Source organism: Rana temporaria, chromosome 1, assembly GCF_905171775.1.
Source record: "Rana temporaria chromosome 1, aRanTem1.1, whole genome shotgun sequence".
NCBI classification, from domain to species: Eukaryota; Metazoa; Chordata; class Amphibia; order Anura; family Ranidae; genus Rana; species Rana temporaria.
In genome coordinates this window covers 40522902-40594990 of record NC_053489.1, presented here as the reverse complement: position 1 = coordinate 40594990, position 72089 = coordinate 40522902, and the positions used below count along the sequence as shown (strand labels likewise).

General features: G+C 45.4%; 1 protein-coding gene across 1 annotated transcript; it reads right to left on the bottom strand.

Annotated features, from left to right (window-relative positions):
* Nucleotides 1–16849: 16849 nt before the first annotated feature.
* Nucleotides 16850–47846, bottom strand: CD5L (CD5 molecule like). The gene is made up of 5 exons (XM_040336888.1): nt 47746–47846; nt 38647–38673; nt 29361–29678; nt 22230–22547; nt 16850–17492 (listed from the first exon to the last, which is right to left on the bottom strand). The coding sequence occupies exons 1-5, from the start codon at nt 47771–47773 to the stop codon at nt 17488–17490; spliced, it is 696 nt and encodes a 231-aa protein (XP_040192822.1). The 5' UTR covers nt 47774–47846; the 3' UTR covers nt 16850–17487.
* Between the last annotated feature and the right edge of the window lie 24243 nt (nt 47847–72089).

Here is a 72089-nt window from a genome sequence, read left to right as displayed (position 1 = left end):
GTGGACTCAGACCCAAGAGTTATCAGTGACGCTGACACAGGAGTATCCTCCATCCTCACAAAGTCTTTGGGTGTCACGGGTCATTCCGCTACATCAGCTTATTACACAAGTGCCATTGCCTGTGTGTCCTCTCCCATGACAGCTACGGCTGGCAAGCTGGGGATAGAAGTTAGCACCCGCTACGGTAACAAATCAGAAATCATGTTTTAAGGGATAGTGCACTTTGCATATTATTACTGTTAGGTAGGTATTGAAGAGACGCCAAGGGCACTTAGTTCTCAACAGCAAGGTATTAGCTTTGAATACGCCTACACTGGCAGGTCATCTCTATGGATGTGTTAACTGACAGAATGCGGCAGATATTCCTCCTCATTCCTGTATAAACCAGCCCCGGAGCAGATCCAACAAGCCTCATAGACACAATGACTGATGAGATCAGAAAGGTCTCATGTATAAATGTGATCTCCAATAACAAAAGCAGACCAGACAGCACATGGAGATCCCTGGCGGTGGCACCTGTCAATCATAGGAGTGCCTGCAAAGTCCCAACAGGTATTCACACATCTGACAGTTGTCTGAACTGGTTGCTGACACAAAACAACCCAAGCTACACCGGGAATTGGAAAGACAGAGTACTTTTATTCATAGAACTTCTTCATTAATAGATTATTCATTAAAATAAACAGGGACAATTACTGTTGCCAGTACCTTGATATCAAACAGGTAAAATTGCCAAAAAACATCAAAAATAAATGTTTTAACTTTGCCATAGTTGGCACATGTTGGGTGTTCTGTCTGGCCGTCTGCATCCTGCAGTCTGTTCCACAGTGTCCAGGACAATGTGGAGGTGGAGTGCTCGATGTTCCAGCACCCAGCAACGTGAATATGCCAAGGTTGTCAGGTAAAGTGAACTCCTGGCTTGGGGTGGCAGCAAAGTTTTGGTCAAAGGGAAGGAAACAGGCAGAACTGCATATTGATGAGCTAAGTAACCACTGAACACCCATGTGAACATGGACTTCTCCTTGTTCTACCAACACCAACAATTTGAGATTTATTTTATAGCCACTGACAGCAACGATAGGATGATGGGCAGTGGCGGTTATCCCACTGATGCCAACTACAGTGCCTTGAAAAAGTATCCACCCCCCTTGAAATTTTCCACATTTTGTCATATTACAAATCAAAAATGTAAATTTATTTTATTGGGAAGGGGAAGGAAAATTATAAATGGTTTTAATTTTTTTTACAAATAAATATCTGAAAAGTGTGGCGTGCATTTGTATCCAGCCCCCTTTACTCTGATACCCCTAACTACAATCTAGTGGAACCAATTCCCCTCAGAAGTCACCTAATTAATAAATAGAGTTCACATGTGTAACGGTCACCACCGCTTACGACCTTCCATCCCACGACAGCTTATCGACACTCCAAACAACAGGACCCGATCCATATCAATTTCCCCAGAATCAAGACGAGACACAGCTCTGTACTTGTTCCAAATGTAATGACACTTTAATGGTTTATTCTCAGCTTTATATACAGTACAAAGCATTCAAGCAACAATGAGATCTCCACCCCCCTAATCACACACTAAGGCTAATTACTTAAACATTCTAGACAGGTCGGCACCGGCCTATAATTATCATGTCTAATCACTGCACATTCCTTAAACAGCATAACAAACAAACCCATCACACACTGAGTTTCCTAGGCAGACGTTTCGTCTCCGCATGCAGCTTGACACCTATTCACACCTCTGAGCATCAATAAGTTTTAGACAGTGTTATCACACAATTAAAGGCCTTTCAAAAGCTAGCCTTATTTAACATATTAACAGTCTTCAGAGAGAGATGAGTCACTATTGACTGGTTGGGGTCACAATTAACCAACATCTTGCAGTGTCTCAAAATCCTGCAATGCGAACTATCAGTGATGTCAAATCTCATGTAATACATGAATTATGATTCACTTGCCACTCCATGCCCAAAGGGCACAGAGTGGACTCAGACCCAAGAGTTATCAGCGACGCTGACACAGGAGTATCCCCCATCCTCACAAAGTCTTTGGGTGTCCCGGGTCATTCCGTTACAACATGTGTTTATTTTAATCTCATTATAAATACAGCTGTTCTGTGAAGCCCTCAGAGGTTTGTTAGAGAACCTTAGTGCACAAACAGCATCATGAAGGCCAAGGAACATGCCAGACAGGTCAGGGATAAAGTTATGGAGAAGTTTAAAGCAGGATTAGGTTATAAAAAATATCCCAAGGTTTGAACATCTCACAGAGCTCTGTTCAATCCATCATCCAAAAATGGAAAGAGTATGGCACAACTGCAAACCTACCAAGACATGGCCGTCCACCTAAACTGACCGGTCTGGGCAAGGAGAGAATTAACCAGAGAAGCAGCCAAGAAGCCCATGGTAACTCTGGAGGAGCTGCAGAGATCCACAGCTCAGGTGGGAGAATCTGTCCACAGGACAACTATTAGGCCGTGTACACACGGTCAGTCAAAACCGTTGCAAACTAACTGAAGGACCGTTTCATTGGTCCAAACCGATGGTGTGTGGGCCCCATCGGTCAGTTATCATTCGGTCAAAAATTTTAGAACTTGCTTTAAAATTGAACCGATGCACGCCTAACCGATAGGTCAAAACCGACGGTTAGTATGCAAAAGCATCGGTTAAAAACCCATGCATGCTCAGAATCAAGTCGACGCATGATTGGAAGCATTGAACTTCATTTCTCAGCACGTCGTTGTGTTTTACGTCAACGCACTGGACTCGATTGGTTTTTTAACTGATGGTGTGTAGGCACTTTAGACCATCAGTCAGCTTCATTGGTTAATAGTTCATATCCCTGAACAAATCTTTCTGTGCTGATCAAGTTGGCATCCCATAACACTCTATACTGTTTCCAAGTTCCAAGTTCAACTCCCCTAATAAAATACAAAAGCAAGGCTGCAAAGACTGATTCCTGACTCCAGCATGTGTGGAGAATTCTGTGTGCCTAGCCGTGCAGTGTGGGAGATATTTCATTCATCAGTGGCTCCTGAAGGGGTAGCGCTGCATTTACACTATCCCTTCCATATATTTAAATGTTATCACTTTTATCCCTATCACAAGAAATGTACAGATCCCCTGTGATAGAAATAAGGCATGACAGGTCATGAGATGAAAAAAAAAACATTGATCTCTGCTTTCCAGAAAAAAAGGCAGTGTTTACATCTGCCAAAACTGGAAGTGACATCACAATGTCGTTTCCAGCCTCCCAGGAGCATAGAGATGGCCGGGTCCAACTCTATGATAACCTGGTGGAAGCGCCGGATCAGATCCTGGGCTCCCTGATCAGAAGGGAGAGCCCAGAGAGGCGCCGGTGGGCAGCGGGGGCGTCACCTCCTACTGCCTATAAAAGCAATCCAGTGGCTAATTAGCTGCTAGGATGGCATTTACAAAAAAAGTAATCACTGGCTGAAAAGAAGATACCAGGATGATATCTGTAGCTGCATCATTCCAGTATGACCAATTCAACCTAAGGACGTCCATGAACGTTCCTACGGTCGAGAAATGGTTAAAGACCATGGTTTAGTGGAAGTCGTGTGACATCTTGGAGGAACAAAGGAAGTCAGTAATGGAAGAATCCCTTCTGTCAGACACTGACTGAATGGGGAGCACATTGAATGAGGAAATATCACCACCAGCCAGGACCAACAGGCCTACATATATTTATCTGGAGGGGGCAAATGTCCACCTAACCCAGTCATCCGCAGTCACTTCGCATCTGTTTCTTTCACAAGTGACAAATACCCAAACTTTGAGATACAAGGGGTAAAAATTCAATGCCCTCTAATGGTAATTAAACCCAGCACCCTAGTGTTTTAATGCAAGATGGCTTACCATTTGGCCACAATGATGCCCTGGAGTTTTGTTGTCTGCTAGTTTTGGCAGGTGAAATGAAGTGTGCAAATGCTGAAGCTCTACCCTCTGTTACTGGGATACAACTTCATACCTCACAACTTTTCAACTTCAGAATGAGGGACAAATGAGCATACCTCCCAACGAAGTTGTTTAGCGGGGGGGGGGAATTCCGTGGATCAGGGTTGTTGAGCGGGGGGGGGGGGGAATTCCGTGGATCGGAGTTGTTGAGCGGGGGGGAATCTAGGGAAGCCTAGTGCCCCCCCCGATAGGAATCCGGAAACCTTGTAGTAAGGTTTTTTCTTATCTAACAAGAGAACATAATGTCTGAGTGTAGTAACTGTAAGGGGTTAGCTCGGTAGCGGGGTGTGTGACCCCCTGGATGGGTTCACCACGCACTGAATTTATACAGACAGGCAGTCGAAGACGGTTGAAAACAAAGATTTGGGTTTATTCTTTCATCTTGCTGAAAACAAGTGCAAGCATCCAAACAGCATAAACACAATCAAACATAAAATAAACCCTGGCCACTTTGGGCGTCTACCTTCCACACAGGAACCTATCTATGGAGTTTGGCTCAGCCTAGTGCTGGGCAAACAGTGCTGGTCATACAGCAGAAAAACAATAATCTTTTGATTTTTATCACACAGAAAAATCAATCCTCTCCTCACCTCCTCAGAAGACTTTCAGTACTGCTCTCCTTACTCACAAAGCCTCAGGATGCAGCAAATTAGTGTTAATTCTCTGGACTACTTATAGAGGCCTTAATTTCCTCATTCTGAACAGCTGAAGTTTTCCAACGGCCTTTCGCCTTTTCTGGTTACATTTGCAGCCGACGCCTAATAACAATTGGTGTATTGTCTAAACAAGGCAGAAATGCATGTCCCGTCTGTGACAACACCCACAGATTTACCTGACTTCCTGTCACATAACCAAAAGTAACCATGCACCTTCCTGTCATCATTTCTTTGTGACCTGGTTTTAAAAGGTCAGTCCACCTCAAAATGATAGTTCATCTATGGGTCAACTCCATTGGGCTGAATAGTCCACCATTTTTCATATAATTTGGAGACACCAGCCACAACATCACCCCATCAGTGTCCAAGAATCCTCCTATGACATGGCAAATGTGCAGAGATGGGAACTTAGGTACAGAGATTTCACTACTGGAGTTCTGGGAAAAACCTGTCTGTTTTTGAAAACCCTCCTTGTTTTTGGTTCAAGACAGAGAAATATTATTTTGATGGGGTTTAAAAGCAACAAAGAATTTAAAGTGGAGGTTCACCCGGAAATGACATTTTTTAAGATTAGATTGATGCTCATTTTGTCAAGGGGAATCGGGTGTTTTTTTTTTACAATCGAAGCTGTACTTACCGTTTTAGAGAGCGATCTTCTCCACCGCTTCCGGGTATGGGCTGCGGGACTGGGCGTTCCTTCTTGATTGACAGTCTTCCGACAGGCTTCCGACGGTCGCATCTATCGCGTCACGATTTTCCGAAAGTAGCCGAACGTCAGTGCGCAGGTGCCGTATAGAGCCGCACCGACATTCGGCTTCTTTCGGCTACTCGTGACGCGATAGATGCGACCGTCGGAAGCCTGTCGGAAGATTGTCAATCAAGAAGGAACGCCCGCTCCCGAAGACCATACCCGGAAGCAGCGGAGAAGATCGCTCTCTAAAACGGTAAGTACTGCTTCGATTTTTAAAAAACTAGCCGATTCCCCTAGACAAAATGAGCATGAGCAAAATCTTAAAAAAATTTTTTAGGGTGATCTCCCACTTTAAGACCTACTCACAGGTGTAGAGACAGGTATCTTCAACTAGGTCTATTATTTTTCCAGTTTAGTTGCCAGTATAAATAGCCTGTACTTGATTGCCAAAGCTGGGTCAGAACAGGTCTCTCTTTAGATGTCTCCGCCAAGGCAGTTGGGCAGGACGCCCAGATAAATAGAACTTGGGTATGTCTGCAAGTGCCAGGTAAGCTGCTGCTACTTCTGAAACATCTCATTCTCCAGGAGAGCCTGGCTCCACCAAGAACAGCCTGTTTTATTGGATAGTAGAGCTGCACGATTCTGGCTAAAATGGGAATCACGATTTTTGTTCATTCTCTCACAATCTCGCGGCGTAACATCGTATTTCACATACAAAAAAATTTGGCTAACTTTACTGTTTAGTTTTTAATTCATTAACCGTTTGCCGACCGCCTCCTGTTCTTTTACGTTGGCAGAATGGCACGGCTGCGCAAAGTAACGTTTATTTACGTTACTTTGAATTTCCAACCAATCAATAAACGCTTATTGCGATTTTTTTTTACCAAAAATATGTAGAAGAATATGTATTGGCCTAAACTGAGGATATATATATATATATATATATATATATATATATATATATATATATATATATATGTATATATATTGCTCTGTACCGTATGGTTTACAACTCTATACTTTTATGCCTTTTTTGCGGTTTTTTTTTAAAGAATAGGTAAATTCAATACATTTTGGTATTTTTTCGTAATAACATTTTGGGTGCTGTGTCCTCAGAGACACATTTAACTGCTTGCCCACTGCCGCACGCCGATATACGTTGGCAGAATGGCACGGGCAGGCAAATAGGCGCTTAAATTTTCCGCCCAACGGGCCTCGTGAGTGTGCCCGCGGTTCCCGGGAACTCGATGTTTCCGGGCGGCCCGCGATTGTGGTCGGCAAAGGCAGAACAGGGGGATGCCTTTGTAAACAAGGCATTCCCTGGGTTCACTGATCGAATGTTCCCTGTGACATGTCCTCCTCCTAACAATTAGAATAACTCCCTAGGACACACTTAACCCCATCAGTGCCACCCAGGCCCCGTACACACGATAGAATCCATCCGCTGAAAAATCTCAGCGGATCGGTTTCAGCGGATAGATTCTATGGTGTGTACAATCCAGCGGATCTGTTTCCGCGGATTTTTATCCCCTGGGATGGATTTCAAGCGGATATAAATTTGAAGACATGCTTTCAAATCTATCCGCTTGAATCCATCCCAACGGATTGATCCGCTGGTCTGTACAGACTCACCGGATCAATCGGTCCGAAGGGATCCCCTGCATGCGTCGTAATGATTCGGCGCATGCGTGGAATTCCTTATATGACAGCGTCGCGCTCTTCGCCGCGTCATCATCGCGGCGACGGAGCGACACGTCATCGCGAGGGGATTTCGGCGCGGATTTCGATCCTATGGTGAGTACACTCCATCGGATCCAAATCCGCTGAAATCCTCAAGAGGATTTATCCGCGGAAACGGTCCGCTGGACCGTATCCGCGGATAAATCCTCTCGTGTGTACTAGGCCCTAGTGGTTAACCCCTTTACTACCAGTGTCATTTTCACAGTAATCTGCATTTTTATAGCACTGATCGCTGTAAAAATGACAATGGTCCCAAAAATGTGTCAAAAGTGTCCAATGTGTCCGCCATAATGTCGCAGTCACAATAAAAATCGCAGATTGTCGCCATTACTAGTAAAAAATTATTTATAATAAAAATGCCATAAAACTTTGCCCTATTTTGTAGACGCTATAACTTTTGCGCAAACCAATCAATTTAAGCTTATTGCAATTTTTTTACCAAAAATATCGGCCTAAACTGAGAAAAAATTTGCTTTAAAAAAAAAAAATTGGGGATATTTATTATAGCAAAAAGTACAAAATATTGCTTTGTTTTCAAAATTGACGCTCTATTTTTGTTTATAGCGCAAAAAAAAAAACCCGCAGAGGTGATCAAATACCACCAAAAGAAAGCTCTATTTGTGGGAAAAAAAGGACGCCAATTTTGTTTGGGAGCCACGTCACACGACCGCGCAATTGTCAGTTAAAGCGACGCAGTGCCGAATCGCAAAAAGGGACAAGGTCCTTAACCTGCACAATGGTCCGGGTCTTAAGTGGTTAAAGTCTAGGTTGTCACTCTTTCACATGGGTTTCTCCCTTTATTTGGTTCTACCCTTTGTATTGACTTACCTATGGGATGATGCCAATGAGAACATGATGTGAACTGTTGATTGGAATTCAACTCCCAATTTACACATATAAAGAAATATCCTACCTACAGGATTGTCTAATGGTCGAGTGCTCTAATTGGCTACAGCTTACTCTTCCTGGAGAGATTTTCTGGAACTTTCTGTTGTATCTATAAGGGAGGAAGTAAAGGGAAATTTCCTCAATGGGATACAGGTGGCAAAATTTGGGTTTTTACCGTTTGCTACTCCATCCAAAATAAACATAGTTATTGCCTTAGGCAAAGCTAAACATTCAGTGAGCATATTGTTGGTGTCATTCCTTATACTGACAAGTGTTTGTCAGCTGCCATGTGCGAATTGTTTTAATGCGTAAAACCTCCTGCCCTACCAGATAATATTACTAGAATTCTCAGTCACGAGTCATGACTTTCCATTCACCTCTACTCATGTTTATAGCTTTTGGCCTCTCTGTTGACATCACATGGTCTGTGGTATTCCTGCCCATACAAATTGACGTTTAAATGTGCCGTTCCGATGCCCTTCAAGCTAACACAGCATGTCATTAAATATTTGTTACACAATGTTCTGCGTCATTTATGAAGTTGCCATGTACCGCTCATAGAATTTGTCAGGAGCCATTCCTGGTATTATTTCACCCTATTTTTATTGTGTTCTTTCAGCTCTTTAAGAGTGAGCTATTAAGCTGTCCATAGAAAAATGGATTTAAAATGCAGCCATCATCAATGAAGGTGGCCACATCATTGATGGCATTAACCACGCCATCAATGGGGTTGGGTTGACCATGTCATCTATGGCATTGGCCACATCATCAATGGCTTGGTCATGTCATCAGTGGCATTGGCCATATCATCAATGGCTTGGTCATATCATCAATGGCTTGGTCATATCATCAGTGGCATTGGCCATATCATCAATGACTTGGTCATATCATCAATGGCTTGGTCATATCATCAGTGGCATTGACCACATCATCAATGGCTTGGCCATATCATCAATGGATTGGTCATATCATCAGTGGCGTTGGCCATATCATCAATGGCTTGGTCATATCATCAGTGGCATTGACCACATCATCAATGGCTTGGTTATATTATCAGTGGCATTGGCCATATCATCAATGGCTTGGTCATATTATCAGTGGCATTGGCCATATCATCAATGGCTTGGTCATATCATCAGTGGCATTGACCACATCATCAATGGCTTGGTCATATCATCAGTGCCATTGGGCACATCATCAATGGCTTGGCCATATCATCAATGGATTGGTCATATCATCAGTGGCGTTGGCCAAATCATCAATGGCTTGGTCATATCATCAGTGGCATTGACCACATCATCAATGGCTTGGTTATATCATCAGTGGCATTGGCCATATCATCAATGGCTTGGTCATATTATCAGTGGCATTGGCCATATCATAAATGGCTTGGTCATATCATCAGTGCCATTGGGCACATCATCAATGGCTTGGTCACATCATCAATGGCAAAGCCAACTATCACATGCCTGGTGACAACTGGAATGTCATGGAGGCCTCTCATGCACCTCCGGCCCAGCACTCCTGAAGGTGGAGACAGAGAGTGTGAGGGCATGGAGTGGCACAAGTGCTGGAGTAGCTGGTTGGCAAAGTCCGCTCTTTAGGTGGATAAAGCAGCTTGGCACCGGAGTGGGGGATGGTAGCAGAGCCGGGATGCAGACAGTGACCAGCAGCAGCCGGGCAACAAGGGACCGAGTCAGCAGGCAGAGCAAGTCCAGGAAGCAGGTCAAGGCTAGTAACAGCCGAGCAGAGCAGCACAAAATTAGCAGGCAAATACGAGTTAAGTAAACAGGCCAAGATTGGGGAGATCAGATGAACAAGGCTATGCAGGAGCAAAGTTAAAGTCCAGAAGAAAGTCATACACAGGTAAGCAAGTTCAGTGGACTGGGTTTCAGGAATACAGGTACAATCTGAAGACCATTCAGGAACTGTTCATGGTGACAGACTTGTTTAACCACTTAAGGACCGCCGCACGACTATATAGGTCCTTAGTTTGAAGAGGGATATCTCGGTAACGGCAGCAGCTGCTGCCACAACCGAGGTTTCCATCTCTTCAGGCAGCGGTCCTGTAAACTATAATGGTGGTCTCTGCGGGAGATTCGCAGCGAGATCACCGTTATCGGCGGCGGGACAGGGCCTCCCACCGCTCTCCCGCGCCCTCCTACGCTTACCGGAACCGTCGGCAGCGGTGGAGGCGATCAGGTCCTTTTACGTGCTGGGCATGGATACAAGTGAGGGCAAGATGGCCCCCACCCGTATCCATACTACAGCAGGGCGGAACACACCAATAGGCAGGGACATCCACTTCTGCAGATGTTGGCACAGGAGGATGATGTTCACGCTGTCCCTCAGAGAACTCACAGCAAGGAAGGGAAACTCAGAGATAAGTAGATCGGAGTAGATCGAATTCTTTTCATACGCTCACAGGATGCAACCATAAATGAAACAAAAGTTCCACATAGTGTAAATCAGCATAACAAGGAATATTTATTAAATTTTGAGGAACACTTACATTTGAGCAGATAAAAAGCGCTTGTAAAAAGACTGAAAGTTACCGCAATGGCATCAGCAGGCTCGTCCCGACACGTTTCGTCTAAGGTGACATCATCTGAGGTATATACATGCCGTGGCCATTGTGTTTAAATAGTAACCCAATAACAAGCTACAAACCTGTGGGTCAGATGACCTTGTTTGCATGTGTGCTGATTCGCTATTCATAGCGAGGCATGAACTGCACATGCCGCTGCCATTTTGAGAACCAGGAAGTGATTGCATGATTGCATGACCAATTAACCACAGGTTTGTAGCTTGTTATTGGGGTACTATGACGCAATGATTTTTGGTGTTGTTTAGCAACACTTCTGTATTTTTTGCCTAGACATAAATGTGGTGTTTGACTTCCTGCTCTTTCTCCCAGCATTCTTCCCACTGTCCACCAGTGCCAGAGGCATTCTTCCCACCAGCCACCCATGCCAGAGGCATTCTTCCCACCGGCCACCAATGCCAGAGGCATTCTTTCCACCGGCCACCAATGCCAGAGGCATTCTTCCCACCGGCCACCAATGCCAGAGGCATTCTTTCCACCGGTCACCAATGCCAGAGGCATTCTTCCCACCGGCCACCAATGCCAGAGGCATTCTTCCCACTGGCCACCAATGACAGGGGCATTCTTCCCACTGGCCACCAATGCCAGAGGTATTCTTCCCACCGGCCACCAATGCCAGAGACATTCTTCCCACCGGCCATCAATGCCAGAGGCATTCTTCCCACCGGCCACCAATGCCAGAGACATACTTCCCACTGGCCACCAATGCCAGAGGCATTCTTCCCACTGGCCACCAATGCCAGAGGCATTCTTCCCACTAGCCACCAATGCCAGAGGCATTCTTCCCACTGGCAACCAATGCCAGAGGCATTCTTCTCACCGGCCTCCAATGCTGGAGGCATTCTTCCCACTGCCAACCAATGCCAGAGGCATTCTTCCCACTGCCAACCAATGCCAGAGGCATTCTTCCCACTGGACACCAATGCCAGAGGCATTCTTCCCACTGGCCACCAATGCCAGAGGCATTCTTGCCACTGGCCACCAATGCCAGAGGCATTCTTGCCACTGGCCACCAATGCCAGAGGCATTCTTCCCACTAGCCACCAATGCCAGAGGCATTCTTCCCACCGGCCACCAATGCCAGAGGCATTCTTCCCACCGGCCACCAATGCTGGAGGCATTCTTCCCATTGCCAACCAATGCCAGAGGCATTCTTCCCACCGGCCACCAATGCCAGAGGCATTCTTCCCACTGGCTACCATTGGCAGAGGCATTCTTCCCACTGTCCTCCAATTAATTGGATAAAGCAGGGATTCCTCGAGACCTGAAAATTATGTTTGGGGTTCCTCTGGGGGAAAAAACATTGAGAAAGGCTGATGCAGATGATGATGAATAAAGTATTTATATATGACTGCACCCTCCAGTCTCTACCTGCTTTCTACCCTGTAGATGCCAGTGACATATTTCAGGCACTGGGGTACAGTAGGTATGAGGGATACAACAGGGGTTCCTATAGAAAAAAGAATGGCATACTTAGAGCTGTTTATATATTTTCAATCTCCTTGATGACTCTGAGAAGACCAAGGACTGGCTGCAGAGGAAAATTCCAGGAGGCTCTGGCAGCGGCCATGATAAATACTGGGAAATATTTGACGTGTCTGTAAATACACGCTGCTTATTACAGATCCTTATCCCAGCTGAGATTTTGTTCCATTCACCGGCTTGTGCTACTATGATTAGTACATTATCCACATATAACGTAGGGCACTATTTTTGGATCCGCGTTTCTTGAGAACCTTATATGTGAAATATTTGCTTGTTGCAGCATCAGGCTGTAGGAAAAACCATCTGTGTACTGCAGATGGCTTGGAAAATAGTGACAGAAGTCTATTCTAAAGCTGAACTCCAAGCAAAATCTAAATACACAGATGAAATGCGTTTGAGGGAGGGAGACGTTTTACCTTCCAAAAGATTTGTATTTTTGTCAGTCTAGTTCTGAGATTTACACAACCCCATGGTTGGGGTAGGAAACCTCAATTCTCCCTGTTGAAGCTTACAGGTCATGTCCCTCCAGAAGCCTATGACTGGACAGTAAAAGGAGAAGCAGCTGGGTCATGAGCTCATCTCTCAGTCACTCTGCCCTGTTCTCCTATCAACATATTCCTTGTTAACACATGAGCACTGCGGCACAGCTGGCTGATTGGCTCCTTGTGCTGCTTTTCCCCCAATCCCAGTTGGAGGTCTTCTGCATAGGGACTGTAAGTGATACCTAGTCAAGTTTTTGTACTTTATTAAGCGCTTGACGACAAGCCAACGTCATTATACTGCGGCAGGTTGACACGATCCCGTGAACAGTCGTAGCTGTACGTCGGACCCTTTAACCACTTGTCCACCGGGCCTATTTTGGCACTTCTCTCCTTCATGTAAAAAGCTAAATTTTTTGCTAGAAAATTATTCAGAACCCCCAAACATTATATTTTTTTTTTAGCAGACACCCTAGGGAATAAAATGGCGGTCATTGCAACTTTTTTTCTCGCACGGTATTTGCGCAATCATTTTTCAAACGCCTTTTTTTGGGAAACAAACCGGTTTCATGAATTAAAAAATAACAAAACAGTAAAGTTAGCCCAATTTGTTTGTATAATGTGAAAGATGATGTTACACCAAGTTAATAGATACCTAACATGTCACGCTTTAAAATTGCGCACACTCATGGAATGGCGCCAAACTTCGGTACTTAAAAATCGCCATAGGTGACGCTTTAACATTTTTTTACAGGTTACTATTTTCGAGTTACAGAGGAGGTCTAGGGCTAGAATTGTTGCACACGCTCTAACGCACGCGACGATACCTCACATGTGGGGTTTGAACGGCGCTTACATATGTGGGCAGGACTTGCATGCGTGTTCGCTTCTGCGCACGAGATAACGGGGACAGGGGCGTTTTGAAAAAAAAATGTTTTATTTTATTTTTATTTTACTTAATTTTTTTTATTTTTACACTTTTTAAAAAAAAAAACTTTTATCACTTTTATTCCTATTACAAGGAATGTAAACATCCCTTGTAATAGGAATCACTGTGACAGGTCCTCTTTATGGAGAGATGCAGGGTCAATAAGACCCCACATCTCTCCTCCAGGCTTACAAGCATGAAATCGTTGGAAAAAAAATCACTGATCACATGCCGACAGCCGCGATTGCGGCTTTGTTTACTTCCGGGTACCGGGCGTGACGTCATAACGTCGCGCCCGGGCCTCCGACGGTCATAGAGATGACTGGTGACCATCTGGTCACCAGTCATCTCAATGCTTTCCAGGCAGCGCCGACCGATTCGCTCTCCGGGCCCCCGATGGCACGGGAGAGCCCGGAGAAGCACTGGATGGCGGCGGGAGGGGGGGGAATGTCCCCTCCCACTGCCTATAAGAACGATCAAGCGGCGGAACAGCCGCTTTGATCGTTCTTATCGTGCACAGAATCGGAGGCTAAAGACGGTGATATCTGAATGATGCCTGTAGCTGCACCCATCATTCAGATATCACCGCACAAAGTCGAGGACGTCATATGACGTCCTCCGGTGGACAAGTGGTTAAGTAGGATAGCATTTGCGCGTGCGTGCTTGCTGCATTGCTGGGGTGCCAATGCTCGTGACCGGCGGTCAAGTTCCTCCGCCCCAAAGTCGCTCATCCATGTCTTTATGGACCTTTCTTTGTGCACTGGTCTAAATCAGGGTGGAGGAACTTGACTGGCCTGCATCTCAACCCAATAGAATACCTTTGGGATGAATTAGAGCGGAGACTGTGAGCCAGGCCTTCTTGTCCACATCAGTGCCTGACCTCAAAAATGCGCTTCTGGAAGAACAGTCAAACATTCCCATATACACACTCCTAAACCTTGTGGACAGCCTTCACAGCAGAGTTAAAGCTGTTATAGCTTCAAAGGGTGGGCCAACTCAATATTGAACCCTCCGGACTAAGACTGGGATGTCATAAAAGTGTATGTGCGTGTAAAGGCAGGCGTCCCAATACTTTTGGTAATATAATGTATAAATAGGAGTCAAATCAGTAAACTCATTAACCACTTAAGGACCGCCTAACACCGATATACGTCGGCAGAATGGCACGGCTGGGCACAGGCACGTACCTGTACGTCGCCTTTAAGAGCCCAGCCGTGGGTCGCCGGCGCGCCTGCGACCCGGTCCGAAGCTCCGTGACGGCGCCCGCGGGACCAGATCACCGCCGGTGTCACAGGAGCTGAAGAACGGGGAGAGGTGTGTGTAAACACACCTTCCCCGTTCTTCTCTGTGGCAGTGTCACTGATCGTCTGTTCCCTGATATAGGGAATGACGATCAGTGACGTCACACCTACAGCCACGCCCCCCTACAGTAAGAATCACTCCCTTAGGCACACTTAACCCCATAGCGCCCCCTAGTGGTTAACCCCTTCACTGCCATTGTCATTTTCACAGTAATCAGTGCATTTTTATAGCACTTTTCACGGTGAAAATTACAATGGTCCCAGAAATGTGTCAAAAGTCTCCGATGTGTCCGCCATAATGTCGCAGTCATGAAAAAAAATGCTGATCGCCGCCATTAGTAGTAAAAAAAATACTAATAAAAATGCCATAAAACTATCCCCTATTTTGTAAACGCTATAACTTTTGCGCAAACCAATCAATAAACGCTTATTGCAATTTTTTTACCAAAAAAAAGTAGAAGAATACGTATCGGCCTAAACTGAGGAAAAAAAGTTTTTTATATATATTTTTTGGGGAAACTTTTATAGCAAAAAGTAAAAAATATTGCATTTTTTTCAAAATTGTCGCTCTATTTTTGTTTATAGCGCAAAAAATAAAAACCGCAGAGGTGATCAAATACCACCAAAAGAAAGTTCTATTTTTGGGAAAAAAAGGACGCCAATTTTGTTTGGGAGCCACGTCGCACGACCGCGCAATTGTCAGTTAAAGCGACGCAGTGCCGAATCACAAAAAGGGGCAAGGTTCTTAACCTGCATAATGGATAATGGTCCGGGTCTTAAGTGGTTAATAAAAGATAAACCTTTTTTTTTTTATGAAATATGCAATTTATTTAAAATATGCATGGTAATTAGAAAATCCAATACTCATTGTCAGTTGATCACAAATTAATATGCTGCCAAGCAGAGGCGGCGCTAGGCTTTGTGAGGCCTTAGGCAAAACTTGACATGGGGCCCCACTCACACCCATGATGGGAAAAATAATTCAAGGACAAGAGCCTCTTCCCCACAACCCTGGCCGGTGGTTGTCGGGGTCTGCGGGCAGGGGGGCTTATCGGAATCTGGAAGCCCCCTTTAACAAGGCGGCCCCCAGATCCTGCTCTTTAATAACTAAGGGGCGGGGGCCACCCGGTGATGTCACCTGGTGAACCCGCCCCTTGTGACGTCTTTGACTGAGGGCATGCTGGGTCATTGACGTCACAAGGGGTGGTGTCACCGATATTCACTTGTTGTTAGGGACGCTGGCGGCCCCACTCCTGAGTCAGGGCTCTTAACGCTGCCTGAGCACAGCAGCATTAAACGTTTAAGGACCGCCTCCTGCACATATACGTCGGCAGAATGGCACGGCTGGGCACAAGCACGTACAGGTACGTCCTCTTTAACCACTTAAGGACCAGCCCATGTACATATACGTCCACAATATGGCACGTACAGGCACATGGGCGTATAGGTACGTCCTCGCCTATTAGCGGGTGGGGGGTCCGATCGGGACCCCCCCCGCTACATGCGGAGGTCGGGTCCGCTCGGGGAGCGATCCGGGACCACGGCGCGGCTATTTGTTTATAGCCGCTCCGTCGCGATCGCTCCCCGGAGCTGAAGAACGAGGAGAGCCGTGTGTAAACACGGCTTCCCCGTCCTTCACTATGGCGGCGCATCGATCGCGTCATTCCCTTTTATAGGCAAACCAATCGATAAACGCTTATTGCGATTTTTTTTACCAAAAATAGGTAGAAGAATACGTATCGGCCTAAACTGAGGAAAAAAAATCGTTTCTTTATATATTTTTGGGGGATATTTATTACAGCAAAAAGTAAAAAATATTGTTTTTTTTTTCAAAATTGACGCTCTATTTTTGTTTATAGCGCAACAAATAAAAACCGCAGAGGTGATCAAATACCACCAAAAGAAAGCTCTATTTGTGGGTAAAAAAGGACGCCAAATTTGTTTGGGAGCCACGACCGCGAAATTGCCAGTTAAAGCGACGCAGTGCCGAATCGCAAAAACTGCCAAGGTCCTTTAGCTGCCTAAAGGTCCGAATCTTAAGTGGTTAAGGTCCCCTGTCCCTCAAAACTGGGGTAATGCATTGGGTAAGTTAGGCGGCGGCGAGGCCCCTGTGAGTGCGAGGCCTTAGGCGACAACCTAATTTGCCTAATTAAAGAGCCACCTCTGCTGCCAAGATATGGCTGAAATTAATCATTTAGATATTCAGCTATAGAATACGCTTTTGTGTGCTCCTTACTGAGTATATCATTTGGTTATTTCCTATAATGCATGATGCTGTAGTAGGCATAAAGAATACATCCCATTCAGCTGTTGGCTGAACACAACTTATATTACAAGGTGAAGAATTTCGGTACACTGGGAAGGCTGATTACAAAATTGTAGATAAGTTTGCTTTCCTTACAAGTTTTCAGTGATAACACCACAGAAAAGCTATAGGCCAATTTGAATTACAGTTTTTGCTCTTGAAGACTGAAAATTTAGGAAAATAGCTTAACGCTAATATAAATACTTTTCAATTGTTTTTCCTATCCAAGGAATTTAAATTTTGCTCAGCCTCTCTTGTGATTTACTCAACAATGGGAAGGGAAAGTTCACATGACAAAGGAAGGTGTATATCTGCAGGAATTAATAGAATCATCTGATCTGGCGTGTGGCGGAGGCATGAAAATTTACAGTATATCCAAAATGTGCGCCATTCAACTGCGCGTTTAGTTTCTTGCTTTTATCCTGTGAAAACAGAAAGATATTTCATGATTAATAAACCTTATTATAGATGGATAGATAGATAGATAGATAGATAGATAGATAGATAGATAGATAGATAGATAGATAGGCCCGGATTCACATACATCGGCGCATATTTATGCGGGCGTAGCGTATCTAATATACGCTACGCCGACGCAGCGCACAGAGGCAAGCACTAGATTCACAAAGCACTCGCTCCCACTCGCTCTTAAAGATACGCTGGGTTTCCTCTGCGTAAGCCAGCGCAGGTGGAAGTGAGCCATGCTAATGAGGCGTGACCCCATGCAAATGATGGGGCAAGCGCCATAGAAGTACTTAAAATGAACGCGCATGCGCCGTCCCGTGGCCGCATTCCTGTGCGCATGCTCAGAATCACGTCGGAACTACTCCCTAAGATACGACGTGAACGTAACCTACGCCCAGCCCTATTCACGTACTACGTAAACGACGTAAAATACGACGGCTGTGTTCCCTGGTCCATACCTTTGCATGAGTTGCGCCTCATTTATGGGGAATAACTTTACGCCAGACGTACGACTTACACGAACCGCGTATATTATGCGCCGGGCGCAAGTACGTTTGTGAATCGGCGTATCTCCCTCATTTGCATATGTGCATAGAAAATCAATGGGAGCGGCAAATTGCGCAAATATGCGCCCACGATACGTTACGTCGGTCGTAGGAAGCCTATTTTTAGGCGTATCTCAGATTGTGGACACGGCGCACAGATACGACGGCGCAGAGTTACACTTACGCGGCGTATCTCGAGATACGTCGGCGTAAGTGCTTTGTGAATCCGGGCCATAGATAGATAGATAGATAGATAGATAGATAGATAGATAGAATGGCATAACAGTGCAGTGTCAGTCAATTCTCTTTCCACAAAGCTTTATAACCTTCTTTAATATGTTACCTATTGGCTACCGCATTGGAAAGTTTGATGGCTGTCTCAGGTGGAATTTCTTCAGGAACATATATTTTTTAAATGGGCTCTGAGAAAATCCTCTCTGTTGCTCATTTATTATGACCTACCGTGTTTCCACGAAAATAAGACCTACCCCAAAAATAAGACCTAACGTTATTTTCCAGGAGAGCTGCAATATAAGCCTTACCCCGAAAATAAGCCCTAGTTTAAAATGCTTGTAAAAACCTATAATCCGCTCTATTACAGTAGTATATAATGTACAATGTGTGTGTTTCTGTGATATAATTGCGGGGAAGAGAGCTCCGGTAGGTCACAGAAGCGGAGATAGGCACTATAACAAAGGTATTTGGAACAATTAGAAACACATTGTACGTTATAGACTACTGCAATAGAGTGGATTATAGGATTTTACAAGCATTTTAACTCGGTTCACACTGGGGATTCCAGGGAGAGAGAGGGGGAGAGAAGACCTTACATTGTGTAGCGAGATATCACCCTTTTATGTGATGTAAAAGACTACCATCTGCTGATCAAGAAGGATCTCAGCTCCCTCCTGTGGCCGAATTGTGTTATAACTACCTGCTGCTTACTTTTTGTCCTGATACCGCAGAGAATGTTGGGAAATTGAGTACAGGGAGAAAAGAGACTCCATTTGCCCCGGTTTGTTATAGACTACGTTACCCAGAGAGCGACTGTACAATCCCAGAATGCTTTGCTTCTCGCACAGCCTGCTGGGGGAGGTAATTTAAGGGGGAGTACGTTGGGCGCGCTCTCTCTAGACCGCCTCTTCAACCCAGGAGGACACCTGTGCGAGGTGTCTTCCCGGAAATCAAGGCTGGAGTTGCGGCCTATCTACGCCCGGGCGGAGCGCCAATGAGCATAGAATGCATTAAGGTAAAAAACCTTGAGGCTTTAGTACCACTTTTGTGGCAACATATGTCCACCATCACTGTGTGGAGCAGTTAGAGAGGTGATCACAATTCACATACTCCAACTATCCATGTTTATCAGGTTCCATCAAACCTAAAGTAACATACTCCCTAATGCCCCATACACACGACAAGAAAAGTCTGATTTGAGCTTTTGGTAGGAAATTCCGACCGTGTGTAGGCTCCATCTGACTTTTCCTGTCGGAATTTCCACCAACAAAAATTTGAGAGCTGGTTCTCAAATTTTCAGACGGAAAAAATTCCAATCGCAAATTCCGATCGTCTGTAGCAATTTCGATGTGCAAAATTTCGACGCATGCTCGGAAACAATGCGACGAATGCTCGAAAGCTTTGAACTTTATTTTCTCGGCTCGTCGTAGTGTTGTACGTCACCGCGTTCTTGACGGTGGAAAGTACAGAGAACTTTTGTGTGACCGTGTGTATGTAAGCCAAGCTTGAGCGGAATTCCGTCGGAAAAACCATCCAAGGTTTTTCCAACGGAAAATCTGATTGTGTGTACGGGGTATAAGGCCCCATACACACGATAGAATCCATCCGCAGATAAATCCCAGCAAATGGGTTTCTGCGGATAGATCCTATGGTGTGTACACGCCAGCGGATCTGTTTCCCCGGAGAAATCTCCTCTGGGATGGATTTCAGCAGATCGAATATATGCTGTGCTGCACAACATATCCATCTGCTGAAATCCATTCCAACGGATGGATCCGCTCGTCTGTACAGACTTACCGGATCCATCCGTCCAAAGGGATTCCCCGCACGCGTCGTAATGATTTGACGCATGCGTGGAATTCCTTTTATGACAGCGTCGCGCCCGTCGCCGCGTCATAATAGCGGCGACGGCGCGACACGTCATCGCCAGAGGATTTCAGCGCGGATTTCAATGCGATGGTGTGTACACGCCATCGCAGAGAAATCCTCTGAAATCCTCGAGAGGATTTATCCGCGGATACGGTCCGCTGGACCGTATCTGCGGATAAATCCTCTCGTGTGTATGGGGCCTTAGAGTAATGGGAAGGTTCACCATCCTTCTTACACCACTGCTCTCGGCAGGGCCGATCTGCCCTATAGGCTCACTATGCAAGCCACTTAGGGCCCCGCAAAGCTGCGGAGGGCCCCCCAAATTACTAGAGGCCCCGCCTGGTGAGAAGTCATTTTCGGCTCCTCACCCCGCTTCTCAACTCGCTGGCTGCATGGGAGAAGAGGTAAGAAGTCAGCACCCCCTGCTTCTGACTTTAACCACTTCCCTACCGGCCCATAGTAAAATGACGTCCACAAAGAACCTCTGCTGTTCAGAGTGGACGTCATATGACGTACTGGGCTTTGTGGGGGGGATATCTGAATGATGCCTGCAGCTAGAGGCATCATTCAGATATCCTTCTCTTGCGCCGGCGATTCTGCACAACGTAAGAACGATCATAGCAGCGGTTCCGCCGCTAGATCGTTCTTACAGGCGGCGGGAGGGGACATCCCCCCCTCCCGCCGCCATCCGGTGCTTCTCCGGGCTCTCCCGTGCCATCGGGGGCCCGGAGAACGAATCGTCCGGCGCTAGCAGGAAGCATAGAGATGACTGGTGACCAGATGGTCACCAGTCATCTCTATGACCATCGGAGGACCCGGGCGCGATGTGATGACGTCACGCCCGGGTCCCCGTAAGTAAACAAAGCCGCGATTGCGGCTGCTAAGCAACAGTAAACATGAGATCGGTGAATTTTTTTTCACCGATTTCATGCTTTCCAGCCTGGAGAAGAGATGTGGAGTCTTATTGACCCCGCATCTCTCCATAAAGAGTACCTGTCACACACATTCCTATTACAAGGGATGTTTACATTCCTTGTAATAGGAATAAAAGTGATAATAAAAAATAAATAAATAAATAAAAAAGTGTAAAAAAAAGAAATAAATATGTAAAAAAAAATACATTTTTTTTTTTAACGCCCCTGTCCCCAGTAGCTTGCGCGCAGAAGCGAACGCACACGCAAGTCCCGCCGACATATGTAAACGCTGTTTAAACCACATATGTGAGGTATTGGCGCGTGCGCTAGAGTGCCAGCAACAATTCTAGCACTAGATCTCCTCTGTAAATCTAAACTGGTAACCTGTAAAAATTTTCAAAGCGTTGCCTATGGAGATTTTTAAGTACCGAAGTTTGGCGCCATTCCATGAGTGTGCGCAATTTTAAAGCGTGACATGTTAGGTATCTATTTACTCGGTGTAACATCATCTTTCATATTTTACAAAAAAATTGGGCTAACTTTACTGTTTTGTTATTTTTTTAATTCATGAAACAATTTTTTTCCCAAAAAAAGGCGTTTGAAAAATTATTGCGCAAATACCGTGCAAGATAAAAGGTTTCAATGACCGTCGTTTTATTCCCTAGGGTGTCTTCTAAAAAAACATATATAATGTTTGGGGGTTCTGCATAATTTTCTAGCAAAAAAATTATGATTTGTACATGTAGGAGAGAAGTGCCAGAATAGGCCCGGTATGGAGGTGGGTATAAAAGCCCGGTATGGAAGAGGTTAATGTAAGATGTAATTTCCGACAGGGCCCCAGGGAGGTCAGGATCGGCACTGGCTCTTGGCATTTACAAAGGGCCAGACACAATGGTAACACAACATTGCATTCCCTCGGACCCCCTTTGTTCCTGAGTACCACTGTTCTCTGTGTGTCATCCTGAGCTGAGACATTACGTTTATGTGGAACTCTGTTTTGGTGAAGACAGCTAACGGGGGCTCCATGCTGGCCGCACATAAATATGAAAGAGATAAAGGAGGGAATAGAAGAAGGATAGATAAGACATAATAGATATATACAGTGGTGGTATGAGAATAGTTAGCTGTGTACCTGTGCAGTATACACTGACATCTTCCTCGTGGCTGCAGTCGTTGTACGACCAAACACGGTGTCTACATTTATCCAATGACATTTCTTTCCCGGTACATTCAACGTCATCTAGCCAAATTATGCCTTTTGATTGGCCGAAACGCTTCCTGTTCTGAATGTATGGTCGGCAAGAGCCACACTTAATCTGACTGCAGGTGACATTGGCATCCTTGTCATCCCAATGGTCATCACACACACTGCCCCATTGGCCATCATGGTAGACCTCCAGTCTCCCTGTGCATCTGTCCGGCCCATCAACCAGTCTGGCCTGGAATGGCTCTAAATGAAAGTGAATATAAATGATAGTGTTACAACCTGTTAATGCCACCCAAAAGTGGAACTTCCGCTCATCTGATTCCTCCCCCCCTCCGGTGCCACATTTGCCATTTTTCGAGGGGGAGGGGGGGACAGGTAGGTTACCTGTCTTTCCCACTTCCGGGAGTCTGGGCCGCGGCCCGTGACATCACCGCGGGGCTCCCTCCTCCTCCCCTTGCTGCCGGGCCAGTAGGAGAGAGGAGCGGGCCTCGCGTATGCCTAAAGCCGAAAGGCTACACTGCCGGGTTCCGTTGCCCGCAATGGCGGCGGCAGCACCCGACAGCTGATGGAAACATACACAGGTAAGTGTCTGATTATTAAAAGCCAGCAGCTTCAGTAAGTGTAGCTGCTGGCTTTTGATATTTTTTGTTGTTGTTGAGCGGAACACCACTTTAACCACTTCCGGACCACCGCATGTACATATACGTCGGCAGAATGGCACGGACAGGCACATTGGCGTACCTGTACGTCCCTGCCTAGACGTGGGTCGGGGGTCCGATCGGGACCCCCCCCCCCGGTACATGCGGCGGTTACCGTGGCTGTCCGAGCGATCCGGGACGAGGGCGCGGCTATTCGTTTCTAGCCGCCCCCTCGCGATCGCTCCCCGGAGCTGAAGAACGGGGAGAGCCGTATGTAAACACGGCTTCCCCGTGCTTCACTGTGGCGGCTGCATCGATCGAGTGATCCTTTTTATAGGGAGACTCGATCGATGATATCAGACCTACAGCCACCCCCCCCTACAGTTGTAAACACACACTAGGTGAAACATAAATCCTTCAGCGCCCCCTGTTGTTAACTCCTAAACTGCAACTGTCATTTTCACAATAAACATTGCAATTTAAATGCATTTTTTGCTGTGAAAATGACAATGGTCCCAAAAATGTGTCAAAATTGTCCGAAGTGTCCGCCATAATGTCGCAGTCACGAAAAAATCGCTGATCGCCGCTATTAGTAGTAAAAAAAAAAAATAATAATAAAACTATCCCCTATTTTGTAAACGCTATAAATTTTGCGCAAACCAATCGATAAACGCTTATTGCGATTTTTTTTACCAAAAATAGGTAGAAGAATACGTATCGGCCTAAACATGTTTATATATGTTTTTGGGGGTATTTATTACAGCAAAAAGTAAAAAATATTAAATTTTTTTCAAAATTGTCGCTCTATTTTTGTTTATAGCGCAAAAAATAAAAACCGCAGAGGTGATCAAATACCACCAAAAGAAAGCTTTATTTGTGGGGAAAAAAGGACGCCAATTTTGTTTGGGAGCCACGTTGCACGACCGCGCAATTGTCTGTTAAAGCGACGCAGTGCCGAATTGTAAAACCCCCCTTGGGTCATTTAGCAGCATATTGGTCCGGTCCTTAAGTGGTTAAAGTGTTACTAATCCCATGATCCTGCGTTCACTATATCTGGTCTCCCCCAGTACACAGAACATGGAAATACAATTATTTTAGTAAATATAAACTGTTAAATACCTTTTCTCATCAGCAGTATATAGCAGACGTATGACTGTTACCACTGTATGGTTAAAGCTGGCAGGAGGAGTTTTCATTTTCCCCTGATGGTCCTATGAGTCTGCATGACCCCTGACCCTCTGTCTGGACAGTGCTGATTGGCCCTGTGCTGATCACATGCACCCTCCCAAGAAAAAAAAAACACTCTCTAGCAATACACACCAAACTGAGCATGTCAGAGTGCCCCTCAGGGCTCTGTATGGTCAGCAGAAGGATTGGGGACAGTAAAAGAAGGGTTCAGAGAAGACAGGATCAAACAGCCTTTTTACACAATGCAGAGGATAAACCCCTTAGGTTCCACAGTGAGTATAACAAGCATGCTTTACTGCATATACAGACTGATTTTACTGTTGTGGGTTTAGTAACACTTTAACTACTTGCCGACTAGCCGCCGTCATTCTACGGCGGCAGGTCGGCTCTCCTGCGCGAGAGCCCGTAGCTCTACGTCGGCTCTTTGAGCGGCCACTAGCTCGCTCGCCCCCGACTCCCGTGCGTGTGCCCGGTGGGCTCGATCGCTGCCGGGCACCCGCGATTGCTCGTTACAGAGCAGGGACCGGGAGCTGTGTGTGTAAACACACAGCTCCCGGTCCTGTCAGGGGAGGAAATGCTGATCTTCGGTTCATACAATGTATGAACAGAGGATCAGTGTTTCCCCTAGTGAGGCCACCCCCCCCCCCACAGTTAGAACACACCCAGGGACATACTTAACCCCTTCCCCGCCCCCTAGTGTTAACCCCTTCACGGCCAGTGGCATTTTTTATAGTAATCCAATGCATTTTTATAGCACTGATCGCTATAATAATGCCAATGGTCCCAAAGATGTGTCAAAAGTGTCCGAAGTGTCCGCCATAATGTCGCAGTACCGAAAAAGAATCGCTGATCGCCGCTATTACTAGTAAAAAATATATATTAATAAAAATGCCATAAAAATACCCCCTATTTTGTAAACGCTATAACTTTTGCGCAAACCAATCAATAAACGCTTATTGCAATTTTTTTTTACGAAAAATATGTAGAAGAATACGTATCGTCCTAAACTGAGGAAAAAAATGTTTTTTTATATATTTTTGGGGGATATTTATTACAACAAAAAGTAAAAAATATTCATTTTTTTCAAAATTGTCGCTCTATTTTTGTTTATAGCGCAAAAAATAAAAACCGCAGAGGTGATCAAATACCACCAAAAGAAAGCTCTATTTGTGGAAAAAAAAAGGACGCCAATTTTGTTTGGGAGCCACTTCGCACGACAATTGTCAGTTAAAGCGGCGCAGTCCCGAATCGCAAAAAGTGCTCTGGTCTTTGGGCAGCAATATGGTCCGGGGGTTAAGTGGTTAATGGTGAACTTTATTTATCCAACCATGAGAAAAGGTTTTAACTTTTACCCACTACAGTGCCTTGAAAAAGTATTCACCCCCCTTGAAATGCTCCACATTTTGTCACGTTACAACCAAAAACTTAATTTATTTTATTGGGATTTTATGTGATAGACCAACACAAAGTGGCAAATAATTGTGAAGTGGAAGGAAAATTATAAATGGTTTTCAATATTTTTTACAAATAAATATGTGAAAAGTGTGGGGGGCATTTGTATTCAGCCCCTTTTATCCCAACTAAAATCTAGTGGAACCAATTGCCTTCAGAAGTCACCTAATTAGTAAATAAAGTCCACCTGTGTGTAATTAAACCGCTTGCCAAACAGCGGCCATCATTATACTGCGGCAGGTTGGCATGGCTGCGCGAATTGCCATAGGAGTACGTCGGCCGTTTTAAGAGTGATAGAGATCTGCTGTTCCTAGTGATCAGGACCAGCGATCTCTCTCTACTCCTAGTCAGTCCCCTCCCCCACAGTTAGAAACAGCTCCCTAGGGAACACTTAACCCCTTGAACACACAGAACATGCACAGCCAGAGCACACACACATATAGAGAACACACGGAACATGCACAGCCAGAGCACACACACATATAGAGAACACACGGAACATGCACAGCCAGAGCACACACACATATAGAGAACACACGGAACATGCACAGCCAGAGCACATACACATATAGAGAACACATGGAACATGCACAGCCAGAGCACACACACATATAGAGAACACATGGAACATGCACAGCCAGAGCACACACACATATAGAGAACACACGGAACATGCACAGCCAGAGCACACACACATATAGAGAACACACAGAATATGCACAGCCAGAGCACACACGTATAGAGAACACATGGAACATGCACAGCCAGAGCACACACACATATAGAGAACACACAGAACATGCACAGCCAGAGCACACACACATACAGAGAACACACAGAACATGCACAGCCAGAGCACACACACATACAGAGAACACACAGAACATGCACAGCCAGAGCACACACACATATAGAGAACACACAGAACATGCACAGCCAGAGCACACACACACACATATAGAGAGAACACACAGAACATGCACAGCCAGAGCACACACACACACATATAGAGAACACATGGAACATGCACAGCCAGAGCACACACACATATAGAGGACATATGGAACATGCACAGCCAGAGCACGCACATATATAGAAAACACACGGAACATGCATAGCCAGAGCACACACACATATAGAGAACACATGGAACATGCACAGCCAGAGCACACACACATATAGAGAACACATGGAACATGCACAGCCAGAGCACACACACATATAGAGAACACACGGAACATGCACAGCCAGAGCACACACATACACAGAACACATGGAACATGCACAGCCAGAGCACACACACATACACAGAACACACAGAACATAAACAGTCAGAGCACACACACACATACACAGAACATACACAGTCAGAGCACACACACATATAGAGGACACATGGAACATGCACAGCCAGAGCACACACACATATAGAGAGAACACACAGAACATGCACAGCCAGAGCACACACACACACATATAGAGAACACATGGAACATGCACAGCCAGAGCACACACACATATAGAGGACACATGGAACATGCACAGCCAGAGCACACACACATATAGAGAACACATGGAACATGCACAGCCATAGCACACACACACATATAGAGAACACATGGAACATGCACAGCCAGAGCACACACATATAGAGAACACATGGAACATGCACAGCCAGAGCACACACATATAGAGAACACATGGAACATGCACAGCCAGAGCACACACACATATAGAGAACACATGGAACATGCACAGCCAGATCACACACACATATAGAGAACACATGGAACATGCACAGCCAGAGCACACACATATAGAGAACACACGGAACATACACAGTCAGAGCACACACACATACACAGAATACACAGAACATACACAGTCAGAGCACACACACATACACAGAATACACAGTCAGAGCACACACACACACACATACACATAACACACAGAACATACACAGTCAGAGCACACACACACATACACATAACACACAGAACATACACAGTCAGAGCACACACACACATACACATAACACACAGAATATACACAGCCAGAGCACACACACATATAGAGAACACATGGAACATGCACAGCCAGAGCACACACACATATAGAGAACACATGGAACATGCACAGCCAGAGCACACACACATATAGAGAACACATGGAACATGCACAGCCAGAGCACACACATATAGAGAACACACGGAACATACACAGCGAGAGCACACACACATATAGAGAACACACGGAACATGCACAGCCAGTAGAGTTGCCACCCCATCCCTTTAAAACAGAACACATATGAATTACACAGGTTCTGAGGCTAATTTAATGCAAATAAGGCACCAAGTGAGTTTAATTACCTCCTTAATCAGCCACAGAACCTGTATAATTAATATGTGTTCTGTTTTAAAGGGATGAGTTGGCAACCCTAAGCCAGAGCACACACACACACATACACAGAATACACAGTCAGAGCACACACACACATACACAGAACATACACAGTCAGAGCACACACACACACACATACACAGAATACACAGTCAGAGCACACACACACATACACAGAACATACACAGTCAGAGCACACACACACACACATACACAGAATACACAGTGAGAGCACACGCACATACACAGAATACACAGTCAGAGCACACGCACATACACAGAACATACACAGTCAGAGAGCACACACACACATACACAGAACATACACAGTCAGAGCACACACACACACATACATAGAAGACACACAGTCAGAGCACACGCACATACACAGAATACACAGTCAGAGCACACGCACATACACAGAACATACACAGTCAGAGAGCACACGCACATACACAGAACATACACAGTCAGAGAGCACACACACATACACAGAACATACACAGTCAGAGCACACACACATACACAGAATACACAGTCAGAGCACACACACACATACACATAACACACAGAACATACACAGTCAGAGCACACACACACATACACAGAACACACAGAACATACACAGTCAGAACGCACACACATACACAGAATACACAGTCAGAGCACACACATACACAGAACATACACAGTCAGAGCACATACACAGAACATACACAGTCAGAGCACACACACATACACAGAATACACAGTCAGAGCACACACACACATACACATAACACACAGAACATACACAGTCAGAGCACACACACACAGAATATACACAGTCAGAGCACACACACACATACACAGAACACACAGAACATATACAGTCAGAGCACTAACACACAGAACATACACAGTCAGAGCACACACACATACACAGAATACACAGTCAGAGCACACACACATACACAGAATACACAGTCAGAGCACACACACATACACAGAATACACAGTCAGAGCACACACACCCATACACAGAACATACACAGTCAGAGCACACACACACACATACACAGAACACACACAGTCAGAGCACACACACATACACAGAACACATGGAACACTATCGACACAGGCAGCATTACAAATCTCAGAGGCTCAGACTATTCCCCACCCTAGTTTAAACAAAATAAAACATTTACAAACAAAATAAAACAAATAATAAAATAAAACAGCAATAAAAAAAATAAAAAGAGGGGGGAAAATATACTTTTCACGCGCACAATTTTAATATTTAAGATCTTCAGGTTCTTTTAATATACCAATCAGGACTGGTTCTTTTATTGAGGTCAAATGATAACCAATGATAAGACAATAAATGATCCCATACCTCTGCAAGTGATCCAGATATCCTCCCAGTGGTGACAATGGTGTGGTTTAATCGGTTCAAATTGGCATTCAGACAGGGCCTCTTCATCTCCAGTACACTTCACCATATTCTGCCAGGTTCGGCCTCTTCCTTTCTTCAAGAAGCCACATGGCTTACCTCTCACGAGGGATCCACACTTCAGCTCCTTACACACCACCTTGGAGTCCCATCCTTGCCACGTGCGGCTACATACAGAGCCCCATTCTCCATCATGGTGAACCTCCAACCTCCCACTGCAGCGGTGGGGTCCATCCACCAATCTGATCTCCGGTGACTCTTCTGAAATTACCAAGAAATGGGAGTTTGGCATGTCAAACTTTCAATTTTAGTTTATCCTAAAGCCTCGTACACACGATCGGACTTCCATCGGACCTTTCCGTGGATTTTGGTCCGAAGGGGCATTGGTCGTGAACTTGGTATGCATACACACGGCAGGACTTTTTCAGCCAACAAACACGAATGTACTGATGTAATTGACGCACTACGTGTTTTTTCAGCTCTTTAGCGCCACCCATGGTGTCACGACTCACGCCGTGAATGTAAGGATGGTCATAGAAGTTACCATACCCAAGAGTAACGTCTAGGCAGGGCTGCCATCAGGGGGATACAGGCAGTACACCTGTAAGGGGCCCGGAGGTCCACAGGGGCCCAGATGGCAACCCCCCTTTTTAAAAAAAATATATATATTTTTTATTTCTTTTTATTAAAGGGCCCAGAGGTCCTCAGGGACCCGGATGGCTACCCCCCTTTTATTATTATATATATTTATTATTCCTTCGTTTTTTTGTAAAGGGCCCCCCCGCTTCTCAATTCGCGGCAGCCCCCCACCGCTTCTCAATTTCAGGTGGCTGCGCACCCCCCCCCCCCCGGTTCTCTGGGTAAGGAGGGCCCCATAATTCCTGATGGCGGCCCTGCGTTAAGGCCAGATCCTCTCTGTTTATTAATTCCTGTGTTTATACCTGTGTTGGTATTCTGATTTTAGTATGGTTCGTACCTTGTTGGTACCAAGACATGTAGCTTTTCTTCCACATATATCTGTAAATTGTTGAGGGCTGGGGGTTGAGGCCACTTTACGCCACAGCACTGTGTTACTTTAACTGACAATTGCGCAGTCGTGTGACACTGTACACAAATAAAATGTACGTCCTTTTATTCCCACAAGTAGAGCTTTCTTTTGGTGGTATTTGATCACCTCTACATTTTATAAACAAAAAAAGACCAACAATTAAAAAAACAAAACAAATTTTTTTTTTGTTTTAAATTTTAGCTATAAAACACATACAATAAAAAAATGAGAACATTTTAATTTCTTCATTAATTTAGGCCAATATGTATTCTGCTACATATTTTTGTTTAAAACAAAATAAGAAATCCGAATAAGCGTATATTTATTGGTATGTGCAAAAGTTATAGGGGTAGATTCTGGTAGGGGCGCGCACTGATACGGCGGCGCAGCGTATCGTCTTTTGCTCCGTAATTTGCGGCGGCGTAGCGTAAAAGGGCCCGGCGTTAGCGCGCGTAATTCAAATGATCCAGTAGGGGGCGTGGATCATTTAAATTAGGCGCGTTCCCGCGCCGAACGTACTGCGCATGCGCCGTCCCTAAAATTTCCCGACGCGCATTGCGGTAAATGACGTCGCAAGGACGTCATTGGTTTCGACGTGAAAGTAAATGGCGTCCAGCGCCATTCACGGACAACTTACGCAAACGACGTAAAATTTTCAAATCGCGACGCGGGAACGACGGCCATACTTAACATTGGATACGCCACCTAGGGGGCATGTTTATCTTTACGCCGCTTATCTCTTACGGAAACGGCATAAATTTACTGCGACGGGCTAGCGTACGTTTGTGAATCGGCGTAACAACTCATTTGCATATTCTACGCCGACCGCAATGGAAGCGCCACCTAGCGGGCAGCGTAAATATTGCACCCTAAGATACGACGGCGCAGGCCGTCGTATCATAGGCATGTTTAAGTGTATCCCAGTTTGAGAATACATTTAGACATACGACGGGCTTAGATTCGGAGTTATGTCGGCGTATCTACTGATACGCCGGCGTAACTCTTTGTTAATCTGGGCCGCAGCGTCTACAAACTATGGGATATTTTTTTTTTTTTTTTTTTTTTTACTAGTAATGGTGGTGATCAGCAACTTATAGCAGAACTGCGATATTGCAACGGACATTCGGACATTAAGGCTGCTTTCACACTGAGGCGCTTTGCAGGCGCTATTGCTCCCTAAAAGAGCCGCTCCTTTCTATCCAGTGTGAAAGTGCCCTAAAAGAGCCGCTCCTTTCTATCCAGTGTGAAAGTGCCCTAAAAGAGCCGCTCCTTTCTATCCAGTGTAAAAGTGCCCTAAAAGAGCCGCTCCTTTCTATCCAGTGTGAAAGTGCCCTAAAAGAGCCGCTCCTTTCTATCCAGTGTGAAAGTGCCCTAAAAGAGCCGCTCCTTTCTATCCAGTGTAAAAGTACTCTAAAAGAGCCGCTCCTTTCTATCCAGTGTGAAAGTGCCCTAAAAGAGCCGCTCCTTTCTATCCAGTGTAAAAGTGCCCTAAAAGAGCCGCTCCTTTCTATCCAGTGTGAAAGTCCGAGGGCTTTCACACTGGAGCGTTGCGCTGGCAGGACGGTAAAAAAAAGTCCTGTCAGCCGCATCTTTGAAGCGCGGTAAGAGCCGTGAAAATACCGCTCCAATAGTGCACCTGCCCATTGAAATTAATGGTGTAGCACGGCCGTACCTCTGCAGCGGTGTTTTACCGCCAGCGCACCAATCGCCTCAGTGTGAAAGTACCCTAACTGACACTTTGTGGGAACCAGTGACACTAATACAGTGATCAGTGCTAAAAATACACACTGTCACTGTACTAATGGCACTGGCTGGGAAGAGGTTAAACATCAAGGGCGATCAAAGGGTTAACTATTTGCCTGACCAGTTGTTTTTCTAAACTTTGTGAGGTGCTTTTACTAGGGGAAGACATGGATCCCAGTCCCTGCTTTGCAGAGATACGGGATCCATACCTTCCCTCCTGTTAGAACGGCAATGGCAACGGCAATCTGCCTTGTTTACATAGGCAGATTGCAGTTCTGTTTCTGTGGCTGATGATCGGCTGGTGCCAGTGGACATCGAGTCTATGGTACCTGCTGATTGGCTTCCGCTGTGTTTAAACACAGAGGGAGCGAGCCACTGGCGACACGCACTCGCGCCCCCTACCCAGAAGTGCAGGATCGTGTATATATACGTGATCCGTTGCACCGTGGCCACCCTGTAGCAGTAAAACTGCTATAGGGCAGATGGCAAGTGATTAAACTGATTTTCATTTTAGCTAAGCTGCCATGAAAATGCATTCTCAGACGGTTGATTGATGATGTCCTAGATTCACAAGAACAGCAATGGCAGGAAGAGTACTAAGTGGAGTGTCTGTGAGGGACAGCATCGGAGTAACGTTTATAGCAAAAGCTGCATATTTTTTTTTCAAAGCTGCTTGGCAATTTAATTATTTTTATTTTCAAAAAACTTAGAACAAAACCTGGGACAAAGAAATCCTAGAGCACCATGGGTTTCCTAAAGAGAGCTTGCCAGTTGCTGCCTGTTCAGGCTGACTCTGTCTGACTGTAACCTCAGATGATGCTGTTGTGGGGGGGGGGGATCACTGCTCTGTATCCCCATTAGAGATTCATCCTTCCTATTTGTCCTATTTACCATTATCATTGAAATCAAAAGGAAATATAACATTTTGGGTTGTCCCCAGAAAAGTAGTAAAGGGGAAATCTTCCAATGGGGACACTAGTTCTGGTGGCCTGGGGGTCTCCAATTGATTCCCTTAATTTGCCTGGTTTTTCGGCTCGCTTCCTCTTTGGCTATGGGACAGGAAGTGAAGGAAAATCTCACCAATAGAACACAGATGGTAAAAATAAACCTGACAGGGGTTTTAACCCTCCCTAATGCCTGTTACACACAGTGAGATTATCGAACAAATGATCATCCGTTTTTTTTTTGCATGCTAGTTTCATATCAAGAATTAAGATTTTAGTAAAGTTAGGAAAATTCTTGTATGACAGACCCAAAAATTTGGAGGTGATGTAATGTGTTGTAGTGTATTTGTAGTGTATTTTCCACCGACAACTGTAGTGATTAAAACGAAAAGCGTACAATCTGGCAAAAATTTCTGTGCTTGTCCAATTGGAAAATTTCACATGAATTGTTGTGATTGGCTCTCGAATGCTCTGTACTAACGATCAGATCATTATACGGTTGCTAGAATGCGTTATTTTTTGTATGATTTTCTGATCATGTATATGGGCCATTACTCTAATCCAAAATAAAAATAAAGGGCCAGATTCACAGAAGAAGTACGCCGGAGTATCTACTGATCCCCCGGCGTACTTTCAAATTTGCCGCGTCGTATCTTTAGTTTGAATCCTCAAACCAAGATACGACGGCTTTTGGCTTTGATCCAACAGGCGTACGGCTTCGTACGCCTTCGGATCGCAGGTGTAATACTTCGGCGCCCGCTCGGTGGAGATCGCGTCGTTTTCCGCATCGAGTATGCTAATTAGCATTTTCCTTTGATCCACGAAGGTACGCGCGCCCGTCGCATTCTTGCATTCTCTTACGCCATCGCTAGTCGGCTTTTTCCGGCGTATAGTTAGAGCTGCTATTTTGTGGCCTATATTTAGACCTGCCATGCGTAAGTCGTCCGTGATTAGGAAAGGACGAAACTCACGTCGACGTTCAAAAAATGACGTCGGTGCGACGTCATTTCGCGCAAAGCACGGCGGGAAATTTCAAAATGGAGCATGCACAGTACGTTCGGTGTGGGAACGCGCCTAATTTAAATGATCCACGCCCCCTACCTGGATCATTTAAATTAGGCGGGCTTGCTCCGGAGGGATTTACGCTACGCCGCCGAAACTTTACAGGCAAGTGCTTTGTGAATCAAGCACTTGCCCGTAAAACTTGCGGCGGTGTAACGTAAATGCGATACATTACGCCGCCGCAAATGTACATGAATCTGGCCCAAAGTTTTGCCTATAGTTTTACTTTAAGCTATTGAGCTCTGTAATCAGGATTTTCAGTGGTTGGTAGGGGAAGGAGGAAGAGATTGTGAAAAGGAGTCTAAAGCTTCAGCTATTGGCTAGATCAAATAATTTTCATATGCAATATTTTACATTTGGCAGACAGAAAAAACATGTAACACTTTTTTTTTATTTTTTACCATAATAACTCCTTGGCGCAGAGGGGCTGCATTAGTCATGTGCACTGCCGAAAAATGTGTTAGTTTTCATTTCCTTCCTTTTTTGTTTTTTCCGTAAATTCGAAAATTCGTAAATTCGAAATTCGTAAATTAGAAAATTCGTAATTCGAACATTCGGAAATGTGAAAGTCCAAAAATTCGGAAATTTGGAAGAACGAAAATTCAAAATAATAACTAACTACCGTATTTATCGGCGTATACCGCGCACTATTTTGCCCTGAAAATCAGGGCAAAATCGTGGGTGCGCGATATACGCCGATACGCGCTTTCCCGCCACGAGTTTGAATACTGCGCCGGCATATACCGAGCGCAGTACACTCGTGAATCTTCGGGCAGTCTCGGCGCCTCTCGCACTGACGTCCTGTACGTACAGGACGTCAGCGCGACAGTTGCCGAGCCTGCCCGAAGATTCACGAGTGTACTGCGCTCGGTATATGCCGGCGCAGTATTCAAACTCGTGGCGGGAAGGACGCCGCGAGGACGCCGCAGAAGGACGCCGGACCCGCCGAAGAGGACACCGGACCCGCCGAAGAGGACACCCCAAGCCGAAGAAGGACGCCGGACCCGACGAGGCCGCCAATGGACGCCGCGCAAGACTAATAAATGATAGGTATTGGAATTTCCTTTCAAATTTGGCTGTTAATGAATACAAATTTATCTGAAGTTATGATTTATCCGAAGTAATGAATGAAATAGAACTAACTAATAATAAATAATAATATTAATATAAAGTAATTATTATCGTCATTTATTATTATTAATTCATTATGTTCCATTCGTTTAGATACAGCATTTGTTATTTTTGGATAATTCGTAAATCCGGATAAATTTGTATTTATTATGTTCAATAACAGCCAAATTATTTTAGATTTTCTCATTTTCAGGTTTTCAGATTTTCATTCTTATTTTTGGCTTTTCGAATTTCCAAATTTCTGAATTTCCAAAATGCCATAAATCTATTCCCTATATTCTAGATGCTATGGGCTAGATCCACAAAGAAATTACGCTGGCGTATCTATTGATACGCTGCGTAATTTCATAATTCCCGCGTCGTATCTTTGTTTTGAATCCTCAAAACAAGATACGACGGCTTCTGGGTTAGATCCGACAGGTGTATGTCTTCGTACGCCTTCGGATCTAAGATGCAATACTTTGGCGTCCGCTGGGTGGCGTTTTCCGTGTCGGATATGCAAATTAGCGATTTACGACGATCCACGAATGTACGCGCGGCCGTCGCATTTTCTAACGTCGTCTGTAGTCGGCTTTTTCCGGCATATAGTTAAAGCTGGTATTTTGCGGCGTATAGATAGAATTGCCATGTTAAGTATGGCCGTCGTTCCCGCATCGAAATTAATTATTTATTTTTTTTGCGTAAGTCGTCCGTGAATAGGGATGGACGTAACTCACGTCTAAGTTCAAAACATTTCTGGACGACGCATGCGCATTTCATTCGGCGCGGGGACGTGCTTCATTTAAATGAAACCCGCCCCCATCCCGCCCAATTGGAAATCCGCCGCTAGAAATACACTACGCCGCCGTAACTTACGGCGCAAAATCGCTGAGGATTCGAAAATGCGCCAGGTAAGGTACGGCGGCGTAGTGTATCTCTGATACGCTGCGCCGATCTACATGTATGTGGATCTGGCCCTATAACTTTTGCGTAAACCAATCAATATACGCTTATTGCGATTTATTTTTTACCAAAAATATGTAGAAGAATCAATTTAGGGATGGAGATCGCCATGTGTGCCATAGTGTGTGTGCCAGGTCACATCCAATTCCATGTAGAAGAATACGTATCGGCCTAAACCGAGGGAAAAAAAACTTTTTTTTTTATATATTTTTGGGGGATATTTATTATAGCAAAAAAGATAAAAATTAAGCTTTTTTTTTTTTTAAATTGTCGCTCTTTTTTTGTTTAAATAAAAACCGCAGAGGTGATCAAATACCACCAAAAGAAAGCTCTATTTGTGGGGAAAAAAGGACGCCAATTTTGTTTGGGATCCACGTTGCCTCCCCTCACTGTGCCATTACATGCCAGACTGTGCCCCATTACATGCCAGACTCACTGTGCCCCATTACATGCCTCACTGTGCCCCATTACATGCCAGACTCACTGTGCCCCATTACATGCCAGACTCACTGTGCCCCATTACATGCCAGACTCACTGTGCCCCATTACATGCCTCACTGTGCCACTACATGCCAGATTCGCTGTTCCCTTATGACATGCCTCACTGTGTCTTGACGATCCCTTACCTTATCCTGAGACATGCAGAATCGTGGCCGTCCATTTTGCAAAAGCCGCGCCTCCTTCTTCTTCTGTTCCGTGATAGGCGGAACACTCAGCTTCCCAGGAGACACTGTGTTCAGTGTTCGCCTATCACGGAGGCCCTCTCGTGCGAGGACGAGAGGGCCTCTGTGATAGGCGAACACTGAACACAGTGGGCCAGATTCAGAAGGATCAGGTGGATCTTTCTGCTGGCGTAACGTATCTCCGATACGTTACGCCGCTGTAAGTTTGGGCGCAAGTTCTGTATTCAGAAAGAACTTGCGCCCTTAGTTACGGCGGCGTAACGTATGTGTTGCGGCGTAAGGCCGCCTAATTCAAATGGGGATGTTGGGGGCATGTTTTATTTAAATTGTACTTGACCCCGCGTTTTTGACGTATTTTCCCAGGGTGCATTGCTCCAAATTACGCCGCAAGGACGTATTGGATTTGACGTGAACGTAAATGACGTAAAGCCGTATTCGCGAACGACTTATGCAAACAACGTAAAAATGTCAAAACTCGGCGCGGGAACGACGGCTATACTTAACATTAGCTACGCATCATATACACTGAAAAAAGCCGAACGTAAACGACGTAAAAAAATGCGCCGGCGGGACGTACGTTTCTGAATCGCCGTATCTACCTAATTAGCATATTCCTCACGTAAACATATGGAAGCGCCACCTAGCGGCCAGCCTGAAAATGCAGCCTAAGATACGACGGTGTAAGACACTTACACCTGTCGGATCTTAGGGGAATCTATGCGTAACCTGATTCTATGAATCAGACGCATAGATACGACGGCCCGCACTCAGAGATACGACGGCATATCAGGAGATCCGCCGTCGTATCTTGTATCTGAATCTGGCCCAGTGTCTCCTGGGAAGCTGAGTGTTCCACCTATCACGAAACAGAAGAAGAAGGAGGCGCAGCTTTTGAAAAATGGACGGCCGCGATTCTGCATGTCTTAGGATAAGTTAAGGGATGTTAGGTTACCGGTGTATAAGACGACCCCCGACTTTTAAGAAGAATTTCAGGGGTTAAAAAGTCGTCGTATACGTCGGAAAATACGGTAGTTAAATTCTTGGTAATTAGGAATTTGTTGTCTAAAATTTAGCTTTGCTCCTAAGACTTTCATTGGGGTGTATTCATTTTTGCAACATGGTCTTGAATGAATTTGTTAGGAAAAATACTTTTTTGTATGTTCAAATTAACAAATCTTGGTTGCAATCAATGGCCCGCAGGATTTTGTAGTATAGTGCACCATAGAAAATGTTGTTTCTGAAAGGAAAGTAAAGGTTTTCTGACAAATCTGTTGGGGTGTACTAATTTATGCACAGCACTGTATTTGCCTGAATTGCTGTGCATACAGCTGTGTCGTGCTGCGCTGCCCCCCGACACGGTTCACAGCGCCTAACGGAAAGCTCTCAATCGCTCCTTGTGATTGTGAGTTTTTGGATCTCGTGACCAATCATGGCGGTCATGTGCTTTTAAGCCCCGCCTCCCAGCATCATAAGCCTCTTCAATTCCCGGGAGGCGCCAGCGTTAAGAGGTTAAGGAAAGAAAATCTGTAGATACATAACAAGGATTAGGGTAACCTTCTATGCTGTCAGTCTGTTGGTACCCTGGTCCCTGTCGGGGCAGCCACGGGCCTCTTATATGAGCCAGATGACTTTGTACAGCTGTTTAGTTTGTTAGCTCCGTGTAAAAGAACACTTACCAGAAACTGAAAATCCAACAATGGAACCTAAATAGAAAAAAAAATTGTTATACGCATTTACTTTGTGTGGCTGAGGAACACACAAAGCCATTTGCCATATAAAACTGGTGGTTGTTCCAATCCATTTTTCACTTTGATGTACTGGAAAGTCAGGCTAGATGTCAAGGAACTTCCTCCCACTGATACCAATGATGGGGCACTATTCCTCCCACTGATACCAATGATGGGACACTATTCCTCCCACTGATACCAATGATGGGACACTATTCCTCCTACTGATACCAATGACAGGACACTATTCCTCCCACTGATACCAATGATGGGACACTATTCCTCCCACTGATACCAATGATGGGACACTATTCCTCCCACTGATACCAATGATGGGACACTATTCCTCCTACTGATACCAATGACAGGACACTATTCCTCCCACTGATACCAATGATGGGACACTATTCCTCCCACTAATACCAATGATGGGACACAATTCCTCCCACTGATACCAATGACAGGACACTATTCCTCCCACTGATACCAATGATGGGACACTATTCCTCCCACTGATACCAATGACGGGACACTATTCCTCCCACTGATACCAATGACAGGACACTATTCCTCCCACGGATACCAATGATGGGACACTATTCCTCCCACTGATACCAATGACAGGACACTATTCCTCCCACTGATACCAATGACGGGACACTATTCCTCCCACTGATACCAATGACAGGACACTATTCCTCCCACTGATACCAATGATGGGACACTATTCCTCCCACTGATACCAATGATGGGACACTATTCCTCCCACTGATACCAATGATGGGACACTATTCCTCCCACTGATACCAATGACGGGGAACACTATTCCTCACACTGATACCAATGATGGGACACTATTCCTCCCACTGATGCCAATGATGGGACACTATTCCTCCCACTGATACCAATGATGGGACACTATTCTTCTACTGATACCAATGATGGGACACTATTCCTCACACTGATACCAAAATGATGGGACACTATTCCTCCCACTGATACCTACAACGGGACACTATTCCTCCCACTGATACCAATGATGGGACACTATTCCTCCCACTGATACCAATGATGGGACACTATTCCTCCCACTGATACCAATGATGGGACACTATTCCTCCCACTGATACCAATGACGGGACACTATTCCTCCCACTGATACCAATGATGGGACACTATTTTTCCACTGATACCAATGATGGGACACTATTCCTCCCACTGATACCAATGTTGGGACACTATTCCTCCCACTGATACCAATGATGGGACACGATTCCTCCACCGATACCAATGATGGGACACTATTCCTCCCACTGATACCAATGATGGGACACTATTCCTCCCACTGATACCAATGATGGGACACTGATACCAATGACGGGACACTATTCCTCCCACTCATACCAATGATGGGACACTATTCCTCCCACTGATACCAATGATGGGACACTATTCCTCCCACTGATACCAATGACGGGGAACACTATTCCTCACACTGATACCAATGATGGGACACTATTCCTCCCACTGATGCCAATGATGGGACACTATTCCTCCCACTGATACCAATGATGGGACACTATTCTTCTACTGATACCAATGATGGGACACTATTCCTCACACTGATACCAAAATGATGGGACACTATTGATCTTTTATTGAAAAGAATCAAGCAACCAATTTTATACAAAAGTAAAAAACAAAACTATAGTACAAAACTTCAAACATAAATCCAAGGAATACACATCCGGGTTCAGAATATATACAATATATACACTATACACCACTACCAAAACATTACTACAAAACTATTTACACAAAGCAGCAGAGAGGGCCTAAGAGGCACAACCCGTCACCTATGTACGCAGCCATTTATCAAAAATGTATCAAAAATAATAATCTAGGGTGATAAGAGACAGACAGCCACACCCGGGAAAGAGACTCCTGGCAGTCAGGGAGGCTTGAAACCCCTCCACGCCTTCAGCCAAGCCCCCTGACCCCGCTTGTCTCTCTCAAGCCCCCGAATCTTCCCCACCTCATGCACAATGTCATACACCACCACCTCAACAGGAAGGATTTTTTGCCGAATGCTGACCTGACACCGTGCGTTCCAGGTGAAATAACGGACCACTAGGCTAACTAAAAAAAGTGTATCCAAACAAAAACCTCCACCGGTACTGAATGCTCCGTACACCCACTCGGCATAACCCAGCCTGGAGAGGAAAGGAACACCGAGCGCCCGCCCCACCTGTTTGTACACTTCTATGTTAAAAGGGCAACGAAGCAGAAAATGGTCCATAGTCTCCTCCTCACCTGCACACTCCTCCCGAGGACAGCTACGATCCACCCCACTGCGGAATTTCAAATTGCCCCGAACATAGAGCCTCCCATGGAAGCACAACCAGGCCAGATCCCTAAATTTAGGAGGTATTCTATCCAAATTAATCAGTCTCAACCCCACCCTCAAAACTGGGCCTGGGCAATCCCTTAAGGCCAGTGGGTCATGAAAGACTTCGCTCAAGACTCGACTCATAAGGTCTTTCCTCGGAACCGATCTGAGATCTTCAGCCGACAATCGCCACTGCCGCAGTAACTTCAAGCACGGAGCTACATAGGCTGGTAGCTGACCACGATGACCCCTGCGATTCTTCACTTGGCCACCTTCTTCCCAAAGTCGCAGAAAAGGACTAAACCAAGATCTAAATATGCCTGCCCATCCAGGAGGTTCCACTGCAAGCATACTACCAATGTTAAACTTGAGAAATAGCAGTGAAAAGAAAAGAATTGGGTTGACCATACCTAAGCCACCCTCCCTCCTGGATAGGTAGGTGACATTCCTCTTGATGGGGTTCAGTCTGTTCCCCCACAGCATCTGGAAGAACACACTACTGATCCTAGAATAGAGAGACACTGGCAAGATGCAGACAAAGCTGACATACAAGAAGATCGGGATCAGGTAGGTCTTAATCAGATCAACCCTTTCCCTCATAGATAACTTCCATCTCTTCCAGTTGACCACCTTAGCATTGGCAATTTCCAGTCTGCCTTCCCAGTTTTTGAGGCCATAATCGCCGGGACCAAATTCAATGCCTAGTATCTTAATTCTTTCCCGGGGCACTGGAAAGGTGTCCGGGAGATCAAACCCCTCACCTTCCTTTCCCATCCAGAAAACTTCACTCTTTTCCTGATTGATCTTGGAGCCTGATGCTTCAGAATACCGTGATGTCAGAGAGACCACCTCCTCCGCCTCATCCGTCCCAGTGACAATCACCGATACATCGTCCGCATAAGCAACAACCCTCAATGGCAGCTCACCCGGGAGCCCCACTGGTACCCCACACAACATGCCGCTTTCTAGCCTCCTGATGAAGGGGTCGATTGCAAACACATAGAGCAGGGGACTCAGGGGACAGCCCTGGCGCACCCCGGAGCCAACCTCAAAGGACTGCCCAACCCAACCATTAACAAGAGGGAAGCTTTCTGCCCCCTTATACAAGACTTTCAGCCAATCAACAAAACCACCCGGCAGACCGTACTTACTAAGGAGCAACCACAGGTACTCATGGTTAACACGATCAAAAGCCTTTGCCTGATCCAATGTCAGCAAGTACTTTCCCCAGCCTGCAGCCCTGCACCGCTCCAAGGCCTCCCGGACAGCTAACACCGCTGTGAAGGTGCTCCTACCCTGGACAGAACAGTGCTGATGGCGAGAAAGCAAAGACTCTGCTACTGACGACAGGCGCCAGAAAAATATCTTCGCCAGTATCTTTCTATCGACATTAAGAAGGCTGATGGGGCGCCAATTCTCAATCATCGAAGGATCTTTACCCTTTGACAGAAGAATCACAGCCGAGTGCCTCATGGAAGGGGATAGCACCCCCTCAGCAAGACAACTGTTAAAAACCTCTACCAAATGTGGGGCCAGAATAGACTTAAAGGCTTTGTAAAACTCAGCCGTCAAGCCATCCGGTCCGGGTGACTTTTTGATGGCAAGCTGTTCAATTGCCCTCATCACCTCTTCAACTGTGATCTCCTCTGTCAAATTCATCAATGGAACATCTCCACCATTAAGACCTGGAGTAGAGTCCAAAAAGCTTTCCATCTTGTCACGGTCAAGCTCTTTCCTTCCAAGAAGGTCGGCATAAAAGGACCTCACGACCTCCAGAATCCCTGACCTGGACTTTGTCACGGAACCTGTACTGTCCTTAAGGCCAACGACCGCTTTAACAGCTACACCTTGTTTGCAGTTCTGGTAAGGGTCAGGCGAGTGGTACTTCCCATAGTCCCTCTCCAGAACCAAAGAGGCATGCCGGTCATATTGACACTTCCTGAGAAGGAGTTTCACTTCGGAGATTGCCCCAGGATCTCCTCCTCTCGAGACAAGAATATCCAGCTTCCTCCGCAAACGTTGGTAGGTCATGTATTTATTAAACTGTGTTCTATTGGCTAGGCCTCTGAAGAATCCAGCGATCCTCTTTTTGGTCAGCTCCCACCACTCAGCCTTGCTGCTACAAAAGTCCAGGAGGGTCACCTGTGCCTGAAAGAATTCCTCAAAGGATTGTCTAACATGTTCTTCCTTGAGTAGAGTCGAATTCAATCTCCAGATGCCCTTTCCCCTCTGAGGGGCGTCTGAAGCATTCAGGGCCACAGATAGCATACAGTGATCAGAGAACTCTACTGCCTGCACCACTGGGGGTGAGAAAGCAGAGGCCTCCTTCAAAAAAAACCTGTCTATCCTACTCTGACTATTACCACGATGAAAGGTGAACCCGGTGTCATCCGGGAGGTGCGCAATGTGCACATCCACAAGACCAGCATCCCTAACCATACTATTTAAAAAAACGCTATCATATCCCAGCCTGTCCTTGAAGGCCTTCCTGTCCTTGGGCCTAGTTACTGTATTAAAGTCACCTCCAAAGACCACTTGCCGGGATGTAAAAAGAAATGGCTTGATCCTTGTAAAAAGGCATTTCCTGTCCCACTTTGTGTGCGGCCCATAGATATTAATTAGGCGCAGGTCCTGCCCTCCCACAAGGACGTCTAAGACCATACATCTCCCAATCTCCACCTCAATAACCCGCCGGACAGTTACCATGCCGGTTTTAAACAACACCGCCACACCGCCGTAAGGCTCGGCCGCAAGAGACCAGTAAGATGGACCATACCTCCACTCTCTCTTGGCCATATGAATATCTGCCAAGGAGGTGAGCCTAGTCTCTTGCAAAAATAAAATTTCAGCATCTAATTGGCTGAACAAAAAGAAGGCCATAGAACGAGCTCTCACTGACTTAATGCTGGCGACATTTATTGTCGCCACTTTTAACGGAGGGGGAACCGCCATTTGGGTTATTGGGTGGATTGCTTCTTAGCTCCCCTCTGCTGCTCATCACCAGAAGCCTCCCTCTTTCTTGAGGCCGCCTCCAACTCCATCTCTGAATCAGAGCTCAGCTCTGAAGAAGCGCCAGATGACGAAATGTCCCACCTAGAGGACCTACGACGGGTGGAGACATGCACCGGAGCTTCCCGTCCCCGTTCCGTCCTCACCGCCTGCTTCTTCCGCCGCCCAACCTTCCTTCTCTCCTCCAGGTACTTGAGGTCAGCCTCAGAGATGCCCTCATCCCTTGTTTTTTTCTTTCCAGCGACCTTTTTAGTACCCGCTACCACTCCTGGTGGGGGGGGGTAAATCCGACTTAACAGGGATAGACTTCTGGGGGGTAACTGACTCAGGGGGCACAGACTTGGAAGGTTCTGACACAAGAGGAGCGGGTACAGTAGGCTGGGGGGACACAGATACAGATACAGAAGGAGTACTTACAGACACAGAAGGGGTGGTCACAGGAACTGGGGAGGGAACTGGGGAGGAAACCGGGGAGGGATCCTGAGCAGGACCAGGGGGGTCGGTCACCGCAGCGGAGGATGGTACACCAGGGGCCTCCCCCTCCATCCTGTCCAGCCTTGACATCTCATCCACTACCTCCTTCTCCATATTGTGCCAGGCTTCAGGGCATCTGCTATAAGGGTGGCCAAGTCGCAGGCACAGGTTGCACCTGATCTTCTGGGTGCAGTCCTTGGCCATATGACCCTGACCCCGACACACTGAGCATATCAAGGCCGAACAGGAGGAGCTAAGGTGCCCCTTCTCTCCACAGCGGTGGCACAGCTTCGGCTGACCAGGGTAGAACACGGTCATCCTATCCCTCCCTATGAAAGCCGAGGAGGGCAGGTGACGGACAACATTTCCATCCCTGGCCAGCCTGACTGTTACCGACCATCCCCCAGTCCAGATGTTACGCTCATCTAATATTTTATTTGGCTTGGTCAAAACTTCCCCGTAGTTCCTCAACCAGACCTCCAGATCCCTGGCAGGGACGCTCTCATTGGTGAGGATAATAGTGATCTTCTTTACAGTTGACCGCTGCGAAATCGCAACTGGGGCCAGACTTTCCCATTCGGGTCTTGACCTGCACCGGGCCTCATATCGCTCCCAGAACAGGTCAAGACCCTCTGGCTTGGTGAAACTGACTGTATACTCCCGCGTCCCTGACACATGAATAAAAGCATACAAATCATTTACCCCAAAACCCATTTCCAGGATTAAATCCACCACTGCACGCCTTGCAGGGGGGATTGCACCACCTTCCCATTTGAGGATGACTACATTGCGTCTTGGACCCCCAGCCGAAGCCAGAGACCCAAGACCAAATCCTGGGGGGCTCGAGGTGGTAGCTCGCAGGGGAAAACCCTGCTTGGGGGCGGAGCTACCAGGGGCAGAGCGCACCACCTGAGCGAAAGTGGGTTTATTGGGGCCAAGACCCCACACTGAAGTTACTTTATGCTGTACATTGTCCACATGAACAGAGTTGGTATTATTGTCCATCATATCTGAACTGGGACCATTGTCCATCACATCTGAACTGGGATGAGTTTTATCAGCCACACACACATTCCCATCAGGAACAGTCACTGTTGCTGCTGCAGTACCAGCTGTCGCCTGATGCTGCGCTGTGGAGTCCTGAGCAGCAGTGGGGCAATCAGCTCTGGTCTCAGCATCAGGAGGGTTAATGGGCTCTGCTGGGACTTGCAGTTCCTTCACAGAAATGTCATTTTCTGAACGTGTCTCTTGCTGCATTGCAGCCTTAGCAGGCACATTATTACTGCATACATTCTGATTATTGGGCACATTATCAGGCATGGTGCTAGATGGTACAAACACAGTTCTGTCCACAACATGGGGCTTAGCAGGCTTTACCTTATCAGGCACATTATCTGTTATGTCTTCATCATTGAAAACCATCTGATCCCCCCGCACAGGAGACTCCATTACCTGGATCACCCTCAGCATGCCTCCTGAGTCCTGGGAAGGCATTGGGGTGCTTACCTCTCCCTGGGGGGGCAGGGGGTCAGAACTGGGGGTCTCCTCCTCCTCCACCTCCATCTTTGTCACCTTTGCAAACCTCCTTTCGTTGGAGAACTTTTCCTTGAAAGGACCATCCCTTCCTTCCATTATGGCCACGATGGTCTCTTGATGGTCCACACGGACCTTGGCCAATTGGATCTCTGGATCCATGGATCCGCGTTTCAGGCTATGCAAGCCTTCACGTTGCCTTCTCAGGCGCTTCAGCTCCGCACGTAGCTTGTACAGCTTATCCCTCTCCCGGTTTAGGACTTTTATCCCGGCCACCACTCGCTCCCGAATGGCCTCCGATCCTTCATCCACACCAGGGGCAGAGAGATCACCAGCTGAGGCTTGTAGAGGGGCAGACATGCCAGCAGATGGCCCAGGAGATGGCTGAGAGCCTCCAGCAGGGGAGGCCCCACTGCCCTCCATGGCTTCCCCAGAAAGGGGCCAGGAGAGCTGGGAGAGATTTCCAGGCAACTCCCTTCTCACACAGCAGCTTCTCACACACCTTCCTCCTCACACACCTGTGCTCCAATGGTGGGTGGGACACTATTCCTCCCACTGATACCTACAACGGGACACTATTCCTCCCACTGATACCAATGATGGGACACTATTCCTCCCACTGATACCAATGATGGGACACTATTCCTCCCACTGATACCAATGATGGGACACTATTCCTCCCACTGATACCAATGACGGGACACTATTCCTCCCACTGATACCAATGATGGGACACTATTTTTCCACTGATACCAATGATGGGACACTATTCCTCCCACTGATACCAATGTTGGGACACTATTCCTCCCACTGATACCAATGATGGGACACGATTCCTCCACCGATACCAATGATGGGACACTATTCCTCCCACTGATACCAATGATGGGACACTATTCCTCCCACTGATACCAATGATGGGACACTGATACCAATGACGGGACACTATTCCTCCCACTCATACCAATGATGGGACACTATTCCTCCCACTGATACCAATGATGGGACACTATTCCTCACACTGATACCAATGATGTGAAAATATTGATCCCACTGACACCATTAACGGGACTCTTTTCCTCCTACTGCTACCAACAATGGGACACTATTCCTCAAACTGATACCAACAACAGGACACTATTCCTCAAACTGATACCAACAAGTTTGTTGTAACTGCTTATAAAGTGCTAGCTGGAGTCTGGCTTAAATTTGTTAGTGTATCTAAATCTGTTAGTACATCTAACACTCCCCTCCCCCCAGACTGACAATGCTGCTGTCTCCTGGACTCCTTCTTCGAAAGCGGGGACACTCTAGCAGTGCCAGGACAAGGTCATCCAGAGCCCAGGGCAAAGATGCCAAGTTGCGTCCCCCTTTCCCTTAGGGTTAGGGTCAGGGTGCCCCACATCCCTGCAATAAACCATTGTGCCAGAGGCAGCCATCCCTCCTGCCCACCCCTTGTCCCGTCCCTGCACTTTAGCACAGGAGGTGTGTTACTGGCCATATCACTCGGTAAAAACAGAGGGGAGGGGGGGGTAAAAAATAAAATAAAAACGAATGCAGCCACCACATTTACTGATTGCAATATATTACATATTTGGTTTTGCTTTAGCAACACATATTTGAAGAGAATAATGAAGACTCACCCAATAAGAAGAGCTCAGTCACTCTCATGGCTTCAAATATAATTCAGAACGGAGTGCCAACACTGCTCTGAAACTTTAAGACATTATATATGGGCAGATATGAATGGGCTCAGCAAAATTCCTGCTGAATGCATGAAGCAAGAATCAAATCCCACCTATCATCTTCTGCCAATAAATTATGCAACTTGTATGTAAGATAAAGTTGAAATTTGGAGAAATGTCCAAACATGGTGAGGATTTTAAAACCTTCCCATGCAAGCAGACAGCTTGTTACCATAAATTAAGCTAAATGCCCTGTGGTAAAACGGGTAGATTATGCAGGTACAAATTTATGGTTTGGCACAGTAGGCCTGTGTCTATAGGCTACAAGACAAACAGGTGGCTTTTCCCTTTTCCATATAGTGACCTCTCCATAGATTACGTACTTTACCAAAACGTGTGCAAATTTCCCTTCGGCTTCCCGGAATGCCCTGTGCAAGTGTAAGTAAGATGGCGGCCTGGTGAGAATGGAGGAGCGACGTTCCAGTAGAGGAGAGTGGCGAAGTTGAGGCCTCCAGGTGTAAGAGAATCAAGAGTATAAATCCAAAACGTCTCTCTCTGGTGCTAGCCACCCGCACAGCTCGACAGAAGACAACGTCCCTCGTGGTCCCCCCTCCCCCCCCCCCCCCCCCGGAATGCGTTGCCAAGGACCATCCCACACACAACCATGAGCTAATACACATGCCTGAGTTTAAACTACACTTGTGAGTAGGGCTGTTACTGATTACAATTTTCGTGTTCGATGAATCTTTTTTTTTTTTTTTTTTTTATCGATTAATCTACTCATTTTGATTAATTATAACGCACATACAGATCCAACTACATTTAGCTGATCTCCTTGCAGGCTGATTCCCAGTGCAGCTACCAACCACTGGAAAAATGGATAGCAGGATACAAAACACACACAAAGGCAGCGCTCAATGGGAATAGCATTAAAACTTTTTAGTCTTCAAGTAGGTAACAAAATAAATAAATAAATAAAATGGATGTAGCTACATAAACTGTAAAAATGGTGCGAGTAATACCAAACGGTAGCAAAAGCAGTCATAAAAATATGTAGCCAAGTATGATACTGGTATAAAAATGTGTACAACGATACCACTGCTGAATCCAGATGAGGAGAGGTTAACATCAGTCCGTCGGCATGTAGATGTCCCATGAAGGGAACTATCACAACTCCCAGTGGATGGTTGTAGAATCTCAGGGTGATAGAGGGAAGTGATAGAGGGAAGTGTAACAGCCCTTGCGTGTGACAGATAGTAAGGTCCCGCCGGCATGCAGATATGAAGGCACAGCAAAGGAGCCCTTCAGATGAACACGGCAAGCCCCGCCGGTGTCCGTGACATCACCGGATCTCCGACGGAACTCCCTGAAGACCCGGAAGCCGGCGGAGAGGTGAGTACCGATCAAAAGAATTTTGATCGATCCAAAAAATTAACAATTAATTGAGGAATTAATAGTTAATTTCCACAGCCCTACTTGTGAGTAGTTCTTATTTTATCTACAATATATTATTTCTATACAGCTACACTTAGAAGGTGCCTTTTTTTTAAAGCGGTGGTTCACCCTTAGAGGGCACTTTTTAGCCTTAGATTCCTGCTCGTTTTTACTAGGGGAATCGGCTATTTGTATTAAAATATGAGCATTACTTACCTGTTTACGAGATGCATCCTCTCCGTCGCTTCCGGGTATGGGCTGCGGGAATGGGCGTTCCTTCTAGATTGACAGTCTTCCGACGGTCGCATCCATCGCGTCACGATTTTCCGAAAGAAGCCGAACGTCGGTGCGCAGGCGCAGTATAGAGCCGCACCGACGTTCGGCTTCTTTCGGCTACGAGTGACGCGATGGATGCGACCGTCGGAAGCCTCTCGGAAGACTGTCAATCAAGAAGGAACGCCCGCTCCCGAAGACCCATACCCGGAAGCGACAGAAGAAGATGCAGCTCGAAAACGGGTAAGTACGGATCATATTTTAATACAAATAGCCGATTCCCCTAGACCGAACGAGCAGGAATCTAAGGGGAAAAGGGGAAAAATTTTATAAATGGGTGAACTCCCGCTTTAAGTGTTCGGATTTACGAATTTCCAAATTTTCAAATTACGAATTTTCAGATTTACGAATTTACGAATTACGAATTTACAATTTTTTTAATTCTTAAATTTCTAATTTACGAATTTCAAATTTTCGATTTTCCGAATTTACGAATTCTGAAATTTCTAATTTTTGAATTCCAAATTTACGAAATTACAAATTTTTGAAAAAAAACGAATGAAACGGAAATTAACAAATTTTTCGGCAGTGCACATGTCTACTTGAGCACCGCTCAAATCTGGAGGCACTGGGCATATCAGAATCCTCCTCAACAGGCAAATACTCTTGACCTCCACCTTACCCAGTGGGCACTGAATTTGGTTTCTTTCTCACGGGGTACCCACATCATGCCAGCAAGGGTACTACACAGCCAACTATCCCAGCCAGATGGGCAGAATGAGGAAAGAGCACCCTTAGTGGACACTGGTAAGAAAAGATACTACAACTTAGCCAAAACGCTGGGAAATGAGGACACCATCCTCCAAACAGAGAGGCTGTACTGGGCTTTCATGAGCATCTGTATTAGAAGGGTATTCACATAGCTCCCAACTGTCCCTGATTTCAAGGGACTGTCCCTGATTTAGAACAATGTCCTGCTGTCCCTCTTCCCCCCCCTCATGTGTCCCTCACTTTGGTCTGATCTATATAGATGTATATAAAATGCACTATTTATCTTTCAAAAAGTGTTCCCAGTGCTAAACCTTTCATCCAAATTCTAAATTGCTGCCTTTGTACATTTTAAAAGCCAATATAAAGGAATAGTAGTGGTAAAAAAAAAAAAGCCCTTGTGGAACTAATTACTGTATATACTCGAGTATAAGCCGACCCGAATATAAGCCGAGGCACATAATTTTACCACAAAAAACTGGGAAAACGTATTGACTCGAGTATAAAGCCTCGTACACACGATCAGTCCATCCAAAGACAACGGTCTGAAGGACCGTTGTCATCGGTTAACCGATGAAGCTGACTGATGGTCCGTCACGCCTACACACCATAGGTTAAATAACCGATCGTGTCAGAACGCGGTGACGTAAAACACAATGACGTGCTGAAAAAAATGAAGTTCAATGCTTCCAAGCATGCGTCGACTTGATTCTGAGCATGCGTGGATTTTTAACCGATGGTCATGCCTACTAACGACCGGTTTTGACCTATCGGTTAGGCGTCCATCGGTTAAATTTTAAAGCAAGTTCCTATTTTTTTGACCGAAGCTTAACTAACCGATGGGGCCCACACACGATTGGATTGGACCGATGAAACGGTCCATCAGACCATTCTCATCGGATGGACTGATCGTGTGTACGCGGCCTAAGCCTTGGGTGTCCATCTGCATGCCTCACTGTGCCTCACTTTGCCTCACTGTGTCCATGTGCATGCCTTACTGTGTCCATTCCTCACTGTGTCCATGCCTCACTGTGCCTATGCCTCACTGTGTCCATGCCTCACTGTGCCCATGCCTCACTGTGCCCATGACTAGACTGATGTTTAACATGGGAGTCTATGAAAGGGGTGCCCGGCTTTGAAAAATCGGTGGTCCCCCAGACAACAAACTTTACACACTTGTAGAGGAGAAATGGGGCTACATGTGTGCCAAGTTCCCGGGTCCAGAGGACCTATGACCGGCCGGTACTGGGTCCCCAAATTCACCGGAGAAATGATTGCTGGGAGTCTATGGAAGGGGTGCCCGGGTTTGAAAAATCAGTGCTCTCCGGCTGCAGGTCCTCCAGACAACAAACTTTGCACACCTGTAGAGGAAGAGTGGGGCTACATGTGTGCCAAGTTTGGGGTCCAGGGGACCTACGGCCGGCCAGTACCGGGTTCCCAAAATCTGTGAGATCAGGCGCAAAAAGGTGACTCGAGTATAAGCCGAGGGGGGCATTTTCAGCACAAAAAAATACTCGAGTATATACGGTAATCTTTTTTAAAATGAATTCTCCTTTAAGGGGGCGTGGCAGGGGGTGTGTCCTATGCCTACATACATTTTCTAGTAGGTGTCCCTCATTCTCATCTCAAAAAGTTGGGAGGTATGTATTCAGCAGATAAAGGTTTTATTTAAAAAAAAATTGGAAAAAGATTAGTTTGTGAACTTGTAGTAAAGAAAATTGATCCAAACCATTATAAATAAATATTACAAAAGGGTGCCCCGTAGAGTTCTTAGAAAAAAGAAGTGACCTCTCTTCCAGTGTATTTTCACTTCCTAATAAGCTTTAAAATCACTGCGCAAATTTATTCTGAAATACATTTTGCAATAAATAAAGAGAACATTGATGGTTGGAATCATTACTGTTGCAAAGTCACTAAGGGTCATCATTGGCGACAGGTTTCAAGCAAGTGAGTACTTCTGGTGTCAGGTGTACATGAATTGGAACAATTTGGCCTCATTCATCCTGGGCGTTTTTGGAGCGTCAGGCATTTTTTTCTGCAGCCAGTAAACTCCCCAGCAAGTTATCCTATGGGCCAGATTCTTGTCCAGCGGCGTAATTTTGTGCGGGCGTAACGTATCCGCTTTACGTTACGCCTCCGCAACTTAGACGGGCAAGTGCTGTATTCTCAAAGCACTTTCTCCGTAAGTTGCGGCGGCGTAGCGTAAATCGGCCGGCGTAAGCCCGCCTAATTCAAATTTGGATCAGGAGGGGCGTGTTTTATGTAAATGTACTGTGACCCGACGTGATTGACGTTTTTCCCGAACGGCGCATGCGCCGTCCGTGGAATTTCCCAGTGTGCATTGCTCCAAAGTACGCCGCAAGGACGTCTTTGTTTTCGACGTGAAAGTAAATGACGTCCAGCCCCATTCACGGACGACTTACGCAAACAACGTAACTTTTTCAAATTTCGACGCGGGAACGACGGCCATACTTAACATTGGTACGCCACAGTTATGCCTCATATAGCAGGGGCAACATTACGCCGGGAAAAGCCTAACGTAAACGGCGTATCTTTTCTGCGTTGGCCGCGCGTACGTTCGGGAATTCGCGTATCTAGCTAATTCACATATTTTGACGCGGAAATCAGCGTACACGCCCCTAGCAGCCAGCATAAAAATGCAGTTAGGCTCCGACGGCGTAAGAGACTTACGCCAGTCGGATGTAATAGAAATCTATGCGTAACTGATTCTAAGAATCAGGCGCATAGATACGACGGCTCGGATTCGGACTTACGACGGCGTACATGGCGCTACGCCGTCGTAAGTCCTCTGAGAATCCGGGCCAAAGTGTCTATGCACACATAGGCTGTTATAAGCATTTTTTGGCAAGGGCGTTGAAAAAAAAAAAAGAACTACGGCGTTTGCGTCTTTCAGCGTTTGTGCATTAGCGGTTTGCAGCATTTGCATTTTTTCTTTTTTTGGCAAAGCTATGCTCCCACAAAAGTTTGAGGCTCAAAAATACTCCTAAATTCCAGACAGCTGCGTTTTGCGGCGTTTTGCAGCTTTAGAGCGTTTTTACAGCTGAACAACCTTCGTGTGCATGGACCCATAGGGTAACATTCTGGGGAGTTTACTGGCTGCAGAAAAAACACCTGACACCCAAAACAGCAGCTGTTAAAACGCCTGGTATGCATAAGGCCTCCAGCAGTAAAAACACTCCAACGCTGAAAAACATGGTAAAACGCGACTGTCCGACGTTTATGAGTATTTTTGAACCATAAGCTTTTGTGGGAGCTTTTGTTTAATCACTTAATTCCCGGACCATTATGCAGGTAAAGGACCAGGCCCCTTTTTTGCGATTCGGCACTGCGTCGCTTTAACTGACAATTGCGCGGTCGTGCGACGTGGCTCCCAAACAAAATTGATGTCCTTTTTTTCCCACAAATAAAGCTTTATTTTGGTGGTATTTGATCACCTCTGCGCTTTTTAATTTTTGCGCTATAAACAAAAATAGAGCGACAATTTAAAGAAAATGCAATATTTTAAAATGTTTGCTATAATAAATATTCCCACAAAATATATATAAAAAAACATTTTTGTATCCCTCAGTTTAGGCCGATACGTATTCTTCTACATATTTGTGGTAAAAAAAAAATCGCAATAGGCGTTTATTGATTGCTTTGCGCAAAAGTTATATCATTTACAAAATAGGGGATAGTTTTATGGCATTTTTATTAATATATTTTTTTACTAGTAATGGCGGCGATCAGTGATTTTTTTCATGACTGCAACATTATGGTGGACACTTCGGACACTTTTGACACATTTTTGGGACCATTTTCATTTTCACTGCGAAAAGTGCTATAAAAATGCATTGTTTACTGTGAAAATGCCACTAGCAGTGAAGGGGTTAATCTGTAGGGGGCGCTAAAGGTGTTACGTGTGACCTAATTTGTGTTTCTTACTGTAGGGGGCATGGCTGGGCGTGTGACTTCACTGATCGTCGTTCCCTATGACAGGGAACAGACGATCAGTGACAGTCTCACTAGGAAGCACGGGGAGAGGTTTGTTTACACTCACCTCTCCCCGTTCTTCCTCTCTGTGACCCGATTGCGGGACACCGGCGTCGATCGGTCCCACGGGCGCGGCCACGGAGCACAGAACCGGGTCGCGAAGGCGCCGCCGGCTTTGCGCTCGCGACCCACGGCTGGGCTTCTTAAAGGAGACGTACCTGTACGTCCATATGCCCAGCCGTGCCATTCTGCCGACGTAAATAGTTGTGCGGCGGTCCTTAAGGGGTTAAAAAAAACGCGGAAAAACGCCAATGCAAAAATGTGTGCATCAGGTCTTATACTTAAAGTGGTTGTAAAGGCAGAAGGTTTTCTATCCTAATACATTCTATGCATTAAGATAAAAAGCCTTCCTCAGCCCCCCTAATACTTACCTGATCCCCATCTCTCTCCACAAATGCATCAGCCATCTGGAACACTCCCTTGGACAAAAATCCAAAGTACAAACACGCATGCTCGGAAGCAATGCGCACCATAACACAAAGGGTGTCGCTAAAGAGCTGAAAAAAACAAGTTGTTTCGTATTTGTTGGCCAACAATTCTTTCCCGTTTGCATGCAATACAAGTTCACGGCCAACGCCCTTCTGAAAAACGTCTGAGGCTTGGACCGTGGAAAATCCGATCGTGTGTAAAAGGCTTAACTTTTGCACAAACCAATCAATATCCGATTTTTTGGCAAAAATTGATGAAGAAATTTGATTCTTTAAATTTTTTTTATTGGATGTGTTTTTAGGAGAAAGTAAAAAATCTTGTTTTGTTTTTTTCTTCAAAATTATTGTTGTTATATTTCAAAAAATAAAAAAAACACAAAGGTGATCAAATACCACCAAAAGAAAGCTCTATTTGTGGGAAAAAATTCCATACATTTTATCTGGGTACAGCGTCGCACGACCGCGCAATTGTCGGTTAAAGTAACGCAGTGACGTATCGTAAAAAACGGCCTAGTCATTAATCACTTGGTGCCCGCGCTATAGTCGAATGACGGCCACAGTGCGGACCCCTATTTGCCAGGAGGACGTCAATCAACGTCATCCCCTTCGTGCGCTCCCCTTCCGCGGACATGTCCGATCGTGTGTAGGGCCTAGCGGACAGTTTTCCGGCCTAGCGGACAGGTTTCCAGCGGACAAAACTTTCAAAGCATGCTAAGAAACTTGTCCGCTGGAAACCTGTCCGTCGGACATGTCAGCTGGTTAGTACGTCTAACCAGCGGACCGAAATCCCGCGCGTGCATCAAATTAATTCGACGCATGCGTGGAAGCATTGAACTCCCGTGTTAGAGAACGTCGGTGTCTTCTACGTCACCGCATTCTCTGTCCGCGGGGATTTTGGTCTGATGGTGTGTACACACATCAGACCAAAAGCTCCCAGCAGACATGTCCGATGAAAACGGTCCGCGGACCGTTTTAATCGGACATGTCTGCTCGTGTGTACAGGGCCTAAGGGACATTGGTCCAGAGGAAGAGGCACATCCGCCTCATCAGTGCAGTCAGTACCCCCTGCCAGTGCCACCTGCAAGGGCCCACAGTGCCCACCAGTGCCACCTATCAATGCCCATGAGTGCCACCTATAAATTCCCACAAGTGCCACCTATCAATGCCCATCAGTGGTGCCAATCAGTGCCACCTAGCAATGCTGCCTATCAGAGTAACTTACTAGTGCCGATAAGTGCCCATTACTGCCACCCATCAGTGCCCATCACTGCCAGCTATCAGTGCCACCTATTAATGCCACCTATTAGTGCCATTTCTCAGTGCCCACCAGTGGCACCTACCAATGCCCTTCAGTGCCACCCATCAGTGCCACTTCTCAGTGTCACCTCTCAGTACCCACCAGTGCAGCCAATCAGTGCCCACCAGTGCCACCTTATCCGTGTCCACCAGTGCCGCCTTATTTGTGCCTATCAGTGCAGCCTCATCAGCGTACATCAATGAAGGAGAAAAATTACCCGTTTGCAAAATGTTATAACAAAATATAAAAAAATTTTTATTTTATTTTATTCTGTATTTTAAAAAAAAAAATTTTTATAAAAATCGCAAAATACCACCAAAAGAAAGCTCTATTTGTGGGGGGAAAATTATAAAAAATGTCATATGGGTACAGTGTTTTATGACCGCGCAATTGTAATTCAAAGGGCATCAGCACTAAAAGCTGAAAATTGGTCTGGGCAGGAGGGGGGTTTAAGTGCCTAGTAAGCAAGTGGTTCAAAGGGGGGGTCTTCCGGAGGTTAAGTGGTTAATACTGCAAATATTTCACACTAATTATTACAACATGTGTCGCGCCGTCATTATTCTCGAGTACTAATTGCAGTTCTGGCCTGGGCATCATCACACTGTTATGCCGCGTACACACCATCACTTTATGTGATGGAAAAAAACGACATTTTCTGTGAAGTAAAAAACGACGTTTTTGAAACTTAAATTTTCAAAGACGAAGTTGCCTACACACCATAGTTTTTCTCACAATGTTCTAGCAAAGCGAGGTTACGTTCACCACATTTTTCCATTGAAGCTCGCTTCATAACTAGCTTCTGGGCATGCGCGGGTTAAAAAACGTTGTTTTAAACATCGTTTTTTGCTACACACGGTCAATTTCTGTGAAGTAAAAAACAACGTTTTGAAAAACGACACATAAAATTGAAGCATGCTTCAATTTTTTTTTGTCGTTTTTCACAAGACATAAAACGACGTTTTCCCCCACACACGGTCATTTAAAGTGACGTTTTTAAAAACGTCGTTTTTTTTCATCACATAAAGTGATGGTGTGTACGCGGCATTAGGGAGAAAGGACAATTTTCCTGAGAACATCCGACCAACATCTGTTCCAGGATTCAGACTGATCCGTGTCCCAGCATTGCGTCAGTCACACGTCACGCCATTAAACTCCATGCAGCTGGTTAGTAGAGCTTTGTATGGGGCAGCTGGGGTTTATATAACACTATCTTGTGTGTGTGATAAGTACTGACAATGTTATGAAGCTGGCCGGCATATCTTAGCCTGCTTCACATGCCCCTTCACATATACATGCCCCTTATCCACAATTCACCTTGACATTCCAGTGTCCGCTCAGCCTGGCTACCCAATCATACAAAAGTCCCAAAATCCAGTTATGGGAGTTATCCTTTCTGTGAAAGATAGAAGATTCCACATTCTGAGAGCTCTTACTGTGAAGAAGCATTTCTACATGTTGAGGTGAAATCTCTTTTCCTCTAGATCAGGGGTGTCCAAACTTTTTTCAAAGAGAGCCAGATTTGATGAAGTGAGCATGCTCGAGGGCCGACCATTTTGCCTGACATTCTTTGAACGATAAAAATTTGGTCTAAGTGTGTTCTTCTGAGCAACTAATACACGGCCCAACAAGAATTCTCTTGCCTTTGTGGCTGTGTGTGGTGAATAGATGAGCTCTGGCGTGTTATTTGGATATACTGTATATATTTCTTTTGTGGCCCCAACGAATCCCAGAGCGCTGCTCAGGACCAAGGATGAGCTTGGGCGTGTTATTTGGATATACCGGGCAGATTCTCGTACAATTGCATGGGCGCAGCGTATGTGAGATACGCTACGCCGCTGTAACTTACTTTTCAAATCTTTGAATCCAGAAAGAATTTGCGCCGTGAGTTACGGCGGCGTAGTGTATCTCTCGCGGCGTAATGGCGCGGAATTCAAATGGCTGTGATGGGGGCTGTGATGGGGGCATGTTTCATTTAAATGAAGCGGATGTGAAGTTGATGTCACAATGTAGAGTATAAGATTTCCTATCATCTGTGCCCAGTCTTGCCACACAGAGTTAATCCAGCGCTGAGCAATCCTCTTTTAATGTTCAGCGAAAATTAGCAGAATTCCAGATAAAAACTTGCCAAATTATAAAGTCCGTTTCTCTGTTTTTTGTGTTACAGGTTATTTACATATGTAGAGCTTGGACATGTTTATCATATGTTATGTTATGTTTATCATAATATGAGGTGATCCAAAGTTCATTGTATATTACCAGGATATGTAAGTAACCTGTAACACAAAGCAAGAACAGAGAAACGGACTTTATAATTTGGCAAGTTTTTATCTGGAATTCTGTTAATTTTCACTGACACAGGATTCAGCACACGGATCTCTCCAGATTAACTTCTGTAGAACTCAGATCGGACAGGCGATCACCATCAAGCATCTCAGTGTACGATGCATCCTTCGATGAAGTCTCCAGGCCTTCTCCCAAGATACCAGCCTCTTGCATGGTCCTCTCCGGGATAGGTCCTCCCCTGGCTTCCTTCATCAAGTGGCTTCCTCCCGCAGGACAGACAACACAGGATCACCTTGAAAGTGCAGAGCCAGTCTGACTACTGGGCCTACTAAACTAAACCACAACCCCGGACCAACGTGGTCCCGGAGCCAGGATTCAGGAGCACGCACCCCAGGCCAGGCGAGCCACGAGGTGCGTGGGACGACAGACCGACGACCTCGATCCAATGGCATCTGTCCCTTAAGTACCCCTCCCCAGCGGGACGACCACTCCCACTGATTGCCAGCCGAGGGGGAAACCCAATACACCCTGACTCTGCTGCTACCACCCTTGGCCTGGGATGGTAATAACACCCCCCAGACGAACAATGGTGGTTACTCCCAGCACAGCCATGGCTGGAACAGAGGCTAAATTGCCCATAATTACATTTGTCTGAGTCAAATAACAACTCAGACCCCCTCCAAATTTACAGAAGCGCCTGTTCAACAGGAGCAGGCCGCTACACATTTGTGGTTTAAATTGTAAGAAAAAAAATCAGCGCCACAATGCTAATAAATTACTCCTATAATGACGTGAAAAAAATCAAAGAAATCAAATATATGGCGTCTCTGAGTGTCTACACAGCTGATGCACACTTTTAATGATACACCACACCTACTGCAATATTAATTTTGTGAAAATAGTGCAGCGCTGCGTAGCTATATATCTTATATAAACAAATAATTATACATTCCATAACATTTTTTGGAAAAAAAATTATAAAAAAAAATGTTCATATGAAGGTTTCCAAAGCTGTCACCGCTGTGTAAAATCCTATTTAAATGAATCCAATGTTCAGTGCACACCACCACCTGCTAAAATGCATGCTCACCTCAAGGATGAGTATAAAACTCATAGACAGATCACTCCTCGTGTCCACCACGATCAAACCACTTTACCAATGGTAGTAATTCCTACAGTCCCCTGACTGCACCTCTGTGTGGGTAATCAACGTTTAAATTGTCTCCAAACACCACCTTCCTCCATTTGCTTTTTAATAATCAATTCCACTTATATTTCCAGGGGTTAAAGCGGGGATTCACCCTAAAAAAAAATTCTAACAATACATTCAGCTCACTACCGACATTGACAGTATGCAGATCTTTTTTTTATTTTGCTGTACATACCTCGTATAGCTATTTTCTTAGCCGGCTTCCGGGTAGTGAATCCCGCGGGAGTGGGCGTTCCTATGCAGCAGTTAGTGATTGACGTGATGACAAAAACTACCCCCCCGTCGCATAAGGAGCGTTACGAGTTGCCGAAAGAAGCCGAACGCCGAGTCGGCGCTATACGGCGCCTGCGCACCGACGTTCGGCTTCTTTCGGCAACTCGTGACGCTCCTTATGCGACGGGGGGGGGGGGGTAGTTTTTGTCATCACGTCAATCACTAACTGCTGCATAGGAACGCCCACTCCCGCGGGATTCACTACCCGGAAGCCGGCTAAGAAAATAGCTATACGAGGTATGTACAGCAACCAAAAAAAAAAATCTGCATACTGTCAATGTTGGTAGTGAGCTGAATGTAATGTTAGAATTTTTTTTTAGGGTGAACCCCCGCTTTATAGACATGAAACAAAAAACACAAGTACCATTGTGTTCTCTGCTTTTAAATTTATTAAAAAAGCCCCCCTAAAAAGTTACGCTTAAAAGAAATAACAATAAAAACAGCATGTATCAAATCACCAGCTCATTCACCGCAGATCTAGACTCACGGTGCTTCGCCTGACGTCACAGATTCGCCTCCTCCCCTCTGAAAGCGTGTCGGCCTCTCATTGGCCTTCATCAGTAGATCTCTTCCTTTTAAACAGAAACAGGTGCATCCTGGGAATTCAGACTCCATCTTAGAGACTGAAGAAGGCAATGCTAAGCATTTCAGTGGAATTATTCCTTCCATAAATAAGGACCAGGAACTGGAAATGTTGATAGAATGTGACGCATGGGAACGGTTCCGACATGCATACGTATAGATGTTCCATGACCGTGGTACAGTTTCGGTGGTCAGCTTTGTCTATGGTGAAGGGTGGAATCCTATAGGTTGCAATGAGTTCTGGTTTTTACACATCCGGATCACTCTGCTTTACTGAACAAGTGTGAGTGTCTGTGAGCTTAAAGAGGTTAGACAGGAGCCCGGAGAACCACTGAGCAAACTATTCCTGCGGGAGAACAAATAGCAAAAAGCTGATCAAACAAACCAAGTCAAACACAAAACTAACACTGTCTGATTCTCTGCTCCCTTCTAAGATGTGATGAGCTCAGGATATGCACCTCTGTAAACCTTGACATGCTCTTTACTTCATTTTCTCTTCCAGGTATTACTAAGGGGTGGCATTCCAACCCTGCTTGTGACCAGGGCCGCCATCAGGAATTATGGGGCCCCTTACACAGCTTCAGTCATGGGCCCCCTCTAAAAAAAAAAAAAAAAAATGTCCCTTTAATAAAAAATAAAATAAAAATATATTAAAAAAAATATATATTTTTTTAATAAAAAATAAATTAAAAAAAGGGGAGTTGTCATATGGGGCCCTGTGGGCCTCCGGGCCCCAGGGAACCTCCGGACCTTTTTTTTAAAAGGGGTTTCCATCCAGAAGAATACCTAAAGTAAAAACTCCTTGACGTCTCCCGCATACAGACAGTCAGACTTTATTCCTTATTGTGTCTTGGTTGGGCCAGCTATCAAGGAACAGCGCTGATACATTACAGAAGTGATCTCCAAACTGTGACTCTTTGCTTGCCTTTATTTGGCCCTTGGGGGGACTGTTCCACTGACATGAAGCACTATTCCTGCACCACTCTATCACCAATAGATAGATTCCTTCATTGCATGTGTAGCGCTACCCCCGCAGGAGCCGCTGATTTGTTATTGGGATCGGCATATTGAGTTACCTTAGTGTGGCGTATGGGTGCAGTTGGAGAACAAAGCAGTGAGCGAAGGTCCAGACAGTGAATAAAGGGTTTTCCAATGCTTTATTCAAGGCCAAACACGGCCAACATCAACATTAACCACTTAAGCCCCGGACCAATATGCTGCTAAATGCCCAAAGGCGTTTTTACAATTCGGCACTGCGTCGCTTTAACAGACAATTGCGCGGTCGTGCGACGTGGCTCCCAAACAAAATTGACGTCCTTTTTTCCCCACAAATAGAGCTTTCTTTTGGTGGTATTTGATCACCTCTGCGGTTTTTATTTTTTGCGCTATTAAACAAAAATAGAGCGACAATTTTGAAAAAAATGCAATATTTTTTACTTTTTGCTGTAATAAATATCTCCCAAAAACATATATAAAAATTTATTTTTCCTCAGTTTAGGCCGATACGTATTCTTCTACCTATTTTTGGTAAAAAAAAATCGCAATAAGCGTTTATCGATTGGTTTGAGCAAAATTTATAGCGTTTACAAAATAGGGGATAGTTTTATTATTATTAATTTTTTTACTACTAATGGCGGCGATCAGCGATTTTTTTCGTGACTGCAGCATTATGACACATTTTTGACACATTTTTTGGGACCATTGTCATTTTCACACCAAAAAATGCATTTAAATTTCATTGTTTATTGTGAAAATGACAGTTGCAGTTTGGGAGTTAACCACAGGGGGCGCTGTAGGATTTAGGGTTCACCTAGTGTGTGTTTACAACAGTAGGGGGGTGTGGCTGTAGGTCTGATGTCATCGATTGTGTCTCCCCTATAAAAGGGATCACTCGATCGATGCAGCCGCCACAGTGAAGCATGGGGAAGCCGCGTTTACATACGGCTCTCCCCGTTCTTCAGCTCCGGGGAGCGATCGCGACGGAGCGGCTATAAACAAATAGCCGCACCGTCGTCCCGGATCGCTCCCCGCGGGAATCCGACCGCCGCATGTAGCGGGGGGGGGGGTCCCGATCGGACCCCCGACCCGCGGAAAGGCAAGGACGTACCTGTACGCCCATATGCCTATACGTGCCATTCTGTGGACGTACATATACATGCGCCGGTCGGCAAGTGGTTAAGTGGGAAGAGCAGGTTGATGAAGAAAAGGGAGAACCTTGCAGTGTCAGGCCCGGATATTAATTGAGCAGCACTTGCTCAATAGAATACCAAATTGTTATTCGTCGCCACTCTAGTCGTAGTGGGTAAAGTGCCCCCAGACAGACCCCTCTCACAAGCCTGGCAGCTGAAGACGTGTCACTTAGGATTTGCTGGGAGGAACAGATCTCTCTCACAGACCTGGCTCTAGGGCCTCTGCCACAGGCCGATTACTTTAGGTGAGCTAGATGGATAAACTGAGCGAATCCTCCCAGTAGGTTTTAGCATAGGTCCCAGGATGACAGCAAAACGTACCTGTCAGCATTCCGGTCACCAGATCCCCGATTGGTTCGTTCAAGCCCTGTTGGACAACCTGCCTCCGCGTTCTCCTCAAGCCGACTCCCCAATCGAACGGCACCCAGCCTGGGATCCTTTCAATAGAACTGGGGACCCAGTAAGTCACTGGAGTCCCCTTTTACCTCCGGATGAGGGTTTGTGTAGACTGCAATTCTGGCCTGGTGGGCCTCGCTGGCGGGGTCCATGGATGCGCGCACCCTGAAGGTGGATGCCGCACCTGGAACCGGGACCCCACGAAACTTGCTTAGCACATGACACCTGTCACAGATATACCCCTCCCCAGCATGCCTTGCGAGGGAGAAACTTCTCTAATTGGCTGCTGGGGAAAGTTGCTCTGCCAGAGCCCCTCTGGTGCCAACTGCTGGCCAGGGATGGTATTGCATCCCTGGAGCACAGACTGACCCAGTGGACATTTCTGGAGTGACAGAAGTCCCAATTTTAGCAAATTGTGAATGGGAGCAAAGTAACTCTCCCATTCCCCACTAACTTTAGCGTAGTGCCCATACTGAAAGTAAGGGGGCACTACACATGAATCTATCTATTGTCGCCCATGCCACCCCCTATTCTTGTGTCCGGCCCCTTGTCGGGCGCCGGGCATCTGAATTACAGTCATCTCTAATAGGCTCTAATCGGCTGCCAAATTGGTAAACAGCGGGCGCAATGCTGTGCGTTCGCTGTTTACTCAGTGTTGTGTTAGGGAAGCGAATAAATCGCTTCCCTAACACTAACTCGCCTCTCAGCCAATCAGGTGCTCGGGTCTGGTTACCCTGTCACCTGATTGGCTGAAGCGACAGTCGCTGTGATTGGACGTCTATAAGGCGTCCAATCATAACAGAGGACAGGAGGAGGATGGGAGAAGAAATGGAGGACTCGGAGCATGGAGGACAGCACAGAGACAGGTAAGTGCTGGGCGGAGGGGGGACAGGACTGGCAGCATTTGATGGGGCACACTGGTGGCAATTGATGGGGCACACTGGCAGCAATTGATTGAGCACACTGGCGGCAATTGATGGGGCTCCCAAACAAAATTGACACCCTTTTTCCCCCACAAATAGAGCTTTCTTTTGGTGGTATTTGATCACCTCTGCGGTTTTTATTTTTTGCGCTATAAACAAAAAGGGGAAGGTGTGTTTACACACACCTCTCCCCGTTTTTCAGCTCCGGTGACCAATCGCAGAACACCGGCGGCGTGTTCTATGCAAATACGTCGTGACCCGACGTAAACAACGTTTTTTTTAACGGCGCATGCGCCGTCCTTAAAATATCCCAGGGTGCATTGCGACAAAGTACGCCGCAAGGACATCATTGGATTCAACGTGAAAGTAAATGACATCACATTCCTATTCACGAACGACTTACGCAAACGACGCAAAAAATGTAAAATTTGACGCGGGAACGACGGCCATACTTAACATTGAGTACGCCACCATATTGCAGCTTTAACTATACGCCGGAAAAAGCCGAACGGAAACGACGTAAAAAAATGCGACGGCCGCTCGTACGCTCGTGGATCATCAGAAATAGCTAATTTGCATACCCGACGCGGAAACGCCACCTAGCAGCCGCCGAAAAATTGCATTTAAGATCCGACGGCGTACTAAGGCCCCGTACTCACGACCAAACATGTCTGCTGAAACTGGTACACACCTCTGTTCGATGGTGTGTACAGCCATCGAACAGAAGTCCCCAGGCAGTCCCCGGGCAGACATGTCCGATGAAAACGGTCCGCGGACCGGTTTCATCGGACATGTCTGCTCGCGAGTACTCGGCCTAAGACGTACGCCTGTCGGATCGATCCCAGATGCCGTCGTATCTTGTTTTGTGGATACAAAACAAAGATACGACGCGGGAAATTTAAAATTACGCCGGCGTATCAATAGATACGCCGGCGTAATCCTTTTGTGGATCTGCCCCTAAATGTTTTTTTTCTTTGTCTGAATTTCTCACTTCCTGTTTCTCCTCAGTAAACTTGCCACTATCATCCAAACGGTGGTTAGTCAGCCAGAACAGCTTACTGAGGAGGAACAGGAAGTGAGAAATTCAGACAAAGAAAACAAAGAAAAAAATCATTTAGAAGGGAAATCGAAGGAAAAGGTAAGTGAACCAACAATGCACTAGCTTAAAGGAACCTATTTAGAAAATAAAAAAACAAACCTTTACAACCCCTTTAACTTAGAATGTTATAATTGCCATTCAAGTTTGTTAAAGCTTTATTGAATCTCACAAACGTTTGACTTTTCTATAACCAGCCATGGTCAATCAGCTGACTCTGTTGTCTGGAAGAGACAGGTCCTCTTTCCCGGGATGGTGTCAGTATATTGGTTGGATTAGTATTAATGGTGTAAATAATATATCGAACAATCCCCTGACTGTCTGTGAATGAATGGATAACACCATGTCACCCTCTGAGCCTGGGAATGGGACGTTGGTGCCTCTCCTCCATACTTATATACACACACATGTTGCCGTGCCATTGTTCAGGGAAGTAAGACATCCATTTGTGTTTGGTCAGTCCTTCTGGTTCTCATGACCTCTCTATGAATATTACAATTCTGTAAAATCAAATAAAATGTCTCACAAACAATACTGACTCCTTCCGTGTTATAAATGGGGAACAAACTGCACTTATGTTCTGCAATGAGAAGCCATTTATTGCTAAAAAGCTAAAAAGCACATTTTAGCTGGGAAGAAAAGGAGCCAAGTGGAGTTTTAAGAAAAATAAAGTGTCTGGTGGCCGTAAAGCTGACTCCAGGCAGATATAGGAAAACACAGCGGAATACAGCTCTGGATTTATGAATACACCACAAATTCATTTTTAACCAGTTCCAGTCCGGGCCAATTCTGACATACGGTACATGTAAAAATCAGCGATACCGTATTTATCGCGGTATAACGCGCTCCCGCGTATACCGTGCACCCCCAAAGTGGCCCGAATTCCTGTGGAAAAAAAGTTTTTTTGTTTTTTTGTACTTACAGTTTTGGTGTCTTGCGCGGCGTTCATCGGCGGCCTCGTCGGGTCCGGCGCCCTTCTGCGGCTTCGGGTGTCCTCTTCGGCGGGACAGCCGTCCGTCTTCGGCGGGTCGGGCGTCCGTCTTCGGCGGGTCGGGTGTCCTCTTCGGCGGGTCGGGTGTCCTCTTCGGCGGGTCGGGCGTCCTCTTCGGCGGGTCCGGCGTCCTCTTCGGCGGGTCCGGCGTCCTCGCGGCGGGTCCGGCGTCCTCGCGTCCTCCTCCCCGCTCGTTTCCCGCCACGAGTTTTGAATACTGCGCCGGCATATACCGAGCGCAGTACACTCGTGTAACGTCGGGCAGGCTCGGCAACTGTCGCGCTGACGTCCTGTACGCTCAGCACGTCAGTGCGAGAGGCGCCGAGACTGCCCGAAGTTACACGAGTGTACTGCGCTCGGTATATGCCGGCGCAGTATTCAAAACTCGTGGCGGGAAAGCGGGTATCGGCGTATATCGCGCACCCACGATTTTGCCCTGATTTTCAGGGCAAAATAGTGCGCGGTATACGCCGATAAATACGGTAATTAAAACACCCAAACATTATTTTTATATATATATATATATATATATATATATATATATATACACACACAGTTGTGCTCATAAGTTTACATACCCTGGCAGAATTCATGATTTCTTGACCATTTTTCAGAAAATATGAATGATAACACAAAAACTTTTCGTGGTGAGACCCGGTTCACACTGGGGCGGCACGACTTTGGGGGCGACTCGGCAAGGCATCCTGAAGACGATTTCAGAGGCGACTGGCAAAATGACTTCTGTATAGAAGTCAATGCAAGTCGCCCCGAATCGCTCCTGAAGTCGTACAAGTACCTTTTTCTAAGTCGGAGCGACTTGCGTCGATCCTATAAGAACTGTTCTATTGAATAGAATGGGACGCGACTTGTCAGGCGGCTGTGTCGCCTGACGAGTCGCCCCAGTGTGAACCGGCGTTTGACTGAAGCCAATTATTATCAATCAACTGTGTTTACTCTTTTTAAATCATAATGACAACAGGAATTACCCAAATGACCCTGATCAAAAGTTTACATACCCTGGTGATTTCTAGGCAGTAGAGTTTAGAAGCGTTTTTTGGAAAGCAAAAAAATGCGTTCAGGACGGATGTTCAGAGGCATTTGAAACGCCTGTAACAGCTTGTAAACGCAATAACTCGCGTTTGGCCGTGTTTGGTTTACAGGCGTTTTTCATTTTTGACTATTTGAAAAATAAAGAAAATGAAATGTGAAATTCACACCCAAACTAAAGTCCATGTGCCATCATACAAGAGTTGTTTTAGAACATAAACATAGCAGTCTTTAAATAAATGGTGAAAAGAAATGATGTAACTAAAAGTGGGATTCCATGTGACATCAATGTTGAGGTGAGGACACTTTTTACTTATTCCTTGATTTACACTTGTCTCAGTGTTGTTCTGGCTGCTACTAGATATATGTCAGAATGATATATACCTAATTTTTCTATTTGAAAAATAAAACAAACAAAAAAAAAACGCTTCTTAAAAGCAAACGCAGCTAAACTGAATTTCATTACTGGGCACTTAAACCCCTTTCGTGCCCAGACCAATATTTTTATCATTTTTTCCCCACAAACAGAGCTTTCTTTTGGTGGTATTTGATCATCTCTGCGATTTTTATTTTTTGCGCTATAAACATAAAAAGACAGAAAATTTAAAAAAAAAAACACAATATTTTTTACTTTTTGTTATAATAATATCCCAATTTTTTTTTAAAAAAATAAAAATTTCCCTCGGTTTAGGCTGATACGTATTCAACTACATATTTTTGTTAAAAAAAAAAAATCGCAATAAGTGCTTATTGATTGGTTTGCGCAAAAGTTATAGCGCCTACAAAATAGGGGATAGATTTATGATTTTTTTTTTTTTTTTTTTTACTAGTAATGGCGGTGATCTGCGATTTTTGTCAGGCCTGTGATATTGCGATATTGCGGCGGACGTATCGGACACTTTTGACACAATTTTGGGACCATCCACATTTATACAGCGATCAGTGCTATAAAAATGCACTAATTACTGCATAAATGTGACTGACAGTGAAGGTGTTAACACTAGGGGGTGAGGAAGGGGTTAAATGTGTATCCTGGGTTTGTTCTAACTGTGTGGGGGGAGGGGACTGACTGGGGGAGGTGACCGATCTGTGTGTCTATGTACAAGGGACACAGATCGGTCTCCTCTCTCCCTGACAGGACGTTTACACACAGAGCTCCACGTCCCTGCTGTGTCACCGCCGATCGCGGGTACCTAGCGGACATCGCGGCCGCCAGGCACTCGCATCGGCTTCCCAGTGATGCGCCGGCACATTATTTCCCCGCTGCGCGCCCCCAGCGGCGCGCACGGGGAATGACTAGACATGTGCACAGAAATTTTCTTCGTATTATTTTGTTCCATTTCGTATCGTTCCGTAGGTTCGTTTCCGTTCGTTTTTGGTAAGATGCCCGTTTTCCTGTTCGTTCCCGTTCGTTTTTCGTACGACGCGATTTTTTCGTATTCCGATCGTTTCGTATTTTGGTTACCGTTTTATTTTCGTACATGCGGGATGGTTCGTTATTCTGTTTAATTCATGTTCGTTACTTGTTAGACAATAATTTTCGTGAATTTTCATCATTTTGTACTTTCGTAAATATATCGCGGGATTCGCGGCACTTTCAACACGCGGCTCATCCATATTAACGATTGTTAAGCCCCATACACTTGGTCAGACTTTTTTAACAACAAACATAAAAACGATAGTTTTTCCAAACGTTCGTTCGTTTTTAAACTCCATCAGAAAACCATTTTTGGGTTCAAAAGTCTGGCCAACTGATCTCCCTTCAGACGAAAATCCACAGAAAAGTTTATTTGGCTTTACTGTACTACTCAGCACAAAAGAGAAGCTGCTTTACTAACTACACTCACTGCCCATTCAAAAAAACGAAAATGACATCTATAACAAAAGATTTGCATTCTGTATCCTGTTTGAATCCTTTTTCTGTTTGTATGTTCATATGACATCTTATAACAAAAGATTTGCATTCTGTATTTTGAAACCAAATTACGAACAGAAAAAAGGAATTCAAAATACAGAATGCAAATCTTTTGTTATAAGATGTCCTATGAACAGACGAACAGAAAAAGGATTCAAACAAAATACAGAATGCAAATCTTTTGTTATAAGATGTCCTATGAACAGACGAACAGAAAAAGGATTCAAACAAAATACAGAATGCAAATCTTTTGTTATAGATGTCATTTTCGTTCTTTTGCCGTTTTCGTTTTGTCGTATTTTCGTCGGATCGTTCGTTCGTATTTGCGGTTGTTCGTTATGCGGCTCATTCGTAATCCCGTCGTTTTCGTATTTTGGTGCTTTAATTTTTTCGTATGTACACATTATTCCGCAGGTACGAAAATTAACATGTTCGTACAAAAATAACATTAGTACGAACGGGAATGCACATACCTAGGAATGACAACAACAGGACGTCCAGGGACGTCCACCCGGCACTTGAGAGCCGCGCTGTGGACGTCTTTTGTCCATAGTGCGGATCCCAAGTGGTTAATATCTGTCAAGTAGTTAAATCTTTCAGGAGAGGTTGTAAAAGCCAAATGTGCACATTCTGTTTGTCAAATCCCAAACTGGCTTACAAAAAAAAAATTCTTAGTCCATAGACAGTTAAAAAAATAAAATAAAGGTAACAAAGTGTTGCAGCCAGGTTGCAAGTAAAGAATAATGTTGTTGTTGTTTTTTTTTGCAATAAAACAAAATCCCTGAATAAAAAGTCATACTGTGTGTAAAATTCCCCATTCCTGTTTGACCTTTTTTTTTTTTTTTTCATTCTTAAATCTGATGAGCCAAGTTTGTTTTCACTTTGAGGGTCTCTTGAGTAATACACGTTCCTGATAGGATATCCTCAAATATTAGTGGCAACATCCTTGGAATATGAGGGATTTTTCATCGGTCCATAAAAATTCTCTGTTCTGGTAAACAGGAAGGAGATATAATGTATCTAGTAAAATGAGACAAACACTTCCATTCTATCAGTGTTAACCACTTCCATACCGGGCCTATTTTGGCACTTCTCTCCTACATGCATAAATCATAATTTTTTTGTTAGAAAATTACTCAGAACCCCCAAACACTATATATGTTTTTTTTAGCAGACACCCTAGGGAATAAAATGCCGGCCATTGCAACTTTTTATCTCGCACAGTATTTGCGCAATCATTTTTCAAACGCCTTTTTTTGGGGGAAAAAAACGGTTTTGTGAATTAAAAAATAACAAAACAGTGAAGTTAGCCCAATTTTTTTGTTTAATGTGAAAGATGAAGTTACGCCGAGTAAATAGATACCTAACATGTCACGCTTTAAAATTGCGCACACTCATGGAATGGCGCCAAAACGTCAGTACTTAAAAATCTCCATAGGCGTCGCTTATTTTTTTTTTTTACAAGTTACAAATTTAGAGTTAAGGATTGCTAGAATTGTTGCTGGCGCTCTAACGCACGCGGCGATACCTCACATGTGTGGTTTGAACGGCGTTTACATATGTGGGCGGGACTTACGTGTGTGTTCGCTTCTGAGCGCCAGCTACCGGGGATAGGGGCGTTTAAATTTTTTTTTTTATTATTTTATTTTTTATTTTACTCAATTTCTTTTATTTTTACACTTTTTTTTTGATCACTTTTATTCCTATTACAATTAATGTAAACATCCCTTGTAATAGGAATGGTTCGTGACAGGTACTCTTTATGGAGAGATGCAGGGTCAATAAGACCCCACATCTCTCCTCCAGGCTGGAAAGCATTAGATCGTGAAAAAAAATTCACCGATCTAATGCTTTCAGCCGCGATTGTGGCTGTGTTTACATTCCAGGACCCGGGCGTGACGTCATAACATCGCGCCCGGGCCTCCGACGATCATAGAGATGACTGGTGACTATCTGGTCACCAGTCTACTCTATGGTTTCCATCGGACGCCGGCGGATCGTTTCTCCGGGTCTCCGATGGCAAAGGAGAGCCCGGAGAAGCACCGGATGGCGGCAGCATCCTATAAGAATGATCAAGCGGCGGAACCGCCGCTATGATCATTCTTATGGTGCAGGGATTCGCCGGCTGAAGAGATGGATATCTAAATGATGCCTGTAGCTGCAGGCATCTTTCAGATATCCCCACTGAAAGTCCAGGACGTCATATGACGTCCTTGGGCTGGAAGTGGTTAGATAAGCACATTTAAAGCGGGAGTTCACCCATTTATAAAAATTTTCCCCTTTTCCCCTTAGATTCCTGCTCGTTCGGTCTAGGGGAATCGGCTATTTGTATTAAAATATGATCCGTACTTACCCGTTTTCGAGATGCATCTTCTTCCGTCGCTTCCGGGTATGGGTCTTCGGGAGCGGGCGTTCCTTCTTGATTGACAGTCTTCCGAGAGGCTTCCGACGGTCGCATCCATCGCGTCACTCGTAGCCGAAAGAAGCCGAACGTCGGTGCGGCTCTATACTGCGCCTGCGCACCGACGTTCGGCTTCTTTCGGAAAATCGTGACGCGATGGATGCGACCGTCGGAAGCCTCTCGGAAGACTGTCAATCAAGAAGGAACGCCCATTCCCGCAGCCCATACCCGGAAGCGACGGAGAGGATGCATCTCGTAAACGGGTAAGTAATGCTCATATTTTAAAACAAATAGCCGATTCCCCTAGAGAAAACGAGCAGGAATCTAAGGGGAAAAAGTGCCCTCTAAGGGTGAACCACCGCTTTAAGGCTCCATGCATATTACCATGCTGGTAACCGATTTAGCAGCGTTTAGGAGGGTTAAAGAGCGTTAAAGAGCATAAGCGTTTTATTATCAGAAAAAGAAAAAAAAAGGTTTAAAAAAATGCTATCAGTATCATTTAGGAACGTTTCTGCTGGAAAAACGCTCCAAGAAACTCTACAAAAAAAAAATGTTTAGCTCCTAGACGCTGAATCTCAAAAACCACTAATAGACAATTCTTGAATGCAAAGAGATTTTATTCCTCTTGAACAGAACTTTGGGAGAGAGGGTTAGGGCCAGGACAGCCTTAGTTTCGAGTTTCTCGGCAGAATTCAGCCAGAAACTCGGTCGGAGCTAAATTCTGCCGAGAAACCCGGCCGTGT

Coding starts and splice junctions, on each gene's coding strand:
- CD5L (XM_040336888.1), bottom strand. CDS start 47,773: ATGAGAGTGACTGAGCTCTTCTTATTGG. Junction 29,679..38,646: donor TGTTGGATTTTCAGTTTCTG/GTAAGTGTTCTT, acceptor TGGTAATTTCAG/AAGAGTCACCGGAGATCAGA. Junction 22,548..29,360: donor TATCTGGATCACTTGCAGAG/GTATGGGATCAT, acceptor ACTTTCATTTAG/AGCCATTCCAGGCCAGACTG.